This window comes from Nelumbo nucifera, chromosome 5 (assembly GCF_055504915.1).
Source record: "Nelumbo nucifera cultivar China Antique chromosome 5, China Antique-T2T, whole genome shotgun sequence".
Classification (NCBI taxonomy): Eukaryota; Viridiplantae; Streptophyta; class Magnoliopsida; order Proteales; family Nelumbonaceae; genus Nelumbo; species Nelumbo nucifera.
Genome location: NC_142653.1, coordinates 60692873 through 60753820, shown reverse-complemented (window position 1 = coordinate 60753820; position 60948 = coordinate 60692873). Strand labels below are relative to the sequence as shown.

At 39.9% G+C, this 60948-nt stretch overlaps 1 protein-coding gene and 1 pseudogene across 1 annotated transcript; both read left to right on the top strand.

Annotated features, from left to right (window-relative positions):
* Window positions 1–3409: 3409 nt before the first annotated feature.
* On the top strand, window positions 3410–45115 carry LOC148791668 (F-box protein AUF2-like; annotated as a pseudogene).
* Window positions 45116–47529: 2414 nt separating this feature from the next.
* On the top strand, window positions 47530–49608 carry LOC104588560 (late embryogenesis abundant domain-containing protein / LEA domain-containing protein). The gene is made up of 2 exons (XM_010246542.3): window positions 47530–48925; window positions 49028–49608. Exons 1-2 carry the CDS (start codon window positions 47633–47635, stop codon window positions 49364–49366), a joined length of 1632 nt encoding a protein of 543 aa, XP_010244844.1. The 5' UTR covers window positions 47530–47632; the 3' UTR covers window positions 49367–49608.
* The last annotated feature ends 11340 nt before the right edge of the window (window positions 49609–60948 follow it).

The following is a 60948-nucleotide window of genomic DNA, read 5'->3' as shown; positions in this document are numbered from 1 at the left end:
AGACAAGACCCCTCGACACCCCATAATAGCCAGCGCCGGTCTCGAGGCCAAGAAGGAGTAGCAAAGGGGAACCATGATCCACCTCGCGACAGTGCTCGGTAGCGAGAATGGACCAGGATTGAAGTACCAGACCATACAGAAGTCAGCAGCACTAACATCGAGCCAGGAAAGAAGCAACAGTGGTGGCGTCTCAAGACTCATCGTTCCTCAACCAACAACAGCCCATCATTAAAAGATAGCCAACTGCGGGAACGAAGTAAAGAAAGGGAGGAAGTGAGCTCGGTGGCTACGAGATCGGCTACGACATTGTTGAGCTGATCCTCTCCCATGTCACCCAAGCTACTAGCAGTCCCGGTGTCGAAAGATTTCAAGGTACCGTCATTGAACAAGTGCATCTCGCATGGGGTCGATGAAGCATGTACGTGTGTGGATTTCTCGACCACTTTCAAAGGATTAACCCGAGCTTGGTACAAGAACCTTGCTCCAGGCTCCACTAGAAGTTGGGAACAGTTCGTGGACATGTTCACAGCCCATTTCATCACTAATAAGAAGTGCTCGGAGTCACAAGAGATCTTTTTGAACGTGGTGCAGAGGGAAGGCAAGTCGATCCAGAGCTACATCAAACATTTCAATGAAACGTATTTACAGATACTAGAGCTCGACCTAACAGTACGCCTCACCGCAGCTTGGAAAGGAGTCATGCACAAGGAGTTCAGGTGGTATGTCGGAGTGAATCGGCCGAAGACTATTACAAGGTTTCTCGCATTAGTTGAGAGATTCACAAGCATTGAAGAAGTGCTCACTTAGAAATCAGAAAATAACAAGGCAAGAAGAGAAAGAGAGAAGAAGAAGGTACGAGCAATAGCAAACACAAAAGAATGAAGAGCAAGTCGCCAGGGAGAAGAAGTAAGTCACCTCGCTCTAGGAGTAAGTCCCCCTCTTGAAGCTATAGGGTCGGGTCGGCAATCTAGGACCCTTCCTGTAGAAAGAACTAGCTACACTCCCCTCAATGCAAAACGAGGAGAGATCCTGATGGCTATTAAGGACTCCTCCTTCGTCAAATGGCCACCTAGGGTACGGAGAGTTCCAGCGATTAGGAACTCGAATGTGTACTATTGCTTCCATCGGGACCTTGGTCACAACACAGAGAACTACCAGAACCTCCATGACGAAACCAAAGAGCTCATTTTCCATTGATACTTGTGGAATTACATCTTACACGAAGAGAAAAGACAGAAAAGACAAGGGGACCGGTAGGGAGATCGGCAGGCAGAGCGAGCAGCCACTTCGGTAGCTACCAGAAGAAAGACCGATCTGAGGGGTGATCAATATGATCACCAGTGGATCCATTGTGGTGGGGTCTACCATAGAAACAGGGAAGACATCAGTTAGAGAACTAAAGCACGAAGTGTCAAACCCACCAAAATGACCTTGGATAGAAGAGCCCATCTATTTCACTGAGGATGATGTGCGTGGGATACAGTACCCTCACGATGACTATCTTGTGGTGAAGCTGGTCATTAACGACTTTGAAGTAAAGCGAATTTTGGTTGACTCAGGCAATTCGGCCGACATCCTATTTAAAGAGACTTTCGACAAGCTACAGTTGAAGCAAAGCGACTTGGAGCCAGTAGACACACCCTTGGTAGGATTCAGCGGTGAAGAAGTCAGACCCCTTGGATGGATTACGGTACCAGTAGAGGCAGGAATGTGGCCGAACATAGTGAGGTTCGAGCATACCTTTCTGGTGGTCACGACTTTGTCCCCCTACAACGTGATCATAGGTCGGCCCATCCAGCACGTCTTACATGCAATAGTATTGACATACTACCTGGCAATGAAGTTCCCGATGGATTATGGAGTAGGGGTTGTATGGGGCGATCAACTCGAATCCCAGAAGTGCTACCTGGCTGCCCTGAAAGGAAAGGCAAAACTAGCAGAAGACATCGAGCTAGAACAACCAGCGGACTACACCGAGGAGCGAGCTGCCCCAATGGAGGAGATAGTCCACATACTAGTTTCCGAGACTGATCTGGTGAAGACTCTCCAAATCGGTGCCCTGATAAGCGAACCGCTCCGAAATCAACTAGTAAGTTTCCTACTTAATAATTTAAATATTTTTGCTTGGTCCATGGTAGAAATACCCAGCATAGACCTTAGTGTGATTACTCACAAGTTAAATGTGGACCCTTTAGTCGGGCCAATTAGACAAAGAAAACGCAACCTCCCTTGGAGCGGGGGAGGGTAGTCAATGAGGAGGTCGGAAAGCTCGTCGTCGCAGATTTCGTCAGTGAGGTCCATTACCCGAGCTGGGTGGCCAACCCCGTGTTGGTGAAGAAGGCCAATGGAAAATGGCGCATGTGCATCAACTACACTGACCTGAATAGAGCCTGCCCAAAGGACTGCTTCCCCCTTCCCAGAATAGACTACCTGGTAGATGCAACCTCGAGACATGAGTTGCTGAGCTTCATGGATGCCTACTTCCGGCTACAATCAGATTAGGATGTACATAGCTGATCAGGATAAGACTGCCTTTGTAACCGAGCTCGGGCTGTACTATTATAAAGTCATGCCCTTTGGTTTGAAGAACATTGGAGCAACTTTCCAGTGACTTGTAAATAAAATTTTTGAACCTTTGATTGGCAATAAAATAGAGTGTTATGTTGACGACATGGTCATGAAGACCCAGTTTTCCATTTCTTTAATTGATGATTTAAATGCAGTTTTTCAAATTCTAACGAAATTTAATATGAAACTTAACCTGAACAAGTGTGTCTTCAAGGTCATGTCGGTCAAGTTCCTCGGTTACATAGTGAACCGATGTGGCGTCGAAGCCAACCCGAATAAAATTGAGGCCATTTTAGAGATGAGGTCACCCCAAAAAATAAAGAAGGTTCAGAGACTCACTAGCCGGGTAGCTGCTTTCAGCCGGTTTATGTCTAAATCGGCGGGTCGGTGCCTACTTTTCTTTAAGGCAATAAAAACAAACAAAGATTTTGCATGGATTGAAGAGTGCTAGCTCACGTTTGATGAGCTAAAAAGGTATCTAAGTACCACCCCATTTTTGACCTGACCTGAGGAAAGAGACGAGTTGAAACTGTACCTTTCGGCGAGTGACGAGGTGGTCAGCCCGATACAAATTAGAGAAGTAGACCGGGTCCAACGACCAGTCTACTATGTAAGCAAAGTTTTGTAGGATGCAGAAACTAGATATCCCGACATCGAGAAGCTTGCTTATGCACTAGTAGTAGCAGCTCAGAAACTACGTTCATACTTCCAAGCCCATACCATTGTTGTCCTCACCAACAGACCTCCAAGGCACATTTTGCTTAAGCCCAAGGTATCAGGGAGGTTGACGAAGTGGTCAATCGAACTAAGTGAATATGACATTCGGTTCGAGTCATGTCCGATGGTCAAAGCCCAAGTCTTGGTGAACTTCATAGAAGAGTGCACGTTCAATATGCCAGCCCCTGAACTGACCGATCCTACTAACACATTGGAGGCATTGACCAGTTTAGCACCGGTCCTGGGCAGGATAGGACCGACCTGGAACGAGGAGCCCTGGATCCTCCACATAGACGACTCGTTCAACCAGCGAGGAAGTGGTGTTGGACTGATACTATACGGCCCGAGCAAGGTGAAGTTGGAGTATGCTTTCCAGTTCAGATTCGAGGCATCGAACAATGAGGCAGAATACGAGGCACTAATTGTTGGGCTCAACTTAGTGAAGGAAATGGGTGTGAAACACCTCATCGTGTATAGAAACTCTCAGCTAGTAGTGAACCAAGTCAACGGCAACTACGAAGCTCGCGATTCAACCATGGCAGCTTACCTGAATAAGGTTAGAGAAGTCCTACCACACTTTCATTCTTGCTTCATTAGGCAGATACCGAGGTCCAAAAATGCTAAGCCCGACGCCTTGTCACGATTGGCAAGCACTAGCGACAACACGATGCAAATTGTGTACATATAAGACCTACCTCGGCCCAGCATTCTCTGGGGGGCAGAAGAGGTCGCTCCCGTATTGAAAGAGGAACCGAGCTGGGTCAACCCGCTCATTGATTATCTGCTCATGGAACCCTACCGGCGGAACCCAATGCACCTCGGAGGGTAGAGCATCAATTAGCTCGATACGTCCTTGTCGACGGATGGCTGTATAGGAGGTCCTTCACGCTCCCCTACCTACGTTGGTTATGACCTTTAGTAGCCAAACTAGTACTTCGCGACATCCATGAAGGACTATGCGAAGGGCACTTGTGGGGCAGAGCGCTCACCGAAAAAGCACTAAGATAGGGGGTTATTACTGGCCTACCATGAAGGCAAATGCAATTGAACTCGTCAAGAAATGCGATAAATGTTGGAGGCATGCCAACATCCTCCATCGAGTTGCTACTGATCTGAAATACTTGACCAGCCTGTGGCCCTTCGCGCAATGGGGCATCGACATCCTTGGTCCATTTCCTTTGGTAACCGGGCAGGGGAAATTCTTGGTCGTAGCAGTGGACTACTTAACAAAGTGGGTGGAAGCTGAATTGTTAGTAAGCATTACAGCTCGTAATGTGCAGAACTTCTTTTGGAAGAACATTGTGTGCCATTTTGGATTGCCCAAGGTGCTGATAATGGACAATGGGAAGCTGTTTGAAGACATCAAATTCTAAAATCGGTGTGCCGAGATGGGGATTCAGCAAAATTTCACTTCGGTAGCACACCCGTAAGCGAACGGACAGGTTGAAGTGACGAACAGGGCTATTCTCTATGGACTAAAAGCTCGCTTTGCGCGAGCTAAAGGGTTGTTGGTGGATGAGTTTCCTAACATCCTTTGGGCCTATAGGATGACTATCAAGACTGTGACCAGTGAAACGCCCTTCAACCTCACATATGGAATGGAGGCCATGATTCCGGCAGAAATCGAAGTACCAACATTGCGGCTCAAGGCATACGACCAAGGGGCGAATGGCGACAAGCTACTAACTTGGATTTGATTGAAGAAGTACGTAGCCTGGCCTATATCCGGACTACAATTTATTAGCAGCGAGTAGCTCGGTACTACAATGCTCGGGTTAGGAAACGACAGTTTCAAGTCGGTGACCTGGTGCTCTGCATGGTCATGGTACCTGAGCCTAGTGTGGGTAAGCTCGGACTGAACTGGGAGGGTTTGTACCGGGTGAGATGAGTTTTCAGAGAAGGCACATATGAGCTCGAGACTATTGAAGGAAAACAAGTGCCTTGAGCTTGGAACATTGACAACATGAGGAGATATTATTTATGAGCTCGCGATTCCAACACAACCAAAAATTTACTAAGTCCACTAGACCACCGAGTTGGTCAAAAGGACGTTGAGCTGGAGAGAGGAATATAAGTCGTCTTCGACATAGGTGTGCTAAGACCTAGTTGCCTCTTCGGCATAGGTCTGCTAAGATCGAGTCGCCTCTTCGGCATGGGTAGGTAAGTTCTAGTCGCCTCTTTGGCATAGGCGTGCTAAGACCTGGTCGCCTCTTTGATAACTTTGTATTTTGATGCCTTAACGACATCATTTTAGGGTTACCTAGGCAATAGAAAAATCAAAATGTGCCATTTTCCCAATTAAATTCTATATTGTGATCTCTGAGGGTCCCTGTGCAAATCCTAGGGAAAATTGGAGAAGTTTTAGGGTTGAAATGCAGTTTTTGGGAAGCTGGTGTTAATTCTAGTTGAGAGAGGGGGTGTTTTGTGAAAAATTGAGCATAGGAGGGCGCCTCCTATCTGCCAATCCTAGATAGGCGCCCATCCTACTGTATTAGCATACTCCCTTCTCCTTAGCAAACCCTAGGGCACCTCCCCACTCATTCTTTTTACCTATAATCTCAACCATCCATGCCTTAGCAGCCCATCATACCCTTAGATCTCTCCCTATACAGCATCCTATCCTTACACCTTACCCCTTAAACCTCAACCAATCACTTTAGGGTGCCACATCACACCAACCAATCACATTTCTCCAATCTAGGCGCCCAAATCTCTGCCCTACATAATGTTGGACGCCCTCTCCTTCTCTTCTCAGCCTTAAAATCACCTTAGAACAATCCTAACCCTCCATTCTCAACCCTAGGGCACCCATATCTCTGTAAAAACCCAGTTGTCGTCCCTCTCTTTCTCTCTAATCCTAGTTTTGTCCACCCTTCTCTATAAAAAGGACCCCAAGGGCACTGGAGAAGGGGCTAGTCAATTCACCCAGTTCACAAGGCTAAGGTTTCCTGAGGAGTTCAAGGGTTGAAGAAGGGAAGGACACCCAGATCTTGTCAGGAGGGGTTCCTGCAAGCAGTCCAGCCAATCTACAACTACTGCCACTGGATTTGATCAACCATCCTTTTCATTTTCTTTATTTTCTTTTATGTTATTTTTATTCTGGCAATCTTTTAGATTTAATTTTGGTTAGATTTTGCCCCCAAGTAAGACGAAAGGTTGTTCTTGAGAAGTTCAAGGGTAGAGGAAGAGGAGAACGCCTAGGCAAGAGGAGGGGTTCCTGCTTGTAGTTCGCCTAGCCACTACTGCCACTTCTGGATCTAGATCCCAACCAGTTTACCATAGTTTTAGATTTACTTTTTATGCGTGATTTTATTTTCCCTTTTTTAATTTCCAGTTTTTATTTTATTTCTGCAATTTATTTTTATCAAATTTAATTTTTGTCTTCCTTTCTGCAGATCTGAAATTCGGCCAGGTAAGATGGAAGGCCTAGCTCGAGGAGTTTGAGGGTCAAAGGATAGATCCGGAGACTGCTACCTTTAACCAAGTTGAAGATTTTTTATTTAGTTTTTCTTTATTTCTGTTATTTATTTATTTATTTTTCTGCAATTTTTACTTCCAACATTGTTAGAATTTTATTTTAATGGATTCCATTTTAGTTAATTAAAGTTTGTGTTTCTACAATCTCAAGTCTTGTTATTTTGTCCGGATTAAAGTACGTAACAATTTTTCCCTCGCTTCCTTGTGGATACGACCCCTTTCTCACCACTAACTGCATTCTGTAGTTATTTTGAGAATCGAAAAATTTATAAATATTGAAATTGATGTTCTGAAGTGGTTAACGACACACTTTCGGACACACCAAGTTTTTGGCACCGTTGTCGGGGAAGCAACGGAGAAAAAAATTATTTTCTTTGTTCAGATCTGTTTAATTATTTTTTTTTTATTTTCGTTTCATTACTTGATTTATAATCTCATTTTAATTCTTGTTTCTCTTTGATTTTGCAGGATGTAAAAACAAAAGGTGGGGTACCGAAGCGTTGCCGAACTACTAAAGAAAAGAGAAGAAATGAGAAATTGGGATTGCGATTCAAGTGTAGTTGTCCCAATTTAATCTTGTTTTTTTTGTTTTTATTTTCGAATTCTTTTTGGTAAAGTAGTGTTTTCGAATTCTTAGTTAATTATTTTTATTTCTTGATAGATCCGATTTATTTTTTTAGGTTTTTTTTTGTCTCGTTCTTAGATATATTTTTTTTCTACTTATTTCTGGGTTCGAATTGGGTTTTTCATTTTTCGTTTCTAGAATCTATCACTCCTGGAACTTTTTGTTTCTTTGATCTTTTTCTTTTAGTACTAGGTGCGTTATTTCCTTAGTTGTCGTTCTCTTATTTTTTTTGTTTTTATTGATTTCTGTGTTCTTTTAAGTTTTGAATTAGTAGGTGTAGTTATTTTTCTTAGATCTAGTTTTTATCTTTGTTTTAATCTCTTGAGCGAACTAGATTTCTGTTTAGGATTGTTAGGTTCTGTTTTTTTCTTTATTTTTATATTTGAAACTCACTTCATTTCTTTGATTTTTCTAATTGCCGCATATTCTTATTTTTTTATTTTCTTTTTAATTTTTAGAGTAGTGAACTCCCTTCTAAATCTTCATTTATATAGTATTAATTTTTTGCAAAATTAGTTCCTTTATTTTTCTGTTTTCTGTGATTAATTGTTGTTGTAATTAATTGCTCCCTTAATTAGTGGTTTAATTGAATAATTGATTGTTAATTAGGAAATTTTTCAAAATTTCGAATTTGTGTTTAAATTTCAAATTTTGAATTTTAATTTGAATCTAAATTTGATTTTGAATTTGAATTTGAATTTAAAATTCAAAATTTAAATTTCAAATTTTCAATTTCAAAAAAAAAATTAATATTTTAAATTTTTTTGCATTTGCATTCCAACATTTAGGGTTTGATATGTTCTAGAGAATGCATCATATAGGATTGTATAATTGCTGAAATTATCTTGTTTGTTGCTAATGTGTTAGGGTTTTTCATTTTTTTAATGTTCCCTTTGCTGAATTAGTTTGTTCATGCATTGTAATTAGTTGCATTTATTTTGTTTATTGTGTTTTTCCATTAATCCATTTAAGGGCAATCCAATTTAAATAAGATAAGGTGGGGATTTCATCACCCTTCCTTGGTCCAAAAACCACCACCCTTTCACGTGCAGTTCACCCTAAACCTTAATTTAAAATTTGGATAGCAAGATCCTTTAGGGGTCCCCACACATTTGATTCAAAATTGTGCTGAATTTTAGGGAAGCTTGTAATTTCTTTCCATAACCGGTGGTTGGTGTCTAAGGAAAGAGGTTAACCGGCTAAGCTTAAGCAGGTTTTGTGGTTACATAATTAGGTCCTTGTGAGAGCAAGGGGAGCCTCCCACATCCCCACCTCTTACCTGGCTAACCAAAGGAAGTGGTGTAATTCCAAGTGAACCTAAGAGGATTCACATTGGTTGAACCCCTAGTTTAGGAAACCTTAGTTTAGCCCCTAGGTTGTGTGTTTTACTTGTTTGTGCTTAATAAAAAAAAAAAATAAATAAATAAAATGAATTCAATGGCCGGAATTTGTGGATGAGAAACTACTTCCAACCTAAGCCACAGATTAGATTGGAACCATGTGTCTCAACAACTGGATAAGATTAATGGGATGGCCCAAGGACTTGATCAAGCCCTTGCTTTTCGTCAACAAATTGGCCCATACCCAACCTTGTCATCATACCCAACATGTTCCATCTGTGCAAGCCCAACCCATCATGTTAGCTAGTAACCTATGGTAGGCCCATGTCAACCAGTCATTCTAGACCAAGTACATGCAGTTGATGGATTTTTCCAACCCAATTTCGCTTATTGGGCCCAAGCCCAAGAAACGACACTGCTAGATGAGCACTCTCAATGGCTAGAAGCCCAAATTCATTGTAAGTATAATGATTACCCTGGGACTCAACCGACTCAGCCATGTCAAGCCAACCCTCAGTCCCAGCAGTACCATCCATCTAACTCCATGGTCCAGCAATTTTAAAGGCCACAAGTGCAGAGCCAATTCCAGTAGACTAACCCTAGGAACCAGCTGGTTCAACATTATCAGGTTTACCCACAACCTCATCGGACTAGTATAGTTGATGACAAATTCATGTAGCTTCAGCAACTGATTCTAACTCAGTAGCAGTCCATTGCTAGATTAGAGAGCCAAATAAGATAGCTAGCCAAAGCCAATGCGAGGAGAAGTAAGGTAACTACCGAGTCAACTGGTTGCGAATCCTAACTGTGGATACGACCCCTGTTTCACCACTAATTGCATTTTGTAGTTATTTTGAGAATAAAAAAAAAATTATAAATATTGAAATTAGTGTTTCAAAGTGGTTAATGACACGCTTCCGGACACACCACTCTTTGGCATGGGTAGAAAAGTCCTAGTCACCTCTTTGGCATAGACGTGCTAAGACCCAGTCACCTCTTCGGCATGGGCAGATAAGTCCTAATCGCTTCGGCATAGGCAACCAGAAACCTAGTCGCTTCGGCATGGGTAGATAAAGTATCACGTGCGCAGACAGGTCAGACATATACCCTATAGTGTCTGTTCACCTCAGCGTACAGCGAGATCGGGTAACTCCTAGTCGGCCCTATTTATAGTCACCTTGACTGGGTTTCAATGGTCGAGATCTATGCGATCTGATGGCTTCCATCAAAACCGGTTGCACGTCTCCCAAGATGAAAATCAGTTGAGTGCGTGTTTTGATGTCCGCAGAATTTATAAAACGGTGTGGCATTTGCGCGTACCCAGTACATGATCTTGGCTCTCACCACTCGAGCCAAATGGGTCATGATGGTCCAACCAAAGAGTTGCCCTCCAAACCACCTGGAAGTCATGCCAAATCCACCTGGGATCGCCATGAACTCCCCACACCGTGTCAGAACCCAAGGCATGGGGAGTGGGGGCCAATTGATGAGGGGTGATTTGGCTCGATCTAGTATGCAAGGGACACGTGGAAGCGACTTGCCAGCCAATTGCCAGATCGACATGTGAAGACACGTCAGCAGAACGGGGGACCTTGGGTGCTCAGTCACTTCGGAGCCCGGAGCCTCGGTACCCACTTGTGCCGAGGTGTCAAGTAACCGAACTAAGAAGCACAACAGTCGTCTCCGAACTTCTCAGGATCACACCGTATAATGGTAAGCCTTACCCTCATCCCGCCCGGATCGGAGGGAAACGATAAACCTCATTGATTGGCGTGTTACTCTCCATCTAAAGCGGAATGGATCTGAACATCAAGGGGTGAAGGTCTCGGGAATGTTTCGCAAAGCCTATGATAACCCATCTATATAAAGGCATCAATCCCCAGGACCCAGGTACGCGCGATTATTTGCTCACTAGCTTTCTCTACACTCAAGCTTTTAGCTCGCAACCAAGATAGCACAATACTGACTTAAGCATCGGAGTGACCTCGCCGGGTTAGTCACCATGGGTTCTTTGATCTATTTTCTTGTAGTTCAAACCAGCTCACTACGCAACCAACTTCCAAGTCATCTTCCAGCTAGGAGCTTCCAGATCGCGCACCATCAACGTTGATTCTACAGGCAGCCATCCTTTATGATCAAGGACGAAACTAGAGATTTTAGTGTAAGTAGGAGGTGGTTAGCTAGGCTAGGGGGATGGTCTCCTTGAAGGATAGAGGAAGACTAGGAGTAGGGAATCAACTGAAGGGTTAGGGTAGAGGGAGTGATGAGACGGCTTGAGCAGGGAATCCAATGATGGGGTTAATCAATGATTGAATGAATGAATTTCGTTATGAGGGGGATCCCTATTTATAGGGAAGGATCCCGAGATCCCGAAAGGAAGGATCCAAAAGCATTTGTTTTCTACTAGGAAAGAGAATATTAGATTTGTTGTCCGCCATTAAGGAGTGTTGCTAGGGTTTCGCCACGTGTTCTTATGGGATATCTTGAAGGTTGACTTTTCTTTCACCCGAGGATCCTCATAACTCACATGTACTACCGCCTTTTGCATCTCACTTAACCGACGTAGCATTCGTGATGCCATTATTTAGTGGGCATCCTTTATTAAATCTACGTGGCATTCGGTCATGCATGTAACCGGTATTTGGGCTTAGTTTTGGTTAACTGCGGCTCCGCAATGGTTCAGGGTTTATCATAAGACCGCATTTCTCCAGGGTTCATCGCAAAACCGCATGTATTTGAGGTTTATCGTAGGGTTGTGCGCGACCAAGGTTCATCGCATGATTGTGCGTGTATAACATTCATCGTAGGTTTAACTAAAACTTGTTTTAGGCTCGTACCAAGCACAAATCCGTTGCGATCATGCGATAAGCCGTGTGTTCATCGCGAGTGTGTGACACATTATAAGTTCATCATAGGCGACCAATAAACTACAGGCCAATCGCAAGCGCAAGCATCTATATGGTATCCATTTAGTGTTTTTTGTGCTCTGAAGGACTAAGCGAGCACTATGTACCTACAGCTACCATTTCTCGTCTCCTATAGGAATAATCTAAGAAGCTTTTTCTAGATTTCTGTGTCATAGCCTCGAGGTCTGCTAAGTTAAGCATTAATTCCATGTTATAAGAGAAATGTTCAAAAAGTGTTTCAGATACATCCTTCTAAGTCTTCTTATTCTCAACATATCTCTAGAAATGATCTTTAAATGATTCAGACTGCACACTTTACCATTATACTTAATTGCAAAATTCGGCATATTGAACATTTTAGGTAATTTGGCATTAGAGTAGAGACACAACTCCTTCAAATTAGTGTTCTTAGGTCAAGCACTCCTTTCACCTTTTGCATATTCTCCAACTTTTCTACATCATCCTTGAGTGAGGTTTGGAAGATAAGGGGCATAGGAACTTTGGGTTCATTATCATCGAAAATGGTGGTGATAGGCTGCCACTTAGATTGTAGAGGAGGGTTGAATGTGGCTTGTGAAGTAGGTTGAGGAACTGATTTGGTGAAGACAAAAGGGAAAGGCAGGACTGTGATGGGTATAGATGTAAGGTGTTGGCCAAGGATGGGGTAGACATTGGTATGGTTGGTGGTGTGGAATGGACTGAGATTGTTCAATGCGATGAGTGGTCAATTAAGCTAACGCTTGATCTAAAGTTTAAGATAATCACTGCAGGGGAATGAGGTTGACATCCTAGATTCTGTTGTAGAGGTTATTATTCCATGGTGTGGGCCAAATGACCGGGAATTGTTGACATGATCTAACAAGAGAGGTTATTGCCCCATGGCTGCAAGGCTACCAGTCTTCATCCTCTACCCATACAGGTCTCTCAAATTGGTGATTAGCTGAAATCTTTCAACCAGCCTCACTGATTTTGAGTTATCACCACAAGAGATAACTCAAAATCATAAAAGTAAACATGAATGATATTCTTACAAATTCAAGATCCATGCCTAAAAACATGTTTATCATACACATGATAGGTGAATACAATCATGAAATATTGCATTACTATTGATTAGAAGTATCATCAAGTATTTCTATTCCTACTTGTGAAAAATCAAATATTCAATTATCCATCCCAAATCAATACTTGAAACGGACAATGAACAATGAACTTTAAGAGCCATTTAATTGTTATTGAAAATCAACGTTTTAAAAAACGACCTAGAAATGGAACCATTTTGGCCACTGATTTCTGGGTTGATGGTCTGATTGTTCGGTTCGAATAGACGGCCTGTTCTGACAATAAAATTAAAAAAAAAAATAAAAAATGATAAAAAACCATTGAACGGGTCGACAGTTCGACCGCCTGGGTCAATGGTTGTTGACTTTTTCAACAGTTTTTGGCCAAAGACCAGGTATGAGGTAAAATGGAACTGGTTGCCTGGATGGTTCCCAGGCCAGCCGAATGGTCCGACTGTCCGGGTCAACAGCGGTTCGAAAACCTTGCTGAAAATAAATGTTCACACCAACTATTTTGGCTAAGACCTGATCAGTCCGGTGAGCCCACTTGTTGTACTAGAGGTTCAATTGAATTATTCTTGTAACCACATTAACACTCGGCTGCCAGAGAAATTCCCTGCTTGAACTCTAAACCAAAACTCAATGTTAGTTTTAGAGAATAAAATCTATTCAAGGACTTCACTTAACCGCTTAAACTTTCAGGTTGAATAGTTCTTTAAGATGGTACCAGATCTACTTTGACCAAGTGGTCTAGGCCATTAGGCCTATGATTCCCTGTATTGGAGGCACCCTACCAAACCTGAACCTGGTGTCGAGACAAGTCTCTATGTCAAAAAATCTATGATCCCTATGGGAGGATCCTCTCTTAGAAAGAGCATCAGCAATCTGTTAGCTTCTCGATAAACATGAGTCATGAAAACTTCCATGTCTTCCATCAAGACTGAACTAATCTCTTCCAACCACTACCACAGTTTCCAAGGCAAAGACCTAGAATCACTCACAATATCACATAAAACTTTTGAATCGGTCTCAACAAAGACCTTACCAAAGCCTAGCGCTTTTGCCAAATTCAAACCATCTAAAAGAGCCAATCTGATAGGTCCCAATCAAAGTTAGAGTTGAAAGAGTATTCTGCTTAGGGTGAGAATGAAACCCACAAGATTTTTATTTAATTTCCAACACCACTTCGACTGGTTGTTGGTGTTTAAATACAAGAAGAACTTAACTAATTACCACTAAACTAGCCCCTAATTATGGGATTATCCCTTCTAACTAACTGACAGATTCCTATGCCATTGTCTAACAAGCTAACCTCTTTAACAAATTGACCTATTCTTATGCAGCAGACTAACAGATTAACTCTCTTAACAGACTGATCGATTCTTATGGCAATGAGCTAGCAAGCTAACTTCTTTGACCGACTCTTATGCAACAAAAAGAACTGACTAAACAACTATCTACTGATGTAGATCTTCTAACCATACGCCGAAGGTTCGGGTTACGCGATATTTGTATGGGCCATGCGTCTATCGTTGCCCCCGTCTTTCAGAGGGACCTTGTCCTCAAGGTCCAATTTGATGTATTTGTTCCGTAGCTCGTCAAAGGTTGGTGTGAGCTCCCTCTTCGTCATCTGTTTCACTTTCGTCATAATTTCCTTCAAGCAACAACAACTGCGGTCCTTTGCATTTGTGCCCTGGTACAAATTGGTGAAGCAACAACACCTCCTTTGTGGGAAATCGGGTACAAGGGTGGACTTAAAAGGCATTGGTGGGCACCTTTATGGGAGGTCTTAAAATTGAAATAGCAGATGGGATTCGGATGTTTAAGCCAAAATCCTTGAAAGAAGCCATTAGTTTGGCTAGGATGCGACATGAGCAGCTAAACAGTCAAGAGAAGGCTATATGTCCATTCAATAGGATCACTATCGACTCTTCTCCAACGAAACTGAAGTCTGCTTCACCAATGAAACGACTCACGTGGACTGAGATGCAAATTGATATACTCTTGTGAACCATTCGGTGGGGTCATCTCCCGCAAATCGAGGAAACTCCAATTTGGCTAGTTTGGAAGAGAACAGTTTTCGTCTCACTTCGGAGTTGTCTCGAGATTTTTCTCTCATGTTGCAAGAATGCCCGGTAGGAGAGTTTGCCTTAAATTCGAGACTGTTGGCAGTCGATGCAGCACGATTGGAGAGTAGAGCTTCCGATAATTTGTTGATAGCATCTTCTAACTGATGGAACTTATCAGCTATTCCCACCTCCATACGACTAAAGCTATCTTGGAGTCCTCCAAGTCTGGCCTCTAAACTCTCGATTCTCTCTTTGTTAGTAGCCATGGTACCTAGCTCTGATACCAATTGATAGGTCCCAGTCAAAGGTAGAGTTGAAAGAGTATTCTGCTTAGGGTGAGAATGAAACCCACAAGATTTTTATTTAATTTCCAACACCACTTCAGCTAGTTGTTGGTGTTTAAATACAAGAAGGACTTAACTAATTACCACTAAACTAGCCCCTAATTATGGGATTATTCCTTCTAACTAACTGACAGATTCCTATGCCATAGTCTAACAAGCTAACCTCTTTAACAAATTGACCTATTCTTATGCAGCAGACTAACAGATTAACTCTCTTAATGACCGATTCTTATGGCAATGAGCTAGCAAGCTAACTTCTTTGACCGATTCTTATGCAACAAAAGGAACTGACTAAACAACTATCTGCTGACGTAGATCTTCCAACCATACGCCAAAGGTTCAGGTTACGTGATATTTGTATGGGCCATGCGTCTATCACAATCCATTCTGAATAAAGGTTTATAGCAATACCGTAGTAGTTGTGGAAAGAACTGATAAATCCATTCTTGGCATCTCTAATTACACCTCCACCGCCATATGACCTAGATTTCCAGTAGAAGAACCATCTATGTTAAGCTTGACATAGCTTCTCAGAACCGGGTTGAGATGAATTACTTTTAAGCTATGTTTGGTTTGAATGAAAAGGTAGGGAAAGAAAAAGAAAGACAAGAAAATCTATACAAGGTTTGAAAATGTTTTCTTACCTTTCCTTTCTTTTCTCTACCTTTTCTTTCAAACCAAGCATAACCTTAACTTTCTTATTTTCTTATTCTCTACCTTTTCTTTCATATCCAGCATACCCGAACTATTATCTAGGGAAGAGGTGTCTTGAACCCACCTAAGGATAAGAGTAAATAACCTGTTGAGAACATCTGTAGGAGTCCTCCCTTTTCCTTCTAGATTTCCCGACGTATGAAATAGGTCGTTCTACCAACCAAAGTTGTCCACTGATTTTGAATACAATTAGAAACATTCAACCCACAGAGAGATGATCTCACAACAACTTTCATTACCCCGAAACTCCATGCCTAGACATCTGCTGAAACAGGTCCAAACTTTCTTTGCTAGGCAGCCATAAACAAAATGGTGGTGCACATCTTCACAAGTGAGTCTAAATCAATCCCTCACAAGACTGAACCCCACAACATCCCACAATACATTCCCGTTATGTATTGGAAACATTTCCATATAATGACATCATCATTAATTTTCTAGTACTATCATCAGGAGATGTTTCCAATACAAAACAGAGATGTGCTGTGGGACATTGTGGGGCACAGTCTTGTGGGGAGGGGGCTGATTTGATCTCTTCACAAGTTCGGTCCTTACAACAAACACAAACCCACAACGTCCCACAGCACATTTCTGCCATGTATTGAGAATATCTCACAATGATGACATTATCATTTTTGGTATTATCATCGGGAAATATTTCCAATACGCGGTTGGGAAGTGATGGGTGTTGTGGGGGGCTGATTTGATCTCGATGCTAATATGCTGAAGGTCAACATCCATACCCACCATTCCTTGAAGCAATTTCCAGATGAATGGCCTTGTTCAGATCTTCCAACTTTTTAATTTGGAGGCCTCCCTCTCAGTTGGACATGTCACCTTATTCTATGCTACCCAACAATGCTTCCTCTCCATCTCACTGCCTAATGACACTACAAAAAAATCATTCTTTCACGACGTTTAAATAAAATGTTGTCGAAGTTCTCTTTTTCGCGACATTAATGATACCTAACGCAAAAAAAAAAAAAAAAAAAAAAAAAAGGGTTTTTGCAACGGTTGTACATAACTGTACGCAAAAAAAGGCTTCCTCTCCATCTCACTGCCTAATGAGAACAATATTCTTCCTCCAGCCGAAAGCAACATTCCTTTCCAACCAGCTACTCTACTACTAATTTTTTCAATAATGCATTAAAATAGCAAGCTTCGATCCTTCCCTATGTTAAGGATCTGACTCAATTGAGCATCTAAAATGAATTAATCCATGCTCTAAAAACAACTCCATTGAGAATTGGTTAGTCCATTTCTGGTCTACTTCTCCCAATATCCCTGATGATTGGGACCAACATTGGATAATATTCCTGAGAGGATTCTTATTTTATGGCATGGTTTTTCTGAAGCCTCTGATTTTATGATAAAAAGAAAAAAGAAGAAGAACATGTTCCTAAGAAGGAAAAGGTAGGGAAAGGAAGGGAAAGGCAGGAAAACCTATACAAGGTTTGTAAAGGTTTCTTTACATTTTCCTTCAAACCAAACATAACCAAAGGCTATGATTGGTTTGAAGGAAAAGATAGGGAAAGGAAGGGAAACATTGGGAAACATATGCAAAGTTTGTAAAGGTTTCCCTATATTTTCCTTCCTTTCCTTATTTTTTCCTTCTAACCAAACATAGCCTAAAAGAACTCAGAACCGAACCAATTGTTGACTGGGACAATGGGTCTAACACAACAATACCTGATTATACTTGGAACCTATATTTACCAATAAAATAATAACTTAAAATTTATTTTGATACCATAACCTTAATAAAACTGACAATAAAATAGCAAATTATATATTATTTTGCTAAAATAGATGGTTCTAAATATTACTATCTTATATACTATTAAGAAATTTATCCTATAAGACATAAAATATAACAAAATCTACAAAAAATTTAAAAGATCCTTATATATTATTAACAATATAAATGATTCAGTTTAATTATTGGGAAACAACATAAAACCAAAACCGACATAATTGGTTTGCTTCTCTCAGAAGGAATAACCACCCCATTGATAGCTTTAGATTTCTAATATATTTGTTTTCTGAGGCCTTGTTTGATAACACTTTTCAGAGGCCTGGTGTCTGAAAAACTTGGACACTAGACTCATTTGGTGTTGCATCTGAAAATTGATTTGAAATCTTTTTTTAGATATGAAATTTTAATATTACATGTTTTTGTCCTTCATGTAACTCGAATCGAACCCTCACTGCAACCTATGAAGCTCCACCGCCACCACCACCGCTGCACTTTCTCTCTATCTCTCTCTCTCTCTCTTGTATTCCCGCCACTACCGTTGAAACTTGCAGTGGCAGTGGTTCCTTCTCTCTCGCTATCACTCTTGCTCTCTCTCTCTCTCTCTCTCTCTCTCTCTCTCTCTCCCTGTCTTCCTATCACCACCACTAGTAGTGGTTCCTTCTCCCTCTCGCTCTCTCTCCCCCCTGTCTTCCCGTCACCACCACTGCAACTTGCAGTGGCCGTGGTTCCTTCTATCTCTCTCACTCTCGCTCTCGCGCTCTCTCTCTCCCCCTGTCTTCCAGCCACTATGCTGCAAGTTGTAGTGGTGGTGGTTCTCTCTCTCTCTCTCTCCCTTGTCTTCCCGCCACCGTTGCTACAAGTTGTAGCGAAAGTGGTTCCTTGTCTCTCTCTTGCTCTCGTTCTCACTCTCTCTCTCTTCTCTCTCTCTCTCTCTCTCTCTCTCTCTCTTCTCGCCACCGCCACCACTACTGCAAGTTGCAGCGACGGTTCGGTGAATAGAAATAATAATAATATTATTAATTATAAATTATTTTTATTAATTATTAATTATTAATTATTTTAATATTTTTATTAAATAGTAATTTTTAATTATTTCATTAATTTTTAAAAATTATTTTATTTTTATTTGTGTAAATTATTAATTATTAATTATTTTAATATTTTTATAGTCATTAATTATTATTTTTTATTTTAATCATTTCATTTATTAATTATTAATTATTAATTATTAATTTATTATTTATTATTTGTATTGTTTCAATGTTATTTTGATGTTGAAAATTATTTTTTATGAGATAATGCAAATTAAACTCAACATTTACAAATAGTATGTTTTAGGAGTAAAATAGTAAAATCAGTAAATTTCAGATGGTAAAGGGTTGATCCAATACAAATAAACTTATGGATTCAGAGCCTCTAAAAAGTAAAAAAGCATCTATACCTCTTTTCAGACTTCAGACACTTTTAATATCTTTTTAACTTTTTAGATCTGAATTTTCAGATTTATCAAACGCCACCTGAATCTATCACCCAAGGCCATACTTTCCATTTGCTTTTTGTTTTCTGCATAAAACCAATCATAAAATGAGAGGTTTTTCTAGGGCATGCTGATTGCTGAATGGGCTGGAGATAATAAATTCATGCATAGTGGGCCGGGTCAATGTTTTAAAAGCGACCCAGAACTACAACAGTTTTGGCTACTGGCGATTTCCAGGTCAGCAATTAGACTGTCCGGTTCAAATAGATGAGCTGTTTTATAACATTCGTGTATACACACGTGGGACCCATACCTTTGTATATGGAATATTATGTGTACACACGTGGGATACACCTCCAAAGACAGATAATATGTTACTCATCACTACCACTCACGAGAAGGTATGTGTCAAGACTTGGCGGCAATGGCGTATGTGACTCAGCACTGCTCCACTACGTTTTGGCCTCTTCCCATTAATATTGGTTCCAGCTGTTGTCACTTTTCAGGCTGAAAGATAGCACTCACACACAAGGTGGTGGGCTAGTGGAACAGCTGTTGGTATCTTACAATTAACACTTAACCATCTCTTTCTTGACAGTACTCTTGTTATGGCTATTTTCTTTTGTAGCCATTGGGCTCTTATTGTCAACCCAAATGTTTTCTAAGATATCCCTACTATTTTGGACTACATTATGACGTTGGATATTTTAAAATCCCACCAAAATAATTTGTTGTGTGAGCTGTTATTACTTGGTATTTTGTTTGACAAGCAAGAAATGAAATTTTTTTCTATATCTTGTCTAAGTTTATATTTGGCATCGATGCTGTAGATATAGTATCGTTTTCTGGTGTTGATGTGTGAGTTGGAAGCATCATTTAAAAAAAACGGTATTTTTTTTTTTTGGAAATATTGCTGTCAGATAGGATTAGGGGTAGAGTCATGGGGTGGCAAAGGGGAGCTATGGCCCCCCTTATGCCTTGAAAATCCTCGTAGCAATTGTTTAAATCCCACATATATTTTGCCCCTCTTATCCATGTTTCTTATCTTTTGGCCCTCTATGCATACGCTTTGGCCCACTCAATAAAGAATCCTGACTCCGCCCCTGTGTCATAGGGGTAGCTCTACAGCGGAAGAAACCCGTGCAGCGTCCAGGCCAAGGTAGGCCAGGACAAGCCTTTATGCGCTTAGAGGCTAGGAGTTGCCCGATGAGATGGCTCCACCAAAGTCAGTAGCACTAGATCATGACCTCAAGTCCAATGGTTGGGGCACTCTCCTGGCTCAGACCGGTCCATGGGAGGTGCCGCTTACGTGCTAAAGGGGAAAAACCATAATGCAAGGCGACCATGCGCCGAGGAGGTGACTTGGCACCGATGTGAAGGGTCTCCTGTATACCGATGATGACAGGCACCTGTGTGCCATGATGATAGGCAACCGCTTGGGCCGAAACACACCTGTGCGCTAGAGGCAACGGATAGCTCACTCAGCTTGGGCAAGGGGCTGGCGTGGTGAAGGGTCATGCTTGAGCCAAGCCCGCATGCCAAGTCTCCCTTGAGTATCGGTAGCACAGTGTCGGTCCAACACTGTCCCCATGAGCAAGTGTGCGCCCATGAGGAACCCTGGTAGCCATGCTAGCCGTTAACCAGGGCCACCCCGCAAGGGGATGATGGTCTAGGAGTGCCAAGGTTAGGCACCCAAGGAGGTCAACCACCCCTCCTCAAAGAGTACGTTAAGCTTTTGGTGGTCTGCCTGAAGATGACATCAATTCTCTCAAAAATCTTACAGGCGAAAATGAGGGTCATGTCCCTAACGTAAGCTTGCCAAGCGTAGGCAAGGCTAAGCCTGTTTTGAACCGTAACAGGCTCCCCCACTCAATTCATTGTCGTCCTCGACAATGACTCCTTCCATGAATGGGCGTCTGTGTCCCGCGCCATCCACTTCTTCTGCCAGTTCCAAGGCCCGTCTGGCTAGCCCGGGTCTTGCCTATGTTGGTGTCCATTTATGGGGACGGAACCATTTCACCATGTCAGTCTGCCTGGACTTCACCCCCTAGTATTGAGGTTACTCAAACCGCGCAATGGCTATGCCGTTGAACTGTGAAAGAAGGGCCCTCGAAGAAATGTGTGTGGTGCTTCGTAGAGATCCGCCCCATGTATCATCTTACCTCAAGGCTCAACCGTCTTCTTAGTAGCTTTTCAGTGATGCTACCGAACACATTGATAGGTCCACTCCTCATGTTGGCGATGACCTGGGTACCCTTTCACCATGCTGGCCTGCAGACTTCACCTCGCCGACTCGGGTTACTCAAACCTAGCCATGGCTTATGCTCTCTGGGCCCTCGAAACTACGCTTCACCTCGCTGACTTGGGCTACATCTTCACTCCAAGGGGGCCCCACTGCAGTTGCCTCAAGGAAACCTGACCGCAATCTGTGCAAGTGGTGGCAACTTTTACCCATGATGTTGCCGAACATGCACTCGCCTTCTGATGAGCTTCTGCTGCTGCAAGTGTTCTACCTGAAAACTGAGCATGTCCACCTGGAACTTTGCCAATGCAGGGCTGCCATGCTCCAACGACTAGCATAACCACATTCCTAACAAGGCTCACACGTCTGCCCCCGCATGAGGACAACAACCAATGCGTCTACACCCGCAAAGGAAGCTGTTTTAGGGTCATTGGAATGGGAACGCGAACAATGAATGGCCTCTTGCTAGGCCTGATAAGCAATCTGCTCAGACAGTGTACCCACATCCCTATTGAGGCTCACGCGTCTGCCCCCGCATGAGGACAACAACCAATGCGTCTGCCCCCGCAAGGGAAGCTGTTTTAGTGTCATTGGAATGGGGACACGAACAATGAATGGCCTCTTACCAGGCCTAATTTGAAATCTGCTCGATCCTGGGTGGAAGTGCCTAGGGACCGCACCCCACAAAATGTTGCTTGTCGAAATGACCGCTTCAACTGGCTCTGGGCTAATCTGCTGAAAACCAATTGCGGCAGCAATTGGCCAACTTGCTCTGATACCAACTATCACGGGGGTAGTTCTACAGCGGAAGAAACCCGTGTGGCGTCCAGGCCAAGGTAGGCCAGGACAAGCCTTTATGCACTTAGAGGCTAGGAGTTGCCCGATGAGATGGCTCCACCAAAGTCAGTAGCACTGGATCATGACCTCAAGTCCAATGGCCGGGGCACTCTCCTGGCTCAGACCGGTCCATGGGAGGCGTCACTTACGTGCTAAAGGGGGACAACCATAATACAAGGCGACCATGCGCCAAGGAGGTGACTTGGCATCGATGTGAAGGGTCTCCTGTATGCTGATGATGACAGGCACCTGTGTGCCATGATGATAGGCAACCGCTTGGGCCGAAACACACCCGTGCGCTAGAGGCAACGGGATAGCTCACTCAGCTTGGGCAAGGGGCTGGCGTGGTGAAGGGTCATGCTTGAACCAAGACCGCATGCCAAGCCTCCCTTGAGTATCGGTAGCGTAGTGCCGGTCCAACACTGTCCCCATGAGCAAGTGTGTGCCCATGAGGAACCCTGGTAGCCATGCTAGCCGTTAACCAGGGTTGCCCCGCAAGGGGATGATGGTCTAGGAGTGCCAAGGTTAGGCACCCACGGAGGTCGACCACCCCTCCTCAAAGAGTACGTTAAGCTTTTGGTGGTCTGCCTGAAGATGACATCAGTTCTCCCAAAAATATTACAGGCGAAAATGACAGTCATGTCCCTAATGTAAGGTTGCCAAGCGTAGGCAAGGCTAAGCCTGTTTTGAACCGTAACACCTGGGTAGGATGTTTCTTAGAGCAACAACAACTTTTTTTGTTTGGTACCAATATTCCAGGAAACTTTTTTAGTAGTACTGGTACCTATTATGCAATGCCATGTCATGCCCCTGTCACTACCACTTCATGTCCCTGTTGGCAGCAACAAGCTGTAGGTTCAGGAAATGTCAAATTCGGCGTTGCTCCAAGCCATGCCTTCCTGATTCCAAGGTGTGGCTTGAAGCACTATTTTTTATGAAAAAATGGTTCCAAACAAAGAGATGTTTCCTAGAGCATCGTTTTTTTCTGACGTAGTGCTGATGTATCGCCATTTTCTATAGCAGCGGTATCGATGTCGAATAGACACTAGATTAATAACTCAATCAATATAACCCTTTGTTCCCTGACTCAAGATCACACCTCTCAAGAAGAGCCTCCCTACAATTTGTTTCATGGTTTTTAGAACCGAACTAGTTATCGAATCGGTTAGGGCACCGTTTTCCGGTTTGGCAGTTCAACCGTTCGGGTCGAACGGTTCGACCCGTGGTGTCATAAAAAATAAAAAAAATACTTATATATAATAAAAATACCATAAAAATTTAAATAAAATACAAAAAATACAGGAAAAAGAACAATATATGAAAAAATGAAGATATCTAAATATAAAAATAATAAAATACAGAAAATACAAAAAAAAATCCAAAAAAGTACAAAAAATTTCCAAAAATATAGAAAAAATTCCAACTGTAGTACTTAGACCCTTTGGTCTACCTGAAGCAATCATGCCAAAAGATATGTAGTCTAATAACTAAAAACCCAAGGCCCTTACGCAAGGAAGCTTAGATCCATCTTGCCTTGGGGTAGTCTAATAATCTGTAGTTCTGTACAGATCTGTATTTCCAAAAGAACTGTAGTTCTATACATTCTTCGATAAAGGGGTAGTCTAATAAATATTAGTAATATACTTATAGCTGCAACCGAACACCACAACCTACATATATATATATATATATTTATGAAGGTCTTTAAGGACAGAATTGCTACTGACTAATGAAACATCCTAGTCAAAATAGCTCACTTGTGTAATGGAAATTGGAAAGAAATGGCAATATCCTTCTGACAAGTGGAAATGAAGTAGATCAATAAAGCATGTGTGAAAAATTGGTTTAGCACCTTTAATAAGCAAGATCTTTTCAAATCAAGAATCATGTAATTACAGTCATAGTTTCTTTTTCATCATATATCAAACTACAGTCATAATCAGCCATATCTTTGATGTAATGCAGCATTTTCAATAAACAAGAATTTAAGGTCCTAATAAATTACCTTCAATTAACCAATTGAAAATAGTAAATTTCCTTTAATCGTGCATGGCGGTTTGGCAATTGCAAAAGCCCAGAGCTGGAGAAAAGTTACCATAGTTTGAGACTCTCAACATCTGATGAACAGTTGTAATGGAGATGATAGGGGAAGTTTGTTGGCAGTTCCTGTTTTGGATAGATAAAATTAGAACTTTGTCCCAAACTTTTTTAAATGGATATTTTTTATAGACATATGTAAAAGACTGTTTGTGCTCATGTGATGGCTTGTAAAGCAAAATCTTTTGGAACTTGCTCATATTGGTGGGGCTCTCCATCAAGCTGGCTGGATTCGTTTGTATCTATTTTTCTTTAGTATAGTTTATGTTAAATTATAAAAAAAACACACACACACACAATTAACAACCCATGCCTAATTGGGAAAAGAGTTGCCTATGTTAAAGATCTTGTTTGCAGTGCAATTGTATATTTACACAAACACATTTAAAGTATAAATGAAAAGAATGCACTAATTCATTTTTGTTTTACTTCAAAATTTCAATCAAAATCAATTACATTCCCCATATTTTTACACCTATAGAAATAACAACAACAATAATAATAATAATAATTTTTGGAGACAATAACTGGCCTTTTTATAAAAGAAAAGCTTATATCACCAAGAAGAAAGTGTTTACAAAACGGCGCAAAAAACTGGGAGGGTCATTAGATCAGTAAACATCCCTCCCAATTGACATGAACATCTTGGTCATTCCATGAGATAATCTATACTGCTGTCTATATTTATTATTAAAAGTGTGAATAATGGTGTGAAAATTTTGTTTGACTAAATTACCCCAATTTTTTGAAATGGTCTTTGTCTAATTTTAAGGATGAAAATGTAATTTAAAAAACCACTTTTCTCCTTATTCAAATCTTTCTCATTAAGTCTCATATTTAAACTATTTACTCCCATTAACATTCATTGAATCATTTTCTTGACTAGAATACCCCTATTTTTGAATTTGGTCCTTCTCTAATTGTGAGGGCACAAAATGTAATTTGATTTAATACATTTCTCCTTATTCAATTCCCTCTCATTTAGTCTTTCATAAAGTATTAACTCCCATTCTTTTATTAAATCTCATATTTAAGATATTATTTTCACAAAATAAAAGCAAATAAATTCTATCAATTAGATCTACATCCAATACTTTTAACAATATAAAATACTTGTTTTTTAAAATTTACAAAAAAATGGAATTATTTTTCCATCATGGTGGCGAGTAAGAAATTGAACCATTAGAGTCAAGTGGGCTAATCCATGATGTCATAATTAAATAAAAAATTTTAATTATAAATAAATAACAAATATAGAAAGATTGGGTACATCTCTATACTATCTGTGACCTGCGTGATGCACAATCTAGTGTTTAAAAATGTATATTTTACAGGAAAAAATGAAGTAGAAATGATTCACCAAAATTTTTATATAATTTTAGATTTTTTACAGATGAAATAGTAGATTTTTTTTCTTTTTTCTTATTAGTTATTGAGTTCCATTTTTTTCCTTTTTATATAGGTTATATTTTATGAGAAGTACAAAAGTTAACTGCATAGTATGAGAAGCAACTAATAGTGGATCAATTGGTAGGTTCTCTAGCTAGTTAAATTAAAAGTGTTAATGATACTGTGAAATTATTTCTTGACTAAAATATCTCAATTTTTAAATTCGGTCCCTCTCTAATTGTAAGGACAAAAATGTAATTTGAGCAACCACTTTTCTCCCCATTCAATTCCCTCTCATTAAGTCTTATGTTTAGGGAATTAACTTGCAGTCTTTCATTGAATCCTATTGCTGAAACCTCCTCCAAAGTTTGATAATGGCAATCACCTCCCCTATACTTTCTAACACAATTGCAAGCAACCCCTTATTAGAATCCTCTACCCAAGCCCTTCCAAACTGAGATTCTCAATTTGGAAAGAGTACAAATATAAATATGTAAAATGCAAATCCATACAAAATAATACAAAATATGAGGTTTTGCTCTCTACATATTTATATTTGCACTCCTTCCAAACTGAGCTTATAGAAAAATTAATGTGACAAAGAATTGTTGCTTTTGTTGATGATAGAAATAAAATACAAAAATGAAATTGTTTTCCTGTTTGGTGGTAAGTCAACAATCCATCCTTTTGGATCAAATGTGTCAACCCTAGATGTCATAATTAAATAATAATAATAATTAAAAATTATGAAAACATACAAAAGTATAAAAATTACAAAAACTTTTATAGAAAACATTGGGTATCATTTTTATCATATTAAACAAAAATAAGTGTGACATGGAAGAATAATTTTTATAGGCATATAGAAATATAAAAAAAATTGTACTCTATTTTGGAAACATAAAAAAGTACCATGAGAAAAGCACATGCATACTTACTCTCAACTTCTCCAATGGAAAAGCTTGGCATGGACAATCTTAAGCTTGGCATGCATACTTACTCTTATTAAGCTACTCATCAGCCAACCTTTGCACATCGCCTTAGGCATTGTTGTAGTAATAAAAATAGTTTGAAAGCCTAGGTCATTGTATTTCATTTCACAATTGGACATGGTGTCCACCTCATCCAACACCAAATATTTGGTGTCACTAGAAATGATCAATATTTCCTTCTATTTGAGGGGTTAGGATCCATCATATGGATGGCCAAATCATACAAGATGGCTGGGTGAAAATTCAAAAATTTCCTAATCCTTTTAGGAATTGAATTCCCTATGTTTTGAAAAACTACATTTTTCTAAATCGCTTGCACTGAATAGAACTAGATTTGAAACCAAACAAAGAGGGAGATTTGTAACTGATATGGATACCACAAATGCAGATCCCAAGGTGGAAGTTTATGCCTAAATCAATTCTAAAACTAGACTCCAATGAAAATGGCATGGTGTATTTCTGAAGCCCATTCCGCAACACAATTTTCTGCAAAGCTGAGATCCAACTGCTTGAATCGAACTAAGGATGATGAGCCTGATATCCCCTAAATTTTTCTTAAAAATATAAGAGGAAAACTAATCTAAATCAGTCTCAGATAGTTCAAGTCGAACTGTGAAAAAACTAGGAGACAAAAGGGTGTAAAGAGGACTAGAAATTGCAAAAATATGAAGTTATCTTGGACTGGTCCACCCCCTCCTCTTTTATAATCTCTTATGGAGCTATTTCTTAATCTAATTAGGAGATAATCCAAATCTAAATCAGAACTAAAGTCCAATTAGAAATATACCTTATCTTCTTATAAAATTAGGTGCTCCATACCCAGATTTGCCCCATGGTTGTCATGTGCTAGTTTAATTAGTCATATTAATTATGGGCGTTACGCCCATTAGCTATAAGGATCACGACCCATGGGTGTTGCATGGCCAACTTAGGCCAGATTTGTATGGTGTGAGACCCCACAATGACCTCACATAAGTCCACATGGTTTTGGCCTAGCCTTTGTGGAAAGGCTTGGCCAAATTCATTGCTAAATACAGTGAACCCTTGAGCATATCATTATGGGATCAATATAGGCCCAACATTTACACTTAAATGATCATTGAATTTGGCTATCTTAAGAAAATCCAAGGATAATGAACTTAAGTAAAATAAAGCCCATCAAGTAATTAGCCCTGTAATGGTCTTTTACATATAACCTCTCAACCCATAATGATTAAACACTACCCGATAGGGAATGACCTCTCCTAGGGCTGGGTTAGGTCAGGTTGAGGCCAACCCTACCCCAACCCTAAGTTTTAAACCCCAAACCCAACCCATCCTGAAGTTGACTTCAGGTTGGGCTGGGCTCGGGTTGGGTCCAATAAAGGTGGGTCATGCCGGGCCGGCACCGCACGGCCCATAGGCGGCCCGTTCAAAGTGTGGGCTGTGTCGTGTTGGCTCACGGGCCGTGCTGCCCTCCCTGGTGAAAATTCTGGGGGTCGGCCCGGCACGGCCCAGGCCCGTGTGGGCCCAAGCCATGCTGGGCTGGGCTACAGGGTGGGCCTTGGGCCTGGGCCGGACCGGGCTAGACTGAATGGGTTACGATTACCCAAAAAATAAATAAATAAAAAAATTCAAATAGGAATTTTATTTCATTTAAATTTGAATGATACAAATTACAAAGCATACAAATATTGAAATATACAATGGTTGGATACTTCATACTTGGATGAATGAAATATGAAAATGGAAAAAATTAATAAAACATAAAATATACAATATAGTTACAAATTGAAAATCAAAATTACATTAATAGAAAATAAATTAAATAAAATTAAAACAAATTTTACAATAATTTGAAAAAAAAATAAAAAATTCTATACAACTAGTCAACTATTGTTCATGAATCATGACTTTCACCATCTTCTTTAGGTGAAATATCCGATGTATGTAGTAGTATCATGCCCTCCTTTGTCTTGTAATTGTAAAGTTGTAATCTATTTTCTACATGACTACATCTAGCCAACCCTGGTATAGTGGTACCTGCACTAAAACAACTAAACAAGCTTCCGATGGAACTGTAGCCTGTAGACACCGAAGGGGTTAGTAGATCACAGATCACGTGCCATGGTGACGAGAACTAGACAATTTTTTGAATGTTTACTCAATCACTCCACCAAGCTAAAATATCAAAATTATTTGTTCCCTCACCTAAACTAGAAAAATTTGCTTGTAAATAAATTAAGTTCAGTAAATGAACTTGTTGTAGAAGTAGCCGATTTCTGCCTTCTACTTATTATTTCGTACTGCTTCGGATAATTAGATTCATATAAACTATACATTTCAAATAATAAATTATTAATTTTTTATTTTTTATTTCCAATTTCAACATTCATAATTTCACAATATGTTTCAAGTGAAATATCAAAACCATCTTTCCTAATCTTAGGATCTAATATTGTAGCTAAGCAATAAAGAGGAGAAATGTTCTCCCAATATTTTTAAAATTTATTTTCCATTATTTCAATAATTTATTTAAATTGTGGGTTATTTCTTCTTCCTTCTCATGTGTGAGAAAATGTCTACTCAAAGGGCCAGTACCGCCCTTGCTATAATTGCTAAAGTCTTTTCTACATTTTTCTCAAACTACTCTATTCCCCTTCCCCTCAACATCCTCTATTTTAAATATTTTTCAAATCGGGCTACTAAATTTGGGGTTTTGGGAAGAGTTGGTCATTTTTTTTAAATTCTGAAAAAATAAAATTAATTTAATTGGACTTACCTTGGATTGTCGGTTTAGAATCCCAACTTGATTTCAACGAGTAAAGCCTTTCAACGCCCAAGGCTCCAAGCCTCCCAAATTGCTAAGTTGGAGAATCAAACAATTAGCCAATCAGACTATTAGAGTTCACTTAGATTGCAGAGAATGTATGAGAGAAAGGGAAGAGATTAAGAGAATTGTTGAATGATGATTGTTGAATTGGTGTGATGAGAAGAATGGTGGATGATAAGGCTATTTATAGGAATTGAAAATAATTCAATTGCCCAAAATACCCTAAAAACTTACTGTTTTTTAGTTGTTGGGAGGGGTATTTTCGTTATTGTAAAGTTATTTATAACTTTACCCAAACAACCCCCCTAAACTAGTTGTTATATAGTTGTTGGAGGGCATTTGTGTCATTTTTCTCCCCTCCATAAGCAAAATACATAAATACCCCCCTATATAACTATTTATAGCTGTTAGAGGGGTATTTATGTAAAAAAAAAACCCAAAAAGCTGAAACTAGTCATTGGGGGGACTTGGGGCTTGGGGGGGCGGCAATGGCTAGTTTTGGGACAGGCTGAGCATAGCCCGATCTACGGGCAGCACGACACGAATAGTTGTGCCATGCCTAGAGCTGCAAATCAGGCCGGGTTAGGTCGGGTTGAGGCCAACCCTAGTCCAACCCTAAGTTCTAAACCCCCAACCCTAACCCTAATCCAATCCGACCAACCCAACCCTAACCCTAACCCGAATCCAATCCGACCAACCCAACCCTAACCATAACCCTAACTAAATTCCTTCAACCCTAACCCAACTCAACCAAACCCAAAGTTAATTTCAAGATGGGTTGGGCTCAAGTTGGGCCCAACCCAACCTTCTTCCAATCCCTTAAAACCTCACAGAATTTCTTCATTTTAGATCTTAACTCAACTTTCAGTACATATATTAATCCTATGTTTCATTAGTACTTGTTTGTTGACGTTTGTTTTTTTTTTTTGTTTTTTTGGTACAAATTTCAGAAAAACAAGTGTTATGACTTACGGTAGATCTTTCTTGGGCAGAAAACAACATAGAGGATATGATAGTATGTAGTGAGGGCTATACAACTATCATACATCTAAAAAAATCAATGTATGATATATAATATATATAACATATATTTATATATGACATATACTATAGAGTTGGGTTCGGGTTGGGTCAGGTTGCCTAAGGAATCAACCCTAACCCAATCCGAAATAAAATCGGGTTCATGAATCTCAACCCTAACTTTAACCCGAGCATCAATCCGACCCAACCCAACCTGGCCCAAGTTGTAGCCTTAACCTCTCCCCTAGCTGCAAGGTGCAATGTCACACTCTCTACTCAGATGGATCCTAGGAGTTAAAACATTTTGCAAACATTTTCATAAAACATTAATATATATATATATATATATATATATCATAAATATAATTTGCAAAATCATATTTTAAAACATTGTTGAAATTCACTGTCTGTAGTTCAGGTTTCTACCAAAAAGAGTGTAAACCTTATCATTCACTTTGTTCGACAAAGGGGTCGATCCTATCATTATGATCACCCACTTAGGTAAATTCTCAAACTGCCCCAACATACCCAAGTTTTGACCCTTGATTGATCTCACTGATTGGCATATCAAAGACAACCCAATCCAATACCCAGTGTTGTACCATAATCAAGTTTAGGGGTTATGTGTAAATTTCCAATTTTGCCCATCAATTTCCAAGGTCCAAGGCATAACTGGAAAATGGTTTGGGTTCAGTGTTTCATCCACACACTACTTGCACTTCGGGTTTAATCCTAGTAGCTAAGACAAGCTGCCCCAATTTCTTTGGCAGCACACCAGTGTCAGCATTGGTAGGATAAACTCCCCAAGTTTATCCAACGGCTGAGAACATTCTAAACTAACACGAGTCTCATTAGTGTCCAGTTTAAAGGGGTAATTACGTAGAAACATTCCAATATCAACATGAAACAATAATATACTTTTATTCATTTACAATAAATGTATTTGTACATCAATCTAATTAGATTTAAGGGCATACATTGTCTAACAACTCCCACTTGCACTTAGGTCCAACCGGGTACAAGCCTCAGTCCCATATTGTCCACATTTTTCTCAAACACTTTCTGTATCAGTGGCTTAGTCAATGGGTTTGCCACATTCTTCGTTGATACTACCTTCTGAATCTGAATATCCCCACTACTAACAATCTCTCGTAGATCCAGTGTTGTCACACAATAGTAGAATGGGTGATATGGTAGGACTCCGAATTCTAGGATGAATTTCTTCATCCATACTACTTATTAGGTAGCCTCACTTACGACAATGTGCTTGGTCTCGACCGTGGACTATATTCCATACTACACAAGGTCCCAAAGTATCCAGATATAGAATTTCTATCATTTGGGTCAGGTTAGAAGTCGACATCAGTATAACTAACCATCTATAGTGAATTACCACCGAAGATAAGACAAGAGTCTTTAGTCCTTTATAGGTACTTTAGTATGTTTTTCACAGTAGTCCAATGCTCTTGTCCTAGGTAAGATTGGCATCTACTTACAACACTAACGGCTTGAGCAATGTCTGGCCGAGTAAAGAACATAGCATACATGATGCTCCCTATGGATGAGGCATAGGGAGCCTCTTTCATGTCCTCAATCTCCTCGGGGGTCTTATGTGGCATTCCTTTGGAGAGAGTGACTCTATGCTTGAAAAGAATGAATCCTTTATAGTTCTACATATTATATTTGTTGACGATCATGTAAACTTAAGTAAATCAGGATAATCTAATTATCCTCTTCAATCTATCTCTGTAGAGTCAAAGTCCTAAGATATAAGAGTCTTCTCCAAGATCTTTCATGGAGAATTGCTGCAAAAGTCATACCTTCACCATAGTCAACATTCTTACATCATTCCCAATGAGCAGAATGTCGTCTACATATAGAATCATATATGTAACCTTATCTCCCACTGTCTTTCTGTAAACATAGGGTTCATCCGGATTCTACTCAAAATCAAACTATTTGACTATTGAGTAAAATCGAATGTTCCAACATTTAAAAGCTTGCTTCAACCTATAAATGGATCTATTTAGCTTACACACCATGCGTTCCTGACCCTTAGCAACAAAGCCTTGCGGCTGCTGCATATAGATATCTTCAATAAGATCTCTATTTAGGAACGTGATTTTGACATCCATATGCCAAATATCATAGTCATAGTGTGCAACTATAGCTAATAGTATACTTGTGGATTTAAGCATGGCAACTTGCGAAAATGTCTCCTCATAATCGACTCCTTACTGAGTGTACCCTTTTGCTACAAACTGAGCTTTATAGGTCTCAACTTTTCCATCAGGGCCCTTTTCTCTCTTGTAGATCTATTTGCAACCAATTGCTTTCACCCCGGGTGCGGGTCTATGAGAGTTTAGGCTCCTATTGGTTTTTATTGAGTCAATGTCGACTTTCATGGCATCTACCCACTTTAGGGAGTCTATGTCCAACATAGCTTCCGAATAAGTCACGAGATCTTCCTCATTGTTTGTATCTTCCATCAAATAAATTTCTTGATCATAGTTGTACTTGTAACATCCTAGAAGTCTAAAACCCGGGTAGATCTTCTAAGTTGGATATTATTATTTAGAATCTGTGGGTTATCTCCTACTACTCCTGAGCTCTCTTTATCAAGAACAACTTCCTGATAGTGATTGTTCAGGATGTAGTCCTTCTCCAAGAAGTAGGCATTTCGACTAACAAATACATTTTATTTTTATGGGTCATAGAAGAGATACCCTACGGAGTCCTTGGGATAGCCTACAAATAGGCAATGACTAGTTTTAGATTCCAATTTGTCCGTACTTATCTTTTTGACGTGTGTTGGACAACCCCATATTTTCAAGTGTCTTACACTTGGTTTCTTGCCAGTCCATAGCCCATAAGAAGTCTTAGGAACCAACTAGGTTGGAATTCGATTTAGCATGTAAATTGTAGTCTCCAATGCATGCCCCCAAAAGGATATGAGTAATTCTAAATGGACGATGAGTGATCAGACCATATCCAATAAAGTATGATTTATTCTCTCTGATACATCGTTTAATTGTTGTGTAGCAAGAAGAGACAAGTGTGATATAATCCCATTGTCCTGTAAGTAGTCACTGAATTTGTTAGAGAGATATTCACCTTTTCAATATGATCGAAAGCATTTGATTTGTCTCTCCAATTGTTTCTCGACTTTTTGTCTAAACTCCTTAAACTTTTCAAAGGATTCAAACTTATGTCTCATTATGTACATGTAACCATACTGAGAATAATCATTGGTGAAAGTTATGAAATAATAGTGTTGGTTCCATGTCCTAACATTCATTGGACCACATACATTAACATGTATAAGGTTAAGTGTACCTATAGTTCTTTCAGGTTTACCTGTAAATGGCCTTTTTGCCATCTTACCTTTGGAGGCAAGGCTCACAACTTGGTAGATCTTCCATAGTTAGAAAATCTAGAAAACCATCCTTCACCAATCTTGTGATACATTCTATATTAATATAGCCAAGTTGGTAATGCCATAGGCACATGGTATTAATTGTATCACGTGTTCTTTTTTTGAGGATATGTTCCGATAGCAGTAGCTGCAACAGTTGCAGTCACCCCCAAGTAATATACAACCTTGTCATCAATATCCTTCTGCTTTCCTTGAACCCCTACAATGTATTACATGCATGAGTGGAAGCCCTAGAGTCAATACACTAGGATGCATAAGTGATCAACAGATTAGTCTCTATGACCGGTGTTCCAAAATTATCGTCTTTCTTCTTCTTAAGGGTTTCCAAATATTGAGGATAGTTCCTCTTCTAGTACCTGTTACTGGCCACGTTATCCAATTTCTCGAACATGAGCAATAGGTTAAGGTTATGTATCCAATTTGCATAGTTGGGTCCCTCGAGTTTGTTGTCGTCTAACAATTTAGCGAATTGTCTGTGTGTCATTTCTGATAAAAGGCACAATTAATTAGTCCACGACCTTAGTATTGCTTCATGTTATCTTTCATAGAATGGACTTTTATCTATGTTCCATTTCCATTTATTCATTTCTGAGATTTCCCTCCTATCTCAGTGACGGGGACATAGTTCATGTTCCTCGAAATGTGGAAAATCACATAGGTGCATGGGGCCAATTATTTTAGCTACATAACCCTATCACTTTTTGTGAAAGGTCAGATGTCCACCCATCCAATAAGTTTTCCCTTTGACCTCCATCTGATAAGGTTTGTTATAATTTTAGGTTAAATCTTTTTAATTGGTAAGTGCAGACCCATCATATCAAGAGCCCCAAAGTGTCGTGGAAGAGTCTTTCATTTTAGGATAGGCCCCTCCCACTAGTCTATGACGACCCTATCATCTAATGAAGCAATACCATTGACTGTTTTAGTGAAATGGATAGCCTAATTTTATGGTGCATCCCCACCCACCAATTCAGCCCACTTTCATACTAATGACAGAAAGCCTTTAGAGGTATCATCTTATGATATTTCCTATCTCATTGCACTTATATTAATCGTGAGAAAACATATATATCAATCCTTAGGTTAGATTTAGGTCATACCATAGTGGCTTTCACTGACTTTCATAAAGTCAAATTCAAATGGGCCCTTAATGGGCTAGGGTTCCTACGAGGTTCCACTTGGGGAAGAAGCTATTGAGGGGGTCCATTAAAAAATGAGCATGCAATGATCTATAAGCATCATGGCAATGATATGCATTCAGCCATGATGATCGTGAAGAACCACATAAGTCAATACATGGGCCAAGCACTTATGACCCATGAACGAATCACATTCATTCAGCACATCACATACACATATACATACATAATTGATCCTTATCAATTTGAAGTTTGTAAAACCCAGATCCATTTAGATTAACACATGATCAGCTCATTAATGAATTCCTAGGATTTTTCAAGAAAAACAAAAGATTTTTTCTTGGTGACTCATTGACCCAATGGGATAGAGATTTTTAGGGTCTGGGGACTAAGGTATGGCGTGGGAAAGTGTTAGGCACCCCACACACGCCCAGTTAAATTGGCCTCTACTTCACAATCCTAAGGAAAATTTAATAATTTTGAAGCCTATTTTATTAACACACTTTCATAGTAACAGACAAACAATATTTAGACTATTGAAAGAAAAGAAACTAAAGAAATGACAATATCAAATGAAGAGAGAATGTTCAAATAGCTAGCTAAAACATGCAAGTCATAACCTGTCATTGAAACAAGTGAAGATACATGAATTAAAAACTAATTATTTGCTGCAAAAATTAACAAATCCTAAGTGGTGGACTGTGTAATGCATTCTTTTAAAATTTAAAGTCACAAAAATTAAAAGATTTGTAAATAAGAGAATTAATTCTAAAAAAGAGAATGAGTGCTAAAAAAATATGCAAATTCTATGTGAAAGCTAAATGGTTTTGATGCTTTGGGATTTGAAACTACGTTAATACATACTTTAAAAAAAAAGAAAAAAACTCTACAATTTAAACTACTAACCTATCTAACTTGATGATGTAATTAATGGAGTGACTAAGGCCTAAATGGTAAACTATGAATTCAGCCCAAGGCTGGTAAGAGTTATGGAACCATACTAGATACCATGAATTGAAAGATGCATATGACTAGATGCAGTGAGACCAGTTGGTAATATGATCTAACGTGGGAATTGCTTAAAGGCTGGTGAAAACATGATAAATAATCCAGTAATTTAAAGGGAGATAAATGAAAAATAATAGAAATCTCGACGTATTTATGCTAGAAAAGAAAATAATAAAAGTGGTCATGCAAATCTGATTAGAAAGCAACTTTCTTGAAGGATTTGAGATGTGTGGGATATGAATCCAAGAAAAATGGGTAGGGATCATGTGGACAAAGGAATGCAAAACCTACGAGTAAAACGTGATGTGATCCTACATGGACTGATTTGATAAACCGTGAGAGAAATTGAAAATAAATGGGGAATGACTATAAGAAAGGATAGAATGTTGGAAATAAAAAGGCATGATAAAGCATAAAGAAAATGATAAAAAAGATCAAGGGGTTTAACAATTACTTATTCATCTTCGTACTGTTGGGAGGTTGATCCTACTTGATTAACTGATATGATTGGCCTAAAGAATGAGAAAATATAGTCCATGTGGCCTAAAGAATAAGAATGCTGATGTATGACTGAGAACGCTTATTGCATCGTTTCATGGCTTCAAGAGTGATTCAAGGCTTTTTTCTTCAATGTTGGATCGACCTAGGGGGTTTTTTGGATGTGTTGGAGGTTTCCTCATGAGTTTGGGCGTGGGTTAGGGAGGTGTGGAGCTGTTTGGGATGTGAAGGGGGTATTCTCTAGGCTAATGGGAATAGGATAATCCTTATAGGCTTCCTTGTGTGTCTAGAATGGGAGAAAATGGTGGTATTTATATATTTTTTGAGAGAAGAATGGAGGGCTGAGATGGGAGACAATAGAGATCAATGGCTGAGGTTTAAAGGGTTTTTGGAGGGAGATTAATTGAAGGAATGGATTGTCAAGACAGCTTTGGGAGAGAACCTCTCAATCAATCAAGACAATGAGTAGAAGATTTCACTAATTTACCTAAATTATATTGGACATTCCAAGTTTAGGTGATTGGCTTGATTGATTGGAGGCTCCTAGCTGGTAAAACCTTGGTTTTTTAAGATGCTTCTAGAGGCTGAGAGGAAGTTTTGGTCATGGGATGCCCCAGTCTCGAAGTTGTAGTGATGGGGATTCCAAACGGAGGATCCAAATTGAATCTAGATTCGGGTCTCAAGATAAAGGAGCTAACGGTGTCAGAATTGGACGATCTTGGTACCGTTGGACTCAGAATTTCAGGCTCCATCCATCCATAAGGTTGGATTTCAGGTTTTACATGGCATAGGGTTCATGATCAAAGATGATCCCGATCGGACGATCGGAATTGGTTCTGGTTTCAAGTATTGAGATAAATGGGTAAACAATGTCGGATTTGGGTGATCTTGGTGTCAATGGATTTGGATTTTTGGGCTCTACATACCTATGGTCTTGGATTTCTGATTTGATGTGAAATGAGGTTCATGGTCAAAATGACTCCAATCAGATAATCAGAATTGGTTTCGGCCCTGGGTCTAAAGATGAAGGGATAAACATTGTTGGACTCGGGTGATCTTGGTGTTGTTGGATTTGTATTTTTGGGCTCTACGTACCTATGGTCTTGGATCCTTAAGGAACCAAGTTTTGTAAAATTCCAAAAATACCCCCGATTCAATTGAGAGGTTAGCTGAAGCATACTTGAAGCTCGAAGTGCTATAGAAAGACTAAAGAGCGCAAAAATGGGGTGTCTACAAATTGCCCCTCTTTGTTGGAGGATGATAATCCAAACAACAAAGCTTGAGGAGACAACCCATTTTTGTGTAGAAATGCGATGGAATGACTGTCCTGATCAAAAGAATGCTTCTTGAAAGACTTTTTTCATGACAAAAGTGTTGATGATTGAAATAAGATAAATGTTTTTTATTGAAAATGATTCCCCTAGAATTTCCTCCAATGGTATGCTTCCATTGTTGTCTAGCATTCATTCGGTTGTTGACAGAAGGATTGTCGTATGCAGGTAGACCTGTTCATGGGCTTGGTAGCCCAACGGCTCAGCCCCCGGATGGGCTTGGTCAGGTTTTTTAGCTTGTGGGCTTGACCTCAGGCCTAAAAGCCCGGCTCAATCATTTTTCAAGCCGGGCTTGGGATTTATCGAAAAAGCCCGGCCTGACTTTTTATATAATATAAAATATATAATTATTTTTTATAATTTCTAAACCCTAAGTCCCTAACTGTTAGCACCCGATTTTTGTTTGGCTCCTTCCTTGGCCCATCTCCCACATTTTGGAAGTCCGATTGGACCATACCAATCACTTTAAAACATACCAAAACCCTAAGAAACCAAAGTTTAGCCTAAGTACCCATAAACCCACTGTTAAATCTACATGATGCCTCTCAAATGTCTTGATTATGCCACATCACCATACTTGATCCCTGATCAAACTCCATCACATGAAACAAAACCCTCAAACAACCAATCACATAAAATTTCAACCTTAAATTCTCAGATTTAGCCAATCATCATCCATCAGAGATCCCATTTTGGTGCATATAACATTATGACACTAAAACCCATGATCTGCACATGCCTAACACGATCAAACCCTTCCAACAACCTCATAAACCCAATCCATATCTACCTACCAAATTTCATCCCAAAATCCCCTTATTTTGGTGATTATGTTTTGACAAATCTTATTGATCAAAAGCTCACATATCACAAATCTCCACCATCCAAGCTTTATTTGACCAATCAGACCCCGCCACCATGTTAAATGACCCCCAAAACTGCAGCACATCAAATTTTATGACCAAACACCTCCATTTGACCGTTGAAAAAGAAAGATTCAATTTCAGGCCCTCTTGTTGATTGGAAAAACATAAGCTAAGACCATGATCTGAAGTAAATCAGTCAGTCTACAATTTTGATCAAATATCGATCACTTCCATCAAATTTGGGATATTCAAAAGCGCCTACCAATCAAATTTCAACCCAAAATTCCCTTGTTTGACCCTTCATCAAACAAAGATTCTGTTTCGACGAATCTTATTGATCCGAACTTGTCAGCCACAGATATCAATCTTCCCAACCCTGTTTGTCCAATCAGACCTCACCACTGTGTTTAAAGACCCAAGAAACCCCAACACACCAAATTTTATTACCAGATTCATTCGTTTGACCGTTAAACTAGAGAGATACCTTTTTGACACACCCGATTAAACCAAGACATCAGCTGTCCAACCTAGGATCTTAAGTGGGTAGGGACTGTTGTCAGCTCTTTACTTAACCCCATTAAAACACTTGGACCAATGAATTTGAGCCTAATAGGCTTAAAAGGCTCAAAATACCAAACAGGCCCTTACTTAAAATCAAGAAAAGACAAAATAGCTCTTAAAAGCCCATTAAATTTAAGTTTTTTTGCCACTGTCAGCCCCAAATACGGGTTGCAATGTCTAGCACGCCCAAATACTTCATTGGATGCACGAAACCCATAAGAAATCCCCCAAAATCAAGGAAATCTATTGCACAAAGAAGGAATGGTCAACTACAAGCCCTTCAGTTTCAAAATCTTTGCCTATTTCATTGAAAAAACTTTACTGAATCACAAACACTGTACATGGATGAGTTTCAGACCCATCTCTCAATTTTCTCTATAAATAGAGTCCCAGCTCGAGCTTGAGGAAGGGGGAAAGTTGTCCAACTCCTACAACACACTCAACTTGCTCGAAATCCCAGAATCCTTGAAGTCAAGCTCAAGCCTCATCCTCTGTTTTCTAGACTCAGCACCAGAAATGCCCATCCTAGCTCCTGCCTTGTTCAACTTTTATTTGAAGTCATACACGAGAGGTAAGCCTCTCATTCCACCATCTCTTTGCTTTTAGTTTAGTTTCAGGTTGCTTGAAGCACTGAAATCTTGGGAAATTTGCATTCCTAGCTTCCTTTGGATTGAGAAAAGGAGGCAAAGAGGTGAGGGTCTTAGGGAAACTAGTACCTAAGACCCGATAACATCACCTCAAATCAATTTTGGGTGAAGTTGGGAACATTTTCGCCAGATTTCAGGAGTTTTAAGCAGTCTTGTTAGTTCGCGTTTTTCTGGAATTTGAGCCTAAACGTCTCCTGTTTCGGGCTGCCATAGCAGCTTGTAGAGAGGGCTGCCTAAAACCTTCCCTTTCCCAATCCTTTGAGCCCAAGATCTCTTGGTTATGTGCTTTCCTTGGTCAAGGACGGAGTCACTATCAAAGGCTCAATTTGAACCTTTCTAGACCCAAAAATGAGGGCCCATTTCCTCTAAAAATGGGTGGCGACTCCAACTCTTTGAGCCGGCCATGAGCTTCCCGGAGCTCACACTAACCGAATAACCCTTCCCTCTTTTCATCAATACTTCTCAGTTTTCACTCTTAGTCTCAATCTTTCTATAGCTCAATGAACCCACCGCACCACCAATGAACTAGCAATCCCCGGTAAGTCGGTGTCGAGCATATGCTAGCAGTGATAGGTAGGAACTCAGGCACCGGTGCCACCGACGAACTATTGGAAATCTCATTGTTTTTATCATTCTCCGGTGATGATGAACTAGGCTAGCAGTGGCAGCCAACAACGACAAGTGACCAGGTCCTCTCTCTGTCTCTCTCTCCCATGATCTTCCTCTCTCCTTGTTCTGATATAAGGAAGTCGAACAGATTTCTCTTTGTCTCTCTCTCAGGATTCGGGCTTGGGCTTGGGCTTTGGGCTTTTCATGATGGTCAGGCTCGGGCCCAAGTTGTAGGCCCATTGGTCGGGTCGGTCTTGGGCTCGGGCCTGCAAAAATTCTGTTAATGAAGAGTGAAAGCCCAACCTGAGCCCGGCCTGACTCAACCCATGAACAGGTCTATGTGTAGGCCAATCCTCGAATCTTCCCAAAGGGGTTTCTGAAATGAAATTTCTCACTCACAACGTTTGTGTGGCTGTCTAGGACTATGGTCGCCCTTGCTGCAAAAAGACTAAAGAGCGCAAAAATGGGGTGTCTACACTCCTATAATCCTTTCTTGTAAGGCTAAGTTTTAAAGATTAGTTGACAAAGCTTCAAAGAAAAATAGAAAGAGATAAAGGGTCACCCTGTCTCAGTCCTCTTTTATGCTAGATGGTCTCACTAAGGGCTCAATTAATCAAAATCTGATAGTAGACTATTGTAATACATTTCACGACCCAACTAACCAATTTACTCCCAAACCCCATTTTTTCCATTGCTAGCTTGACAAAATTCCACTCAACTCAATGACAAGCCTTGCTAATGTCCAATTTTATTGCCACCCATTTGCACCTTTTGTTTTCTTCATTAAGTCTATTACCTCATGGGCAATTAGAATATTATCTTGGATTAATCTACTCAAAGTGAAAGCACTTTGGTTTTCACTTATTATGTTGTTGAGGAAGGGTTTGACTCTATTTACCAGGACTTTGGCTATAATCTTTTAGATGGTATTATAGAAACTAATGGGTCTGAAGTGACTGATTTTTGTTGGCACCTTGACCTTTGGGACTAGGGTAATAAAGGTAGTATTTAAATATTTTAGACATAACCCCTCATTGAAGAAAGCCATAATTATATTGATGACATCTTGACCCACTACTTCCCAATATTGGAAACCATCTAGTCCAAGGGCTTTATTAGGGGGCATCTAAAACAAAGCCTCTTTAATTTCATCCTTTGTTACCTTCCTTTATAGCCACAATTTGTCTTCAACATTTAACTTTGGATTATGACAATCTAGAATTCTTGTAGGGGGCATCTTTAATTTCATCCAGTCCAAGGGTTTTATTAGGGGGCATCTTTAATTCTTGTAGTTGCCAACTATTTAACATATTCCTATTCCTTTCTAGATAGCTTGAACTACAACTCTTTCCTCCCTCCTTTTCTTGACAGTAAAAAATCATATTTAAGTCCCCACAACAAAGCCATGAACCCTTAACCAAAGAAGCTAGAAATTTCGATTTCTCTCAAAAATTTTTCCTCAAATGTTTCTTTGGTTTACCATATATAAAGGTGCAATACCAATAAGTTGAATTTTGTTCCTTCATTTTCACATGAATAAAATTTTGATCTGCAAATAAAACTTTTTCTTTTGTTCCATCCTTCCAAAACAAGACCAGCCCACCTTTAATTCCAATAGAATCACACCCCCAACAATTCCAAAGTTTTAAGAAAGCCAACTTTCTTTTACAAGTTATGAGGTAATTCTTTGTTTCACATAGAAAGGTCGCATTAGGCTTGGAGCTTTGATAAGTCTCTTTGAGAGTGCAAATTGTTAGGGGAGACCTGATACCTTGGCAATTACAGCTTAGAATTCTCATTTGGCCCCTGGGTCTGTTCCAGGACAGAACCCCAACTCACTTATTATCTTTGGTTACGGTTTCCAGACTATCTACTTTCAAGGTTTTGATGATCCCAGACTTATGAAGATAGCTTCCCCTGTTCCTAATTCTTTCTAACTAATGTTCTCTTTTGCCACTAAAACTTCTCTCTTTCGTAGGGGAATTTATGTTTGTAACTAAATTACTATCTCGAATTTCTATCATGCTCAGATACTCCCAGTAGTCAACATTATTTAGCATTGGAACCCAGACAAAACTCAAATTTTGACCTCTTTTTTTGAGTATTTGGGACTTTGATAACTTTATTTTTTTTCTAGTTTTTCCTTGGTAGGTTCTTGTTTATCTCATTTGGAGATGTTTTAAATCTCTCATTAGCATTTTTCCTTTTTTTATAAACATTTGTTCCTCTTTCTGCTTTTTTCTTTTATGCCACCAAGTTTTTTATAGACTTTTGACATCTCTTTTTTTTTTTTTTTGCTAATGAGCAAATTAAACCAATAGTAAGCATTATCATCATAATTTGAATTAAAGAATTTAGTAGTTGTTTATGGCCATACCTCTTCCTCCTATGATAAGGAATACCTTTCATTTGTGTTTCTCGAGCCTAGTAGTTGATTTCCATGCTCATCCAGCTCCATTCTAGTAGATTGCTTGTCTAAATTCATTGGTTCCTAGTTTAGGGACAACTCCAGGATCGGGGATAGGTTTCCTCTTGTTAGCAGGCCATCTTCCTCTAAAATGCATTTTGATAGACCCATTTTTTGTTTCGGGTTGATTTTAGCCCATTTTGTCCCACTAACTATATTTTTCCTCGACTCTGGTACTTCCTCTTCTATTTCTTGTATCACAATCCCAGATTGGTTCTTTTTCTTTTCCATGAAAGTTTCAAAAGTCAAATTAAAGTTTCTTTAGTTGATACAACCTTACCCTTTCTTTTCCTAATTAGATGCTCTTCTAACAAGATGAGATATTTTCCTTTTTCTGCACTTTCTAGTTGTCCCCTCATTCTTGCTACATCATCAGTTCGCCTTATCTCAACTTGATTTTGATTTGACAAGTCGCCGCTTCTTATTGTACTGTTTCCGTCAGTAGACACCCCCATGCTGTCAAACTCCCTTCCCCCTCTATAGCCTTTTGTGTTTTCTTCTCCAATGAGAACTTCCCTCCAATCATCCTTGGCTAGTGAAATCATTACATGATAGGCGCTTCCATCGATCCAAACTGTGTTTACATTTTCTTCTTGGCTTTGCCCTTCCTAAAAAGGTCTTATTTGGATTGAGGCGTTCACCACCTGAAGCTGATGTCTTTCTACTACCCTTTCCAGTGATGCCAGCATTAGATTTCTATCACCATTCCTTGACTCTGATTTTGGTTGTAGGCTTCCCGACTCATCATCTCTCTCATCTCCCTTTCTTTTCACCTTGACTTCTTGTTTTCTAGGCTTCCTTTGTTTATTGTCCTAAAATCTTTACTTTTTGGATTTACACGAAGCCACTCCCCATAATACCTAGAAACTCTCTCTTCATTCCTAGATTGTTTTTCCATCCTTTTTGTTAGTTTGTCTAGAAATTACTCCTCAGATACATTGTTGTAGCCTTGATCTCTGTATCCTATTATGCCACATCATCCACAAAAGATCAGCAACCTTTCATATTGGAAACCGAACCATTTTTCCACACCATTTTCATCTATATCCAAGTTACCTAGGGCCAAAGGTTTTGTGATGTCAATGATTACCCTTATTTTGTATGCTTTGTTCCTCAAGGGCTCGTCTTCTTCTAAGCTATCCTCCTTCTCTTTTTGGGATTATAGCTGATAAGGGCAACTTTTGAGTCTTATCATAAAAAAAAATAATCTATTTAACATAATTTCTAGAATAGGGTAACTTTTTTAAAAAATATCAGAAAAGGGTAGAAACACTACTTATCTCCTTCCTCCTTCAGACCACTGAACAAATCTCCTCACCTCTGGTGCATCTTCTGACCTTAGAAATCGAAGTCTTCGATTGCATCCCTAACCCCATCGTTCTTCTCATCTTCAACCACTTATCTGACATCAAATCCTTAATCCGTTGCTGAGTTGTGTCGAAACGCTTCAACTCCCTCCTCCCGCAAGCCGACAACCTAGTGGTGAAGGTTAATCGTGTCATCTCCAACAAAACTGGTGAGTGGAGCTTTCTACTACACCTTCTCAGGTCTATCCTCCAGTCCTTGCAAGACTTGATATACCTGAGATGACTTCCAATCCAGCCCCAAAACAGGAACTCTCCCATTGAAATCCTTCGCGGATTCAAGAGTACCCGACGGCTTGAGATCAAACTTTCAGTTGGAGATCTCCGTTTAGAGAAGTATGTGGTTGTGAGATGGAGGGCGGAGTTTGGGAAAACTTTGAAGAGCTTCATAATTTTTGTGGTCCGGACCATCGGAGAAGTGATTGATGATGGGGGAGGCAACAGAAATGGGGATGACGTGGACTTCAACGATGAAGACGGAGGGGGAGGATTGAAGTTGAGAGTGGTGTGGACGATTAGCGCTTTGATTGCGGCTTCGTGCGAGGCATTATTTGTTGAGAGATGTGATCGGAGAGCACAAAGAGATGGAAAGCATGGTATTGAAGGATAGCGAAGAGGAGGTGATGACGGTGATGGATAAGGAGGGGTTGAGGGAGTTCAGGGAAGCTACAGTGGAGGAAGTGAGGGAGTTCCGTAGACATCGCCTCCCCAGCACCGGAGGTGGAGAGATTTGTTCGATAGTCTAAAGGAGGAAGGAGATAAATAGTGTCTCTACCCTTTTTTTATATTTTTTAAAAAAGTTACCCTATTCTAGAAATTATGTTAAAAAGATTATTTTTATTGATAATAAAACCCAGAAGTTGCCATTATTAGCTATAATCCCTCTCTTCTTTGACTACCATTTTGCTCCCCAAGCCCAAAATCTGGACCATTAAAGTCTGAGGTATCGAGTTTTGCTCCCATCTTTTCAACACCAATGGGAATCCATTTACGAGCCCGGACTCTTGGCTTGAAAACATCTCTAGATCTGATTTCTTTTTGAAAACTACTCATAGTATTTCATCTCTTAGGCATTTCACCTCGTACGTGTCATTTGGCAAAAAATTCTTTGGTTTTTTGGATAACTCAAAAGCATTCATCTGTTTGTCCGCAACAACCTTCCCATATAGAGCCTTTTGGCATTTCTCTTCTAATTTCTTTTGTTCATTTTGATCCTTGTCCAGTTCATCTTCATTTGGATTCTCTAACCCTCCTGGAACTAGCCAGTATTGTTTTGCTTAGGGCTGCAAGTCAGGCCGGGTTAGGTCGGGTTGAAGCCAACCCTAACCCTAACCCAACCCGACCTTCAACTCGACCAACCCAACCCTAAACCTAACTAAATTCCTTCAACCCTAACCCAACCCAACCCAACCAGAAGTCAATTTCGGGTAGGATTGGGCTCGGGTTAGGCCCAACCCAACCTTCTTCCCATCCCTTAAAACCTCATAGAATTTCTCGATTTTAGATCTTAACTCAACTTTCACTACATATATTAATCCTATATTTCATTAGTATTTGTTTGTTGATGTTTTTTTTTTTGTTCTTTTGGTACAAAATTTAGAAAAACAAGTGTTAGAAATGATTATAGTTTATTATGAATTATGACTTACGATAAATCTTTCTTGGGCGGCAAACAACATAGAGGAGATGAAGAATATAATTTTCAAAAAAACATAAAATAATGTTGATGCGGCGCGATCGGGGCACTCCTAGCTGTCTGCTGACTGGCTCATTGTTGGCGATGGACGGCACCTGAGAAGACGGAAAAGAAGGATTCCGGGGGATTTACCCGGTGGGAATACTCCGATGCTTAAGTCAGAACGCAGGGGAAAGAGAAAAGAAGAGTGCTAAAGCTAAGAGTGTAGGTCGCGCTTTATCACTGTGCTCGAGAGATTAGCTCGTGAGCAAAGATGTATGCAGTTTAGAGTATGAGAATGTTAAAGTGTTCCAAAGTCTGAAGATCCTTTTTCCCCTCTGCCTTGAGGGCTTTTATAGGGGTGTTCTTGTCAGATCGGGCGTAACCGCCACTGGACCCCTGCCACAACCGTTACCTGCCAGGGTTGTGCAGGTGGCCGTTGCAACGTACTCCTTGCCGGGGTGAGTGACACGTTTCCAAGGGGAAGGCACGCCTCCGCCTACTGAGAGACGTGGGCGTAAACTGTCTAAAGGACAGGGACTGCGCCGTCAGTTAAGGGACATGGCGCAGTCTGATCGGTATGGCCTGTTTGATAGAAGCTTCTTGAGGGACGCTCACGCTGCGCACTTGCGAGCCACTTTGTAGCGAGCTTGGGAGTACTTCAGGGTTACCCTTAGTAGAATTGGTCCCTAGGACGGCTTATCTGCTTGGGGTCCCGGGCGAGCTGGTTTCCCTAGCTCGCAAGCTAAAGTTGCCTCGGAATATCCCCTTCGGGATAGCTTGGGGAACCCGGAGCTCACGTTGTAGCGAGCTCCTTCTTTACGAGCTACGATGCAGCGAGCTGCTTTATGGGCTCATCACTTCGTCGTAATAGACCACGATGTTGAATTGTTATTCGCGCTAAATCAGGTCCACATGTCACCATTTCGTAGGTCGAGCCAAATCATCCTCTTTAAGGTTTTAATCTTTCTAATTAGGATTAAGTGATACTATGTGATGGGTGGGGCTATACAAATATCAAGCATTGACCAATAAAAGTAAACATGAATGAAACCAAAAGCAGCAATCAAACACACTCTAAAAAGGACTACTACAAAGGATTTTCCCAAAATAAAAAGAAGGAAATAAGTTCGTTTACCACTCAAACCGAGTTTCTTGGTCGGGGTTTTATGACACATATTGACTAGTAAGTAGGAAGCAATGTCACAAGCGCGCGAGTTTTGAGGTGACTCGCTGGTCGGCTGGTGTCTTCTACCGATTCAAGAATCCACTCGCCGAGTCTACACCAAATAAGAACTGCGAGTCTGCAACCACACTAGGTTCCGCCACGGCGCCACCTTCCAGTAAATACGCAGATGATTCTCGCTTTACACGGAGCAACACCATGAACGACACGTTGTTTCAAGGTTCGACACTTGTTGTGCACTAAACATCATCCGGCTACGTGGGTCTGTCATGAAGCTTCATCAAAATCAACCCAATGTACCCAAATTAACGGAAGAGAACTTCTCCTTCACCTCCTCCATTGTTTCGAATACCAGAAGAAGGAAAGAGAGAGAGAGAGAAAGATCAAGAGAGACAGAGAGAGATGATGAATGTTTTGGCTCTTAGTCTGGTTTTGTCTTCTCTTGTAGCGGCAGGCTTGTGGTCTCCACAGATAGAGAGGCACAAGCCGGACGACCAAGAGGTGATAGTGAAAAATGGCCACCGAGTTGTAGTCGTCGAGTACGAGAAACAAGGTCCGAGAAATACCAGAGTTTCGATTTCACCGGAAGAAACCGGCACTACCCATAAGCTTGTGGAGGCGGCGGATAAAACCTATTCTTCTACAGCCGGAGGCAAGTCCTCAGAGGCGGCGGCAGAAGGGGTGCTGGAGACTGCAAAAGAGAAATTCAAAGAAGCCTCTTCTGTTCTTCCCAATCTTGGCCAAGGCATTTCCACGTCTGTTCATTCTAAGTCCCCACCAACTCATGATATTCGCTCCATCTCTTCTGCCGTCGGAGGCAAGGCCTCGGAGGCGGCAGAAGGGGTTCTCGAGACCACAAAAGAGAAACTCAAAGAAGCCTCTTCTGTTCTTCCCAATCTCGGCCAAGGCACCTCCACATCTGTTCCTTCTACGTCCCAACAGTTTCCACCAGTTCATGATGCCCGCTCCGGAACCAGAGAGCTCGTCTGCGATGCCTTTGGCAAGTGCAAGCATAAGATTGCAGAAGCCATGGGTAAAACAAAAGAGAAGGTTGCAGACAAGGCGCATGCTGTCGAAGAAGGAGCCAAAGGAACGGTAGAGACAGTGAAGCATGCCGGAGAGACCGCTGTTGAGAGAACTAAATCGGCAGGAGAAGACTTGGCTTCTAATTTAGCAGACAAAATGAAGTCCGCAGGCCAAGAAGTTGCAGATAAGGCGATGAAAGCTGAAGAGAAGACCGAGGAGGTGGCAGAGCAAGTGAAGACCAGTGTCGATCTGACCAAGCGCAGGGCGCAACAGAACTTAACCGAAATTTTCCGGCGAGGCCGGGAGGTGGCATACGACGCTGCGATGTATGCAGTGTCGCCGGAAACGGTGAGCTCGTTGATGGGTCTGCTGGAATTGATCGGGTTTGCGACGGCCTATGGGATGTGCGTGTGGGTGACATTCGTGTCGAGCCACGTCTTGGCCGGGGCTCTGCCGAGGCAGCAGTTTGGAGTGGTGCAGAGCAAGATCTATCCTGTTTATTTTAGGGCGATGGCTTACAGCATTGGGACTGCGTTGGTTGCGCATTTCTTGGGTCGACAAGGTCGGGTGGTGTCTGGCCCGGCTGAGACGCTTCAGGCCTATAATCTGCTCGGATATCTTGTGATGGTCCTCGTTAACTTGCTTTACTTGGAGCCCCAAGCCACGAAGGTACATCTCCCACACACATCAACACATGTTCTTCTCCCTTCTATTTGCCTCGAGCCTGAATGACAGGACGAGTCTGAATTGCCTCCTTGTAACTTTTTACAGGTGATGTTTGAGAGAATGAAGGCAGAGAAGGAAGAGGGGAGAGGGAGAGATGTAGACACGGTAGCCGAGCCACCACCGGTTTCCGGCCTCACAACAACCACCACTCCCACCGCTAGTGGTGGCGCTAAGCCGATAGGAACCACCGGTACTACTACTACTACTTCCTCTCGAGCAAAACTAGCCGAACAGGAGGAAGCAAAGACAAGGCTAGGGAAGCTAAACCAGAGGCTAAAGCAACTGAATACATACTCATCTTTCCTGAACGTTCTGACTCTTATGGGGCTCACTTGGCACCTTGTTTACTTGGGACAGCGTTTACAGTTACACAGAAGCTGCTGACCTGACCATTTCGTGTATATATATATATATATATACCCCATGCTGTATATATATGTATGGAGATGATGATAATGATGAACAAGATAGACGATCGATGATCATGACGAATGTTAGTGGTAGAGTTTTCAGTTTTTTTATCTGTATATGAGTATATGGAACGCTTTGTGACTTTAGTTCAGGTGTCTGTATTATATATAGTGACCAAGATGACTCAACCAAAACTAAATTTTTCTTTCGGTAAATTGCTGAAATCTCCCCCAGAAGTTTCTACTTGCGATCACCTCCCTGAACTTTTTAACACATGCCACAAATACCCATTAATGTTGAGGCTGTTTTGGACCTACTTGAAATTACCAAACTTAGCAATAATTTACCCTTTGTGTGGTACTGGGCTTCCCTGCTTAGGAGGGGAGAATGGAGAGGGGAAAGGAGGTACCCCCATCCAATAATTTGGCTCTGCCCTTATCCACACAGTGCAGTGCACACTGTTATTAGTTCAGTTTTGCTGCACAGGGCTAAAACCATGGCCTTACATGTATTGCAGTGGCCCAATCATTTTAAATATTTAACATTGTGAACTGTGAAGAAAGAAATAAAAGTGGCTGATGACAAAAATGGAGCTCGCATTCTGTGCACTCTCCGTTATTAATAATTTGGCTGGTTGAACCGAGTGGAAATCGAAGACTTGCTATTGTTGAAAGCTTGCCTCTACGAGTCCATGAGGCTTTATCCTCCGATGGCCAAGGCGAAAAGCAGGGAGAGAGTGAAAACGAAGGGCATCATCAACATAAGCAGATCCCGCCGTTCATCTCACTAAGCCGATCCAGAGAGAGACAGCGATGGTGGTCTCCCTCTATCTCGTCGCCTTCGTCCTCGCTGTAGGCGTCGGACGTTGTCGGAGCACAGTAACAACGTCCCTCCATCTCTTCTTCACATCGTCCCTCTATCTCTACTTCACATTGTCGGATTACAACAAGAATGATCAAAGCGATGAACATTATAAAGAAGAATTCAATGAAGAGGGAGGGTTCCAGGGATCTGATTGGTTTGAACTGAGTACTCAATGTAAGGTGCCTTGGCCCCAAGATACGCATCCAGTCACCCACAAGAGTAAGGGGTACTCTGAAATTGGAATGACCCCTGTGCTATGGCTACCCCACAATAGGAAATTGAGTGGTTAGTATCAGGAAAGCAATACCAGGGAAGAAGCAGGAAACACGCCATGAAACAGAAACCCAGCAACATAACCAACACGCCATGAAACAGAAACCCAGTAACATAACCAGCAGCAATTTCAAGCACCATGTAGAAGAACAGGATACTTGTGGGATGTGAGATGTTTCTGGTCGACGTGTTTTACCTGTTCGTTCTTTAGATCGGACCTACCATCGGAGAAGACGAAGAAGAAGAGAAAAAGAATAATGGAGAGTCGAAGAAGAAGAGAAGAAGGATACGTCGCTGTCGATTCGCCGCCGGAGCTCTGTCGCCGTCGATAGACAAGGGTTACTCTATTGTATGGATAGGGTTCGGTGGAGAGAAACGGAAAAACAACTGAAAGAAGAATCGAAGAAACAAGAAAAAGGGGTTTTTTGATGGGGTACTCGACCGGTTCGTGTTCGTTTTCGCATGAACCGGACCAGACCACGTTAACGCTCAAACGTGCATTAACGTTGGCCTGGTCGACGTGTCGATCACCCATTCACGGGTGCACAGAACCCGATCTCACAAAAATGTTTTGAGCCAGCTTTTACGTATGTTCAACGACCAAAGTATTTAGCAACGTTTTCGACCACCATAAATTCGGACGGTCGGACCGTTTCGTTCGGGAACTGAAAAAGTCAATAATTGTTAATCTGGGCGGTTAAATCATTGATCCGTTCAACAGTTTTTGATCATTTTTTTATTTTTTTAATTTTTAATTTTACTATAAATCATCTATTCGAATCGGACGGTCGGATCATCAACCAAAATCCATAGCTCGAACGGTTCGGTTTTCAAGTCGTTGGTATTTAACATCGGCTCTTGCCAATTTAGGAGGGAAGTTTTGGGAGTGTTTGTTCTGACAATTTTGACCCCATCAATAAGGGTCGAGGGTACCCATGATCTGTTCGCCGATGGGATTTTTTCTATGGTAGAACCGAGATCTGGATTCGCAGACAGATCAAAGAGGTTTCTGCCACGTAGAACCAAATCGATGTAGACACAGATTGGAGGGATCACACCACACCAGATCTGGTTTAAATCCAATTTCGCGTTCATCGTCTTCCTATGTGAACCAGATTACAAAACAAATCCATTGCATGTAATATATTTTGTCAAAAAAGATTTTTATATTTTTATATATTTTTTGAAATTTCAATTAATTTAAAAAAATTCCTACATTTTTACGTTTTTTTTTCTGATAATAAAAAAATTTAAAAGAATCTATCAGTTTTTGTAATTTTCCTACATGGTTTTCTTGTGCTTTTTGTTATTTATTTGCATTTTTTGCTTTATTATAATTTTTGTTGTTTTTCCTGAATTTTTTATATTTTTCTAATTTTCTGTATTTCCCATAATTTTTGTATTTTCTTTGAATTTTATAGTTTTTCTAAATGTTTCATAATTTCTTTTATTTTTGCAGTTTATACATTTTCCTGTATCTTTTTGTTATTTATTTATAATTTTTGTGTTTCTTCTATAATTTTTTATAATTTCTTTCGTTTTTCTACAATTTCTATATTTCATATTTTATATTTTTTCAAGTTTCTGTATTTTTGTAATTTTTTTCATTTTTCTGCAATTTTTGTGTTTTTACAATTTTCTGTTTTATGTGAAAATGATAACTTTCACTTAATTTTTTTATTTTTTCTATAATTGTTTATGTTTTGCATGAAATATATTTATTATTTTTAGTGTTTTGTGCATTTTTTTTATTTGAAAAATATTTTTTGAACCTTTTATCATCTTTATGTTTTCTTAATTGATTTTTTTATGTTTAATGTATTTGAAATAGAGAAAAATTAAAAAAAAAATGTCACCCAAAGTGGGTCATATAGGTGGATTAGGATGGGTTGTAACCCACTAACATCAGTAAATATGGGTGGCAAATGGGTTGAAGGGTTGGCCCACGCCCAACCCAACTCACCATATGCCGCCCTTCTTAGGAGTGATCAAGGATTATACTGCTTCTGTTGTGGATGATTGCTCAGCTAGATTCAAATGCTTCTTTTGGCGGAAGCTAAGTCTGGATTTTGAAGTTGAAGAAACTAGGGTCATGGGGCTTGGTAAAACTAAATAAAGGATTAAGAATGGAAGACCCCTTCTTAGAAGAAAGGTTTCCTCTTTATAGGCCAAAAAGGGAGCACACATGTATAAGGAATAAAGAATTCCAGAACATTTCCAAGTCGGTTAAGCTAAGATCTTTAGGCTGATTCAACAGATAGATGTGTTAGATCACATAGCGGGGCCTCTTTATGATTTCACCATGTGTCATTAGCGACAGAATTTAATAGGCACAATATAGTAAGCACTTCCAATGAATACTTGGTAAATATTTTGACAACTATCAAAATTGGTTTTTAATCTTTTTCAAGGTTTAGGTTGGAGGTATTTTAAGGGACAGGTGTCAAAAATAAATTTAAGTGCTCTACTTATAACTTTCTAACTACCTAATCTGGACTAGTGTTGGGATGGAATCTATTAGGCACAATATAGTAAGCATGTTCAATGAGCACTTGTAAATATTCATAAGAGGCTTTAGCAAAGCATACATGCTTTACAGAGATCATGTATTCCGCAGATCATGGAAAGCACATGTGTTGTACCGAGATCAAGCATGGACTTCCAAGCCTATTAGACGAATGAGGCACTGGAGGGATGACACCCACAAGGACAAAACACCAAAGAATCATACATCTAAAACAAGCAAGCACGAGAAATCCACTGACAAACACGCGGCCATTGACATGCTCATGCCACATTGCAAAGCCACAATGGGCGAGATGCGTGGTTGGGGTGAACAAGCTCCATCAAAACATGGAAGCCATTGAGAGTGCAGTGGTGGAAGTGGCAAGCTGCCTAAGCGGGGTTGTGGACGAGGTCGGTGATGCACTCAATTATATGCTCAAGGAAGTTTGTAGCTCCACATGCCAATAAGAAACGAATGGGCAACATGGAATAGAACCATGTCCTCTCCAACGGCTATCCATGCCCAACTGAATGAAATTAGAGAAGAATGGACTGCTATGAAGACACCCACATGTATTTCTGCCAATATCCAGACTCAAAGAGATGAACTCAAGGCAAAGTGTGCAATTATGATGAGAGCCACCGCCAATCTGGCTAGCACCTCATCCGTGCACACTACTACCCACGTCAAGATTAGGGAGCCAACTCCCTGTTCTAGAACACGTAATGCACGAGAACTTGATAATTTCCTATAGCAAATGAAACAATATATTGTGGCAGCCAGTATCGATGACCAAAAGGCTTAGGTACACAATAGCTATGTATGTGACCGATGTTGCTATGTTGTGGTGGTGCAAAAGGTGCATCGACAATGAATGGGGCACGTGCATTGTAGTTACATGGGCCAATTTCAAGTGGGAGTTGAAGAGACAATTTACCTAAAGAACGTGGGTACCTTGCTTACCACCGTAGGATGAAGTTCCTCAAGCACGACAACTCCATCCATGAGTACATCAAAGAGTTTTCAGCTCTTGCCTTGGAAATCACTAACATGTCCAACAAACACTTGTTATTCAACTTCATAGATAGGCTACAACCATGGGCGGAATTAAAACTTCAACAGCAAGGCATTCAAGACCTTACTATAGCCATGGAAGTGGCCAAGCAATTAAATGAGATGGGATTGCCGGATGATGAATCCGTCAAGCCTTCTAGTCTAGATACCTCAAATTTGAGTGGGGAGATAGGCAACCGGTCTCCCCTCAAGAAAAGCAGACCTACCATAATTGGCCACCCCAATACCAGAAGGGAAAGCAACCACAAGGAGATCAAAGTTCTTATAACAACAAACACAAAGAAAGACTAACTCATTCTCCCACTTGCTACATTTTTGGAGAGGAGCATTTGATGAAGCACTACCCAAAGTGAAAGAAGTTTAATGCTCTCATTGCTAAACTTAGCGATGGTGAATAGAGTAGGTAAGTTAAAGAAAATGGAAATTGCATAAAAAACAATAAAAATATAGAAATTCTAGAAAATACAATAAATGATAAAAATTGTATAAACACATAAAATTATTCAAAAATTAAAAAGATATATATTTCATCCAAAAACAAAAATCATTCATAAAATACATAAAATTAAAAAAATATATATTTCAGCTAATGCTAAGAAATATAGAAAATCATAAAAATTATATATCTGTGTCTATAATAACCAAAAAAGTAAAAATAGTAGTATAGACACCCCATTTTTGCGCGCTTTAGTCTTTTTACAACACTTTGATCCTTTTTTATCCATTTCTCCCTTCATCTTAAGACCCAAAGTCGGAACCAATTTTGATCGTTCAATTGGGATCATTTTTTATCCTGAACCATATCTCACATGAAATAAAAAATATAACATTGTAGATGAATAGAGCTCAAAATTTCGAGTCCAACGATACCAAGATCATCCAACTCCGACACCGTTAACCCTTCCATCTTGAGACCTGAAGCTAGATTCAATTCAAGCCCTTCGTTTGGAATCCTCTTCACTATAACTTCGAAACTTGGGACCCACATGACAAGATCTTTGTCCTAGTCTCTAGAACCATCTTTAAACTTAAAATTTAACCAGTCAAGGAGCCTCAAATCAATCAAGCCAATCACCTAAATTTGGAATGTCCAATTTAGGTAAATTGGTGAAATTTTCCACTTATTATCTTGATTGATTGAGAGGATTTCTCCCAAATTTGTCTTGACAACCCCTTCCCTCATTCAATCTCCCTCCAAAAAACCTTTAAACCTTAGCCATTAATCTTCCTAGTCTCCCTATCTCAGCCCTCCATTCCCTTCTACAACCCTTTTCAAAAATCTATAAACTTTTTCTCACACAAGGGACATATATTCTAAATTAGGGAGAGATCTCTACCCCCCATTAACCTAGAAAATACCTCACTTCACGTCCCAAGAAGCTCCATGCTTCCCTAACCCATGTCCAAACTCATGAGGAAACCTCCACTACATCCAAAAAACCCCCTAGGTTGAGTCTACATTGAAACCTCCACTACATCCAAGCTTCCCAACCTAGCAATGTTTTCTCACATCTTGGGCTATATAACCAATGTCTTTGTCCTCCCCAATGACTGAGAATTCATCTTGAAACCAAGGAGTTTCTCAAGGTTTCAAAGGCCTCGTGGAGCACATAGAAAGGGAAGCTATCAAGGTCGTAGTTGTTGGAGGAAACTACTCAATGTAATGATAAAATGGGAGAGGCGACTCCTACTTTGTGAATGTCGTTCTCTATTTTTATTCATTTATTATTTTCTTTATGTCATAGGTCTGCTATTTCCATTGTTTTAGAAAACTTTTGTTTCTTTCAAAGTATTCAAGTGGGATCATCTTTTTAGGTAGTGTTTTGTTTGTGGGATGGGAATAAGAAAAAGGGAATATTTCAAAATTATTACTTTTTCCTTTAATTGTTTTTAGGGAAATAGGGGGATGGGATGGAAAAAATGTGGGATGCAGGATCCCAAAAATAAGAATGTGGGATCGCACCAAATCAATGCGACCCCACTGAGAAAGGAAAAGTCGAGGATATCTCTGAAAAAAAAAATTATTGGGCCTTGTTAGAACGAAACTCCTTCGTCTTCTACATCTACCTTCAAAGGTGTTGCAACGGTCATATCTCAGGCTACTTTTCTGGCATTTTCAAGCAATGTTAAGACCACACTCATCTTCTACTCGTGTAAGGGAGCTTTTTTTCAACAAAAATATCTACACAGCTTAGCTAGATTGAACAGTCATGACTGCCAAGATCTCCCCAGTCTCATTCAGATAGTGAACCAACTGCTTGAAACCACTTCCTTGATGGCCAAAGGGAAGAATTCAAGACCATTTGGTGATAAAGCACTAATAAGAAGAGCCATCATTTCAGTTTTGATCGAATTTCGGGTGAAAAAGAGGCAGTATATGGGCTAGAAGAAAGCTTTCTTCTCTCTTTGTCTCTCTCTTTGTGGGGGCCTCCCTCAGGTTTCTTCCGTCTTCTTGTTTTTCTCCTCCCTTTTGAGCTCAAATTAGATAAGTATTTATAGAGAAAGAGAGGGGGTCAGGTCTGAATTCGTTCAACTACAATTCTTGGGATTTAACAGAGGTTTTTCACACAAATAGGCAAAGATTCTTCCAAGAAATAGATGTCCAATCAAGATTTCCTATTTGGTGAAACATTTTCTTTGATTTGGGGGTGGTTTTCATGGTTTTTGTGCGTCCAATGAGAGCTTGGAGCATGCCTATCATGACACTCATATTTTGGGCCGTCAATGGTAGAAAATGTAAATTTGATGAACTTGTAAATGTTATTTTGTCTTTTCTTGGTTTTAAGTAAGGATATCTTGTAGGGATACAAGTCGAGTGACTTGGGCCGGGTTTATGGTGAACCTAGGCCCAGCCCTAAAATTTGGGCTTAAGGCCTGAGCTCAGGCCAAGCCTGAGGTCAAGCCCAATTTTCCCAACCCGAGCCCAGCCCGCGTTGTAATTTGATTCACTCAGGTTGGGCTCGGGCCCAGGTCAGGCTCAGGTTAGTCAATGAACCCACTCTAAATTTATACATATATAAATGTATTTATGCATGTATGTAAATATGTATGCAAAATATCTATACAAATGTTATATATACAATATGTATGTACATATATAAATATGTATGCAACATTTACATATATACATATATATATATATATATGTATAAATGTATATAATTGGGTTGATATCAGGCCAAGTTCAAACTACCTAAGGGCTAGGCTTGAGCCCAGCCCAAAAAATGAAAAAAGTCTGACTTCTTGGGCCTGAACCTAGCCCGAGGACTAAAAATCCAAGTCTAGCCACTGTAAAATTCTGGGTTGGGCCAGTACAGGCTCAAGTTGGGCCTGCCCAAGTTGCACTCCTAATATCTTGGGGGTTTTGGGGCATTTTGGGTCTATTAGGCTTCATTCCAATGGTCCAAGTGTTCTAATGGGGTCAAGTAAGGAGCTGACATCAGTCCCCGCCCTCTTGAAATCCTAAGATGAATGTGATGATTCAATCTGGTGCGTTGAAATGGGTTCTTTCTAGTTTAACGTTCAAACAGATGAATTTGGTCAGGAAATTTGGCATGCTGGGTTTTTTTGGGTCTCTAAACATAGTGGTGGGGTTTGATTGGACAAATATGGTCAGAATGATGAAGATCAATGACTGACAAGTTCGAATAAATGAGATTTGCTGAAATAGAATTTTTGTTTGATGAAGGGTTAAACAGGGGAATTTTAGGATGAAATTTGGTGGGTGGGAATTTTTTGATCATCCTGAGTCTAATGGAAGTGATAGATATTTGATTAGAGGTGTAGATTGATTGATTTAGTTTATATCATGGTCTTAACTTATGGTTTTCTAATCAACAAGAGGGTCCGAAATAGAATCTTATTTTCTCAAGAGTCAAATGGAGGTGTTTGGTGATAAAATTTGACGTGCTTGAGTTCTTTGGGTCTCCAAATATAGTGGTGATGTCTGATTCATCAAATATGGTCGAAATGATGGATGGTAAGATCTAATTAATGAGATTTACTAAAATAGGATTTAGGCTGGATAGGGGGCTAAACAAGGGAATTTTGAGCTACAATTTGGTAAGTAGGCATGGATTAAGCTAAGGAGTCAAGTGGATGGTTCTGATTTGAGAAAGATATGGTTAATCTTGGTAATTGTTCAGGGCCACCAGAATGGGATGTTGGTGTTTTTGCGGTTAATCATCGTAGATTTGTAGTGGGATTCACAAGTTGATTGCTTCCTAGTGATCCTGAGGTGATGGGTGTTTTGGATTTGATTTTGAAGGAGTAGGAATTTGAATATTGCATAAATCGGGGCCGTTAGAATGGAAGTGAATCTTTGTAGTTTAGTTATGAAAAGTGATATATAAGTTGTTGTAGTTTTTCAAGTCCGGGGATGATGTCTGATCAAGGTTCTTATTTGTCCTGTGAATTGTGTCAAAGGAGTGTATTTCGGGTTTTGAAAAGTCTTAAGTTGATCTAGTTGTGTTCGTAAGTTTTGGAGGTCTAAGAAGATGGTACAAAGAGGTAGAGTGAAGGGACCGAGCAAAAGTGTGTGCTAACAATTGGGAAAAGATACCATTGATGCTTGGTGAGTCTTATTATTACATTATTATATGGTTTAGTGTACTAGTATTTAATTTTCAAAGAAACTTTAAGAACTGAATTCTAAGCATAACCACCTCTTGATATTTTGAGAGTTAATGACAATATAATAACCTCTTTACATGTTTTCTACGTTTCTTGTGTATATTACATGAAGACTTGGCATTAGAGAGCAATGGAGGCTGCAAATGTAGTAGAAATCTACAACGAACCTGCGACAAACTCGTAGACTATACATTGATTTCTTGAATTCAATTATTCTCATTTGGTATTAGGATATATACCTTTCTCTTAATAAAGATTATGTACTCTTCTTAGCAGGTTTTGGTATGTATTTTTGAAGCAATTGAGCCCCAAACTTCTAAGTTGAAAGTAACCATATCCAACCCTGTTCTTTGCTTTCCATGGTTAATGCATATAAAAATTATATCTATTGTCTATCAAATTCTTATTAATTAGAGAACTTTGAATTTGGAGTTCAATTTTGATAGGATTGTCTAGTAAAACTCCTAATTAAGAGGCTTCCCACTTTTCCTGATTTGCTAATTAAGAGGAAGAAACACAAAACAAACATAGGATGCAAAAAATTTAGTTCAACTTTAATGATTTTTCCACAAAACAAACATGGAAAAAGTAATTTTCCCACTATTTTCCCTTGCACAATCAAACGATAGAATATGAAAATTTTACACTTTCTCATCCCATCCTATCCAAATCTTCACACAAACCAAATGGAGCGTTAGCCGTTCAAAGATGAAAAATCCCACCCTTGGAGTACTCTTTTGTTTAATCCAGCAATCACTTGCATGTATTTCTTTTTATTTTCTTGTAGTTTTTTTTGTTTATTCAATTTTCGTTCATTATTTTGACTTTTAGGCCTAAATTCCTTGCATTAGAACCGTTAGAGTTTCATGTCAATCAATTCTTATTTACTAGTATCATTTTGTTGAAAGTGCATGTATTTCATGTTTTTCTTGGAGAATTAAAGTCAGCATTTTTTTCTCGAAACAAGCATCCAAGTGGGTCCTACATTGAACGTGAATTTCTTAATTGACAGTCCCATCATTCTTTGCATTAGACACATTAATCCTACCCATAGTCTCCAACAACTTCACTCTTTTTATTTCTTGCATTAAGGTTTTTTTTTTCTTCTTCTTCTTCTTTTTACCTAGCATGCCTTAGATCGTTATTTCCAATCCTCCTCTTTCCTCAACGTATTTTGCCTCATTATTCTTCTTTTCTTTAGAAGCATTTGATTGAGAATTAGAGTTTATATGTTTAATCACCTCCTTTGTGCTTCAAGTTTTGATAGTTGTTGTGAATGGATAATTAAAATTAATTTCAATTCTTCTTTTGTTAATATAGTGAGTGGTAATTTTCTCTTGGGAAAGCTCAAAATTATAATACCTTTGAATGTTGGTGAAGTAGAGGCTGGTTCAACTGGGCGTGTGTGGGGTGCCTAACACCTTCTCACACCATACCTTGGTCCCCAGACCCTAAGAACCTCTAATAGAGCAATGAGTCATTGAGAAAACAAAATGTTTTTCTTGAAAAATCATGCCCTCCCTCCGAGTTGGGTAGCCACAAGTAGAAATACATTAAATGATAAATGCATAAAATTAAAAAAATAAAAAATAAAATATTTCAGCCAAAAATAAGGAAATGGAAAATTTTGTGGAAATTGCTTAAATACAGAAATTAACAAAATTATGTATAAAATTATAGAAAATGCAAAAAATTACAAAAAATGAAAATACAGAATTTTTTGCACAAAAAATTATAGAAAAATGTAAAAGTCCAAAATTGGGAGGACATTCTTCGATTGTGTAAGTCAAAAATCCACTATCGTAAGGCCTTGGTTTACAGAGAATGTGAAAAAATTTGGAGCTTGAAGATGATGACATTTTAGTTCTTGCTCCACCACTTTTCTAACGTAAAAAACCATGGTCGGAAGACAAGGATGAGAACAACATAATAGTGAGATCTATAGCTTGATTAGTTATCAAATGGGACTTCTCCGGAAATGGTGGCTGCAAACTTGATTTTCAACTTGGAAATCTGTAACTTGTTTTAGGTAGTAGACGGGTATGACTGCTACAAACTTGATCTACAACTCGTTAGCGGTAGTCAACGACAACAGCCACCATGGACATGAATACATGGTCGGGGGAAAAGAAGAGGTGGAGACAAGGTGTTGGATTTTAATCTCATAAGAGATTAAATCCAATGGGTTTGATTGGTTAATTACATG

Excerpts from the sequence above, each read along its gene's own strand:
- LOC104588560 (XM_010246542.3), top strand. The coding sequence starts at position 47,633 with ATGATGAATGTTTTGGCTCTTAGTCTGGTTTTGTCTTCTCTTGTAGCG. Across the intron at positions 48,926-49,027 it reads TGGAGCCCCAAGCCACGAAG|GTGATGTTTGAGAGAATGAA; the intron begins GTACATCTCCCA and ends AACTTTTTACAG.